We start from the raw sequence: 72,089 nt of genomic DNA, 5'->3' as shown, positions 1-72,089 counted from the left end.
CTCCTCTCTGTATGCTGACTTGTCGTTCTTGCTGATTAGACCCACCACGGTTGTGTCATTCGCAAACTTGATGATATGATTCAAGCTGTGCATTGCTACACAGTCGCGAGTCAGCAAAGTGAACAGCAGTGGACTGAGCACACAGCCCTGGGGGGCCCCAGTGCTCAGTGTGGTGGTGCTGGAGATGCTGTTCCCGATCCGTACTGACTGAGGTCTCTGAGTCAGGAAGTCCAGGATCCAGTGACAAAGGGAGGTGTTCAGGCCCAGTAGGCTCAACTTCTCAATCAGGTGCTGAGGAATGATTGTGTTGAATGCTGAGCTGAATGATGAGCTGAAGTCAATGAACAGCATTTGTACATATGAGTCCTTGTTATCCAGGTGGGTGGGGGCCAAATAGAGGGTTGTGGAGATAGCATCGTCCGTGGAACGGTTTGGACAATATGCAAACTGCATATATCTTCACATCCACTACACTCTTACTGTACTCTTCCTTTAGGATCACCCCTACACCATTTCTCTTTCCATCCACACTATGATAGAACAGATTAAACCCACCTTTAATGGTCCTGGCCTTTCTCGTTTTCCACTTGGTCTTTTGAACACACAACATCTACCTTTCTCCTCTCCATCATATCAGCTACCTCTCTTCCTTTACCAGTCATAGTACCAACATTTAAAGTACCAACTCTAACATCCACTTTCCTATCCCTGCTGTCTCTGTAGACCTCTCCTTCTCCTCATTCGGTCAACAGTAACCTAATTTTCACTGGTACCCTGTTGGCTAACAGTACCCATGGTGGTCGTTGGTAACCCGGGCGACTGATCTGGTATGAATTTCTGATACGTGATCTGCATATTTGTTTTGGCACGTTTTACGCTGGATGCCCTTCCTTATGCAACCCTCCCTATTTATCCAGGCTTGGGACTGCCACTAAAAGTGCACTGGCTTGTGCAACCCTAATAAATGGGTTAATAATAACTACCTATTTATGCTAAGTGGACCAGTAGACAGCCAGAGAGCCGAGGGCCTTAAGATTGTCCAGACATCTGCCATCTATGTATCTATTAAATAGGTGCAAAAGAGGTACAGTGGTCCCCCGGTTATCGAACGGCTCGAATATCGAACATAACGGTTAGCAAACGGTTTTCCGAACGAAATTTGGGTCCGGGGAATGACCAAAGTTCCAGTTCTCGAACGCCACCCATGCTGCCCAACCCAGTGCGAGGGGAAGAAACTGCTTCCGCTTCAACCATCGCTGAGTAAGCATCTATCGCAACTTCTGTTTGTGAACAATATTAGTGATATTTAGCGGTAAGTACAGTAATTATTTTGTTTCTTACTCTTGTAAAGGTGTTAATTTATACTTTTACCGAGCCAACACAAAATACCCGCAGAGATCGTGATAATCCGGCAAAAGGCAGTCTATAAATAATATCCATGGTGCTTTACGGAGGAAGCCCAATTGGGGGAACAGGGCATTCCCTGAAGCACCGAGGTATGACAGCCACTGAAGGGGCGTGGCAGGGGGATTCCTGACAGTATTAATAAGGCTAAAAACAGGAAAAAATGGTTAATTATTGGGTATTGGTGGAGTTCGGGAACGGATTAATTGGTTTTCCATTATTTCTTATGGGAAAATTAGGTCCGGTTTTCGAACATAACGGATTTCGAACGGTTTTAAGGGACGAATTAAGTTTGATAACCGGGGGACCACTGTATTACTATTTAACTAATTTAAACTATATTTACAATGCATTGGGGTGTGAATAAGGTATTATTATATTTATATCTGCTAATATAAATGATCAGGCTCTGCTCCACTTACCCCTGTGGATGAGCCACCACTAGAATTATAGTTCCCATTCTGTAAGGGAAACCTGGTTGCTTTGAGTTATGTGCTATTACTACATAGCAATATCTCAAGTCAGTGGCGGCTCAGTGGTTAATGTGGTGGTCAGTGTTCAAGGACCTCATGTCCCAATGTCCTAAGACCACCAAACAGGATCCTTGTGTAAGACCCTTAACTGCCTATTTGAAATCCTGTCTCAGTGGTAAGTAACTTTAAGAAACAATATTTAAGTAACTGTAGTTCTATATTATATGTAGTTTTAAAGATATTTTTTGGGCTACAATAAATAAATGGTTATTTTTTTATTATTGCTGATCTGTTAAGTGACCAAAAACAACAACAAAAAAATTATACAGTCTCTTGAGTTTAGGTGTAGAAAAAGCATTGGTTTGTATGTGTTTAATTCCATGTCTCTTTGTGTGTGTGTATGCGAGTGTGGAGACCTGCTGTGAGATAGATTGCTTCTAAATGGCTTTTCTGAGTTTTCGATGCTTTTCCATTTTGTGCAGGTCACAATCCTCTGCCTGAGAGACCATGTATGTTCCCAGGTGTGTGTATGTGTGTGTGTTTACTGTAAAGACAAACTGGGTTTCTGTTTATATCAGAACATGACAATGTTCCGTAACATTGAATGTAACACAAACACACACGCAATTCTATTTACCGCTCTGTATTTTTTGGATTGTTGTACTTTGCCAAATAAAGTGGCCTCTTTTCATTGTGTTTTGTGTATGTATGTGTTAGGAAAATTTAGAAAAGGGTATTTATTAACAGCGGGTGACTACAAAATTATTGTGTCTAAGAGACATGCAGTCCTGGAGAGAATGATTTTTTTTGTGTATAAGTAAGCGAGTGCATATGAGTGTTATGACAGCAGAGAACCGTGTACAAGTGTTACACACAAGAGCAGTAATAGTCCTGGAATGCACTTTGAAACAGCACTATGAATTTTAAAAATTATCAGAATATGATGCAATTCCCTGAGCATTAAAAAACTACAACTTTCTGTCAACCTCACAAGTGCAATTCCCATGTAGCGGTAAATCAAGTGTGTAGTGGAGGGTATTACAATAGAATACGATTAGCATTTCATACATTTGTAATGAAATACTGAATCCTCGCTCACCATCATTCAACCTGAACTATACGTTTAACTGATTTGTTTTGCTTCCAGGTAAGTATCAACTTAAATCGAAATAATATCATCTATAAAATAATGTTTGTTCCACTTTTCTTGTCTAGGAGCCTCAGAATAGACCTTCAAAATGTTGCAAATAAAACAACACATTCCTGTTATTACACATTCCTGTTATTATAGATAGCGTAGTGTTGGTAGAATTGCAAAAGTAGTTGAAGGTCTCACTGATTTTCTAAAGCTATGATAGAAAAAATAATAAAGAGGCTCTTTAATATTTGACATTGTGATACTTTAAAGACATGTGCATGCTTCCTCAGTTGTCAGGGTTATACAGTCATGTGAAAAATCTTAAAATCAGGTAAATACAACCTCAAATAAACAACACAGGACATATAACACCAGGCCATAATTTATTTTGACTAGCCAAAAACTATGTGTAAAAAACTAAGTATACACTTAGTGCATCCTAAGTAGCAGTCAGGTGCTGCTAATCAAAAAACCTTTATTAATTGATTATCAGCAAGTGTGACCACCTCTATAAAAGCCCAGTGTTTTGCTGTTTGCTGGAGCATTCGGGTGAGTATTAACACAATGCCAATGATTAAAGGCATCAGCAATGATCTTAATCAATTGTTGCTACCTATCAATCTGGAAAGGGTTATTAAGCTATTTTCAAACATTTAATGAACATCTTTCTACAGCAAAAAAGAGCATTAAAAACTGGAAAACATACAAGACAGTTGCCATTCTTCCCCTGTAGTGAATGTCCCAAAAAATTGCAGTGCTTATGGAAACTGCTAAATATTCAAATAAATTCTTAGACTCTACAGACCTTTGTTAAAAGTTAAATTTCATGACAATGCAATTAGAAAAAAAAAAACCCAAAATATGGTGTGTTTGGGAGGGTTGCCAGGAGAAGATGGCTCCTTGGTTTGGGTTTGCAAAGTTGCATCTGAACAAAGCACAAGACTTCTGGAACAATTTCTATTTGGTAGACAAGACAAAGTGGATGCATGTCTGGTGGACATATAATGGATGATTGCTCATCAGATGAAACTGTACAATTGTGCAACCAGGAAGTTAAAAAAGTACATGTAGTGAAGTGTGGCAAGGGGACTTTTCTTTATGCTACATGCCCTCCGGCCACTTTTTGGTCTGGGTCAAAGTTGAAGATGACAGTCCTTAGATCTGTCATCTCCCGGGGCTCCGAACACGAGCACCGTGCCAGATCCCTGACAGGGGGAGTGCGCGTCACAATGCTCTGTTTCTGGGTTGGATTTGAGATACCACTGGAATGCCACAGATTGTTTCTTTAGCATAGAAATTAGCTTAATTATCTGTGTAACAGATTAAGACTTCATGCTGAAAATGAGAGAAAATTTGTAAAACCTAAAAATAGATTTAAACATTTAATATATGTATTTGGTTGTAGTTTAAATATATTAAATATATTGCTAATATCTTGCTAATGTATAATTTTGTGCATCATAATACAATGTCATATGACAATGTTCTTGATTTAAGTCACAATGACAATCCTGTAATATAGATTTTAAGTATGTCTCAGTAAAGTTGGATCAGAATCAGTCAGTCAGGGAGGAAAAATAAAACTTAGATCCACTTTTAAAACAGGAATAACTGTACTTTTATTTATTTGATCAGCACAATATAAACATGCAAATACAGGTCGAGAGCTTAGGGTAATATTCACATTAATCATCAGAATGAAGAAAGGTGTAACCTTTGTGACTTTTGACTGTAGCATGGATATTGATATTAAATGGGCTAGTTTGAATATAAAAATAAAAAAAAATACTGATCTCCTGGGAAACCTGAGAAACTGCAGATTTTTACAGAGCTTAAAACATTTAAAACATTTAGTTAGTGTCAGTTCTGTGGGTGGAAATGTTTTTGATGATAAGAGAGGTCAGAGGAAAATGGAGAGATTGAATCGAGCTGTCAGGAAGGATCTAATGACTTATATAATAAGTGGTGGCAAAAGTACCAACATCCTTCACTTAAAGTAGAAGTCTAGATACTCATGTTTTAAAAAGACTCTGGTAAAAGTTGAAGTACTGATTATACTTATTTTTTTTCAAGTTAAAGTAAAAAAGTTTGAGCTCTGACATATACTTAAGTAAAAAGTAGCCATTACTACTACTTTTTTTAGTGTCACGCTGGTAACTGGAAGTCACATCAAGTCAAGTCAAGTCAAGAAGCTTTTATTGTCATTCAACCATGTATAGCTGATGCAGTACACAGTGAAATGAGACAACGTTCCTCCTGAACCCAGGTGCTACATAAAACAACATAAAACAACAGTAAACAACAGTCACAGAACAGAAGAACACAGGGCCAGGAACTAAGATCCTCGCCACATAAAGTGCATGTGTGCAACTGGTGCAAACAGTGCAAAGACATCACAAGACAGTGCGAGACAACACAGGACAGTGCAGGACAGTGCAGGACAGTGCAGGATAATACAAAATACACAAAATATAAAAATAAAAACAACAATAGCTCCGCCAGTAAAACCTGTCGTAACAAAATAAGGTGCACAGTAGCAGAAAAATGTAAACAGAGAAATGTAAACAATTGTGCAATAGCAGCAATCAAAAATAAAGTGATCAGTGACCAAAGGATTTGGAGAGAATATTGTGCAAAGAGAGCAAGTCCCGGAAGATCAGCAACAAACAACAAACGGCATGTAAACATTATTGCGACAATGAAAGGTGTAAATGGTGTTGAAACCTGGGTGTGCGAAGTGTATGTGTGTTGAGTCCGGTTGTACAGATCAGTCACACAGTTGTGTGTAAGTGTGTGTGTGTGTGAGTATGTGTGTGTGTGTGAGAGAGAGTTCAGTTCAGATGTTTGTTGAGGAGCCTGATGGCTTGCGGGAAAAAACTGTTGCACAGTCTTGTTGTGACGGCCCGAATGCTTCGGAACCGTTTCCCTGATGGTAGGAGGGTGAAGTGTGTGTGTGACGGGTGTGTGTGGTCATCCACAATGCTGTGTGCTTTGCGGATGCAGTGTGTGGTGTAAATGTCCATGATAGAGGGGAGAAAGACTCCGATGATCTTCTCAGCTGTCCTCACTATCCTCTGTAGGGTCTTGCGATCCGAGACGGTGCAGTTCCCAAACCAGGCAGTGATGCAGCTGCTCAAGATGCTCTCGATGGCCCCTCTGTAGAACATGGTCAGGATGGGGGGAGGGAGATGAGCTTTCCTCAGCCTTCTCAGGAAGTAGAGACGCTGCTGGGCTTTCTTGGTGATGGAGCTGGTGTTAAGTGACCAGGTGAGGTTATCCGCCAGATGAACACCAAGGAATTTAGTGCTCTTGACGATCTCCACTGAAGCTCCCTCGATGATCAGTGGAGAATGGTCTCTCTGTGCTCTCCTGAAGTCAACAACCATCTCTTTGGTTTTGTCCACGTTCAGAGACAGGTTGTTGGCTCCACACCAGGCTGTTAACCGTTGCACCTCCTCTCTGTATGCTGACTCGTCGTTCTTGCTGATTAGACCCACCATGGTCGTGTCATCAGCAAACTTAATGATATGATTCGAGCTGTGCATTGGTGCACAATTGTGAGTCAGCAGAGTGAACAGCAGTGGACTGAGCACACAGCCCTGAGGGGCTCCAGTGCTCAGTGTGGTGGTGCTGGAGATGCTGTTCCCGATCCTGACTGACTGAGGTCTCTCAGTCAGGAACTCCAGGATCCAGTTGCAGAGGGAGGTGTTCAGGCCCAGTAGGCTCAACTTCTCAATCAGGTGCTGAGGAATAATTGTGTTAAATGCTGAACTGAAGTCTATGAACAGCATCCTTACATAAGACACATCATATTAATAGTAGGGCTATCAACCGATTAAAATATTTAATCGCAATTGATCACATGATTGTCATGTCATGTCATGCTCCACCACTTTTTTCTAACTCACTCCATAATTTTCTCTTCTCCTTCATCTCACAACTCACTTCAGGGGCCACAGCCACAGCTTCCACAACTCGGGGCAGGTCTGAACTATTGCGCCCCCTGATTGAGAGACGAGATCCATCCTCAGAGGAATTTCTCATGGAGGCTGCTTGAGGAGGGCCACCAGGTCTACCAGGAGGAGATGGATTCCGTCCCGACAAATTCTCTCCAGAACTCCCGGAAGCAGCGCTTAAAAGACGCAGCGTTAGCTACGGTTGCACTAGTCCCAATGGGGCTGGTGGAAATAAGGAGAACTCTGTCTCTGCACTTGGTGGTACGAAGCACTGGGTTGGTGTTGGGACTGCGCTCGGAGTGGGAGATACAACTGGAATGCCCCCGATTGTCTCTTGGACTCCTGGAACCTGTCGACTACCGCAAGAGGTGTCTCTCAGGGGCTTCTAGGGCGGCCATAGACCGGCCGATGGCATGGGCGGTCTCCTTTGTGGCCCGTAGGGCGGATCTCAGAAAACCGAAGAATCTCCCAGATCCAGCTCCTGCAGCAGGTAAGCTTGGTATGCCTGCAGTACCGACATGGTGTGCAGACATCCAGCGGCCTGATCTGCCGAAGCTTAAGCCTTACCCACCAGCGCCGAGGTAAAGCACAGGGGCTTGGTGGGTAATGTCGGGGGTTTTAGGTAAGATGCCACACCCGGGGAGAGATAGCATGCTAGCGTCTCTTCAACCCGTGACATGACACCATAGCCATAATCCCTAAACCCCGAGACATTGGAATAAACCGCGGTCTTGGGGCTGAAGGGGCGGGAAAGGCCAAGCCCAGGACCTGAACAGAGGCTGTGATGCCAGGAGCAAAAAACGCTCCAGGCGCTCTCTCGAGACCCGAAATCGCATGCTCCACTCCCAAACAAGCCACACACAGGCTGTGTGTAGCCCTTTCTGTAATTAAATGGTTTTTATAAATTCTTTGACGAACAGACAGACAAACATAAAATTTTCACACAGAGCGCTTCATAAACAAACAGAAGCTGAAGCCGTCATCTCTCCAGGTGCGCTTTATACTCCCTTGTCGTGACATCACCCCACCGGTGACAATTTTCAATTTTGACTGATTTGACTCATTACAACCTTAGGGCAGTTGTGTTCCCAAAGAGTTCCGATGCAGCCCGAGATTCTGGTTCAGGATCCGCATATTTGATTTGGGACATGTTTATGCTAGATGCCTCTTATAATGCAACCCTCCTTAAGGCAGGGTTATCATTAGCAAAGTTACTGGAACTAGTTCCATATAAATTAAACCTCATACTCCCACTTTTTATGATTCATCTAATTTATTGATGCCACTTTTTAATTTCTTCATTTTTTCTGGCTTTCATGAAAATTAAGTACGCAGACCTTCTTGATGGTTGATGTAGGAGACCACCGCAGTGTTGTCTGTATGGACCAACACGTGGTGACTGCTGAGGTGTGAGAGGAAATGCTTCAGTGCTAGAAGCATGGCCAGCATCTCTAGGCAGTTTAGATGGGGCTGTCATCCATACAGTAAAAAGTGATCCCATGTGATCTGAAATCCCAATACTGACCATATTATTAGACTATGCAATTATCAGAAACAGATGTTACCTGTCACTCCCACTGTCATCCATACTTGCCCTCTTTGCAAAAAACTGTAATTTTTCTATGGCTTTCATATTTTTTGTAAAATATGTGACGTCTTGTGAGTTTAGCCATTCATAAAAATTATCTGTTCAAATGAATCGAGTCACGAATCGGGCATTGCGGATGTTGGCGTGTTCTGTGCTAATCTCAGTTGTTAGGACATTGTAAAAGATTTGTGTCATCATGAAAAACACTGTATAACTGCAAATGATTAAATTTTTTTATTGAAGGTTATTGAATTTTTAGCCCAATTTACACCACTGGTCATTTAAGTAAACAAAAAACAAAAAACAAAAAAAAGCAGTTTGAAAGCATGTGGAGCAGTTGGCAATCTCATAGTTCTTGCAGTACTTTGATGTCATACACCGATTAGTCTCCGCAGCTCCGCTTCAAGTCGAACACACCTACTCTCTCAGTTAACATGCATGCTACCACAAGCAGAGCAATCATTAACAAAACTCAAAAACCACATTAACTAATCAACAAAAGCTTATGCCTAAGTCTAATCTTTAACATGATCTTATCTTCCTTATCTATTGTAACTCTATTTTAAGTATCTCAACTTGGTATGGAAAAATAATTTGTCCCGTATTTCATCTTTCATAAAATGTCTTTATTGCTGGGTTTTAGCAGTATTCTTTTAACATGTAAAAATAGCCTAATCCACCTTTATGAGCTAGACATATACGCAGATATTAGCAAGAGATTTTTTTATGTACTTACAATTAAAAACAAATTGTGCCACTGTAAAATGTTAAGAAACAAGATGCGCTTTCAGTGAAACATGTTTTATGTATAGGCATTTTCTGTATTGCATGTGTCAATTTTGAGGTGTAACTCATGCTTGATTCACGATGGGGCGCGTATTTCAAGGTGTCTGCAATCCACTTTATAGCACCTTTACAGCACTCCAATGAGACTCAGGTAATGAACCTACAATAAAAAAAAAAAAAAAAAAAATATATATATATATATATATATATATATATATATATATATATATATATATATATATACATAAAATGCTTTGTTAAAACTGATAGCTAATATACATACCTAATATATGTATTACTGTTGAGACCTGCAATTAAAAATGTTAAAAAGTAACTGTTGATAAGTGATGTTACATTAGTTTCTTTTCGGCTTCTCCCGTTAGGGGTCGCCACAGCGGATCCTCCGCACGTTTGATTTGGCACATGTTATTCATTAAAAATGATTGGTATAAATCTGGACTATTCGAATGGCCGGCCAAATCCTGTCAGAAAGTTCAGGTTTTAGGATCCAAGGGGGATGCGAAGAGAGCAGGGGAGAAGCGAATGTGCAGAGCTGATTCGGGAAGCAGATTCTGGGAGCAGATTCTGAAAGCTGATTGAAAGAGCCGATTCAGAGAGCAGATTCAGGGAGCCGATTCAGGGAGCCGAATTCGGAGAGCCGAAGTGCGGGGAGGGTGAGGATGCAGAGCCGGACATCGGAGCAGGTTGAGCGCGTGCAGGGCAGAGCCGAACCTGGAACCGGAGCGCATTGAGCGAGAGCAGAACCGAGTCAGGAGTCAGAGCGCGTTCAACGCGAGCAGAGCAGAGCAGAGCCGTTAAGATGAGGGGAGAGTCGGGAAAACAACCGCGGTCGGGAAACCGGAGGACAGAAAGGTACGGACAGAAACAAGTCAGTAACAAAGACGAACAAAACAAAGTTACTCAGGAGAATGATCAGGGCAAGCCTAAAGACAATCTGGCACCGACTGGAGGATTCTGGCGTCCTTATAAGTGTTAGAATATTAAACGCCAATTGCAGCAGGTTGGAAGGGGGCGTTTTCTTGGGGATTGAGGCAGCAATGCCGGAAGTGCTCAAGCGGGCTGACAATACCCCCCCTCCAAGGCGGCTCCGGATGCCCCAACAGGCTGCTCCGGGTGGTCCTGATGAAAGCCAGCAATCAGGCCAGGGTCCAGGACAAAGCGGGGGGGGACCCAGGAGCGCTCCTCAGGACCATAGCCCTCCCAATCCACAAGGTACTAGAGGCCCCTACCACGGCGACGGGAGCGATGTAGGCGGCGTACGGTGTAGGCAGGACCCCCATCAACAACCCGGGCGGGCGGAGGAGGTCTGGCAGAGGGCACCAAAAAGCAGGCCCGGACGGGTTGAACCCTGGACACATGTAATGTAGGGTGGATCTGGAGTGCTCTGGGGAGCCTGAGTTGGAGGGCCACCGGATTGACGACCTTGGAAATGGGGAAGGGGCCGATGAAATGTGGGGCGAGCTTCCAAAAGGTGGCCTTAAGGGGAAGGTCCCAAGTAGAGAGCGGCACGGTAGTGCGGGGCTAGGCGCTGCTTATGGTTGGCCCCCTGGCAAAGCCTTATGGCGTTCTTAAAGAGGGCTGCACGGCCGGTGCTCCAGCTGCGACGGCAGCGCCGGAACAAAAGGGCGGCGGAAGGAACGGCGGACCGGGGTTCCTGGTTGGAGAAGGTTGGAGGCAGGTAACCGTGGACCACCTGGAAGGGCGCAAGCCCTGTGGCAGCAGTGGGAAGGGTGTTATGGGCATACTCAATCCACATCAGTTTGTCCAACCAGGAGGAGGGTTCCCGACTGCAAAGGAGGCGGAGACCAGTTTCAAGAACCTGGTTGAGTCTCTCGGTCTGTCCATTCATTTGGGGGTAAAACCCAGATGAGAGGCTGACCGAGATGCCCAGGAGGCAGCAGAACTCTTTCCAAAACTGAGCCGAGAATTGGGGTCCGCGGTCCGAGATGATATCTCTGGGAAAACCATGGAGGCGAAATATGTGCTGAAGGGCCAGCTTGGTGGTTTCCTTGGCAGATGGCAGCTTGGGTAGAGCGATGAAGTGGCCCATCTTTAAAAACCAATTAATGACCGTCATGACGACCGTGTTGCCATTGGAAACGGGCAGCCCGGTAATGAAGTCCATGGCAAGGTGCGACCACGGGCGTTTCGCGATAGGAAGAGGCCGAAGAAGACCTTGGGGGCGGCCACAAGGGTTCTTGTGTCGGGTACAGTCAGGGCAGGCTGCAACAAAGTCCTGGGTGTCCTTTACAATGAAAGGCCACCAGAAATGCGTCTTGACCAGAGACAAGGTGCGAGGCTGACTGGGGTGACAGAAGAACAGGGAGTTGTGACACCTTTGAAGAACATTAGAGCGAAGACCCTCGTCGACGAACAGGAGACCAGTGGTGCAACCCTTGGGAACAGGGTCCCTGTCTCGGCCATTCTTGACCCGCTTCTCAAGGGCGAGACTAAGGGTGTGGACCGACACCTATTTGGGAAGGATGGTCTCGGGGCATGGCTTCTCCTCCTCCAGGGCATGAACCTTTGAGAGCGCATCATGCTTGACATTTCGGCTCCCAGGCCGGTATGAAAGAGAGAACCGGAAGTGACCAAAGAAAAGGCCCCATCTAGCCTGTTGGGGGTTGAGTTGTTTAGCCGATTGGAGGTACTCAAGGTTGCGATGATCCGTCCAGACCAGAAAGGGGACCTCTGCACCCTCCAACCAATTGTGCCATTCCTCGAAGGCCAGTTTGACAGCAAGGAGCTCCCGCTCGCCCACCGGGTACTTACGTTCCGAGGAGCTAAGGGGCCTGGGAAAAAAGGCGCAAGGACCCGAGGACATAAGCGGCAAGGGGTAACGTTTCTGGACAGTGATCGCATTAAGACCCCAGTAGCCTATACATGGGCATAGGGATTTATCCTTCTTCGAGCAGAGCAGAGCCGTTAAGCAGAGGGGAGAGTCGGGAAAACAGGCACGGTGGGGAGACCAGAGGACAGAAAGGTACGAACATAAACAGGTCAGTAACAGAAAGACAAACAAAACAAAGTTACTCAGGAGAGTGATCAGGGCAAGCCTAAAGACAATCTGGCACCGACTGGAGGATTCTGGCATCCTTATAAGTGTTAGAATATTAGACGCCAATTCCATGCAGCCCGGTTGGAAGGGGGGCGTTTCCTTGGGGATTGAGGCGGCATTGCCGGAAGTGCACAAATCCGGCCCCCCAGCATGCATCCAAACCTCTGTCACTGAAACATCTGAAGCAGTTTCTGTCAGTAAACAATATTGAGTTAACAAATAATGTTGTTTTTAATTGTTTTACTAGTTTACAACTACATCCACATAAAACCGTGTCCTACATATTTGTTTGCTGTACCACTACAGTGGTGTGTATGTGAGCAGGACAGCTTTTCATATTATACATCAGTTTAGACTTTTGGAAAAAACGGCATGGGCATTTAAAATGTAATGCAATGTATGTCTTGCCTGTTTGAAGTTAATTGGATTATATACATTGCAGCACATTTGAACTGATAAAAAAATAGCAAATATAATCTGGAAAATACAGTTGATTAAAAGCACGTTGTCTGCTGTTAAATTCACTTACAGTGTTTATCCTGTATTTGCCATCTTTCAGCTTCAGGCAAAAATCATCCAATTCTTCTGTGTTTTTACAGGGATTCAGCAGAAACTCACAGGGAGTGTTGCTTTGTTGGACGACACTTCTTAAAAGAGTTTCAATTGTAGAAATCTTTTCTTGTGTGAACTCGTTGTGGTGACCAAATACAGAAACTCGACTCTGTCATCACAATTTTAAATACATATAATAAATCACTGCACAGTCACTGTATTCAAACACATTGCTAAAATCCTGTGCACCTTCACCCGGACTGAACAATGAATACTGACCGATCCTCACACAATGGAGATCGGAGTTAGATTTTAAAGCCAGAACATTACAAAGAGAGATAAAATATTAGCGTATTTAAAGATGACCACTGTGTCGCTCTTGAGCTCGGAGGCGTGAAGTTGACTGCAGAGGAGCTCAGAGGTGGGACGTACTCTGGAGAGGGACTCGGAGGCGGGACGTCCTTTGGAGAATCTGGAGGCGATCCGTCACCTTCTGGAGAACCTGGAGGCGAGACCTCGCCCTGTGGGGAATCTGGAGACGAGACGTCGCCCTGTGCGAAACCTGCAGGCCAGCCGTCGCCTTCAGGGAACCTTGGGGGCCAGCCGTCGCCTTCAGGGAAACTTGGGGGCGAGCTGTCACCTGCAGGGAGTCTGGGGGGCGAGCCGTCACCCTGAGGAGAACCTGGATGACCTCTTCACGGCCAGGCGGCGATACAACCACCCCTTCGTGGCTGATTCATCGTGGTGGAGCGAATCCTCCTTTTGTCTTGGTTGGTCTTTCCATCGTAGTTCGGATCAAGCAGAGACCACGGCAGTAACCCGTTCATTTTTCTTTTTAGGTCGGTTATTCTGTCAGGCTGGGAGAAATGGAGGCGGAAGCCGTAGCAGGTAGAGCGGGTTTTATTAAAGACAAAACCGCGAGCCGGGCAGATGATCGAGATGAACGTGAATCGGGTAGGTATATCCGTAATACGCCCTGAAGGGGCGAGGTCCACAATGTCCGAACCTGAACCCGAAGCGCTCAGGAATTATCCTTGGTACGCCTGGAAAGAGGCGAGGTCCACACAGGCCGAACCGGGATCCGGAGCGATGCCGAGATAGCATTTAAGCGCTACTTAAATTTTAAGTAAACAATTTGTGTCAAGTTCGCTTTTAAAATGGCAGGAAAAAATGCAGAGCAAAACGAAAATATGAAGATAAACACAGGAGGTTTTAAACAGAGTTTATATTTTTTTGTTAAACGTAATGACAAGTCTGCCTTATGTCAGGCTTCATTAGCGCATTTCAAAGTTTCAAATCTTCAGCGCCACTTCAGCTCACTTCATGCTAACATCGACCAAGAATTTCCAAAAGGGACTGAACTTCACAAACGCTATTGTAAATTATTATATTTTTGTTTGTGGACTTGGTTGAACTGAGAGTTTGTGTGTGTGAGACAGTGCACACAATGTATATTGTTGAAATGACTGGCCTGTGGTCTTAGTACGGAGTCAATTTCTGTCATTATTATGTTGGTGTGTGACATTTATAATAAATCTGGCTGAGCAGAGGTGTGTGTGTGTGTGTGTGTGTGTGTGTGTGTGTGTGTGTGTGTGTGTGTGTGTGTGTGTGTGTGTGAGAGAGAGAGAGAGAGAGAGAGAGAGAGAGACACAGAGAGAGAGAGAGAGAGAGAGAGAGAGAGAGAGAGAGAGAGAGAGAGAGGACGGGATGGGTGATCTTCGTATGTGCCCATGTGTATGATGTGGCTCTTTGCGGTAACACAGTAAAAAATGTTATCTTGACTGGTTGGCCACCCCTGCTCTAAAACATATATTTTATTTACAGTAGAACATAGGACAAGGAAAATTAATAATGGCTACAACATAAGAATCAGGAGAAATCTCTCTGCTGAAAGGACAAGGGCAAAAATCTTAATTGGGTACAATAACGGTGATTTTTGGGCCAACAGGAGGTGCTGCTTAAAAACAGACATGATTCTGTAATGGAAATCACTGCATGTGTCATGCGAGAAAAACGGAGGCGGAAGCCGTAGTCAATGAAACGGGTTTTATTCAGAAAAGGTGAGGATGTGGAGAGTATGGTCTGGAGTGAATCCCTGAGGAGATATACATGACACGCCTGGAAAGAGGTGTGGCCCACGATGTCCAAAGCGGAGTCCGGAGCAGGAAAGGAATAATCCAAGGTGCGCCTGGAAAGAGGCGCGGTCCACGATATAAAAATAAAAATTACAAAAAAGACCCAGGACTGTTGTGAAGGTAGAATCTGTATCAGACATGAATAGGGCAACATTCCACTCCCAACACCCAATTGGTCTCCTCAGTTCATAGACATAAATGTAGATGAAGAAAGAATGCTACACAATGGTAAACATCGCCGTATCCCAACTTATTTTTGAGATAACCATGTTTTTTCATTAATATAAATATATATTTTTTTAAATATGGGTTTATGAGATTTATATATACATTTATGTAAATCATCCTGGGTAAAGGTTCTAAAATTCATAACACTGTCTTGTAAAAGCACACACACACACACACACACACACACCCACCCACCCACACACACACACACACACACACACACACACACACACACACACACACACACACACACACACAACATTGTGAGTGTAAAATCTCTTAAAAACAAATTTTAATGCATGACCAGATACAGGAGACTGACCTTGAGCACTTTTAACATTCCTAACCTTGATACACTGACACATACACATACACACACACACACACACACACACACACACACACACACACACACACACACACACACACACACACACACAAATCAGCAAGTTAAACAAAATGCCCCAGCCTTGAAGAGAATAAAACCTCTCTGCTGATGTAGGATGAAACATGTATATCATGTAAATGCTACTAGTGTATGGAATACTGTAGCATGTTGATGCAAGGGGAGGAAGAGAGATTTTATCCTGCTCTTTATTATTAGAACTGCTTTAACTGCTGTCTGCATCAGAAGTGCACATCAGAAGTAGACATGAGTCAAAGTGCAGGGCTTCTGTTAGAGAAACCAAAAGTTCCACAGTTTGTGAAACATACCTTTATTTTTATTTTATTTATTTTATTTATTTATTTATTTATTTATTTATTTATTTATTTTTAATACACAACCAAGGTAGATGTTGGGAGCAAACAATATTCCCGTTTGCAACAAAACATTCTCACTTATTTTCTAACTTGTCATCTTCGGAAATAATGATGCTCAATGCGGCCTGCCTTTTAAGAACGCTTAAAAATTCTAAAGCACCTTTAAATCCACACTTGCTTCTTGTTCCCAGTATCTCTGTGAGATATAATGATTTTTTTGTAACACTTTTGATACTCATTGATTCAAGTGCTAATTATGGTTCATGCTTGCCTTAACCCCAAAAAGAACATGTGGAAATAATGCAGCCTACAATAAAAGCACTTGGGCAAATTAGGCAGTGCCCTTTAAAGACAGTGTAATCTTGAAATTGTAAGGTCAAAAAAAAAAGTTTGCCTTTTTTTTTCCAGCAGAATACAAATATATTAGATAGTTTAGGTTGACTAATGGGTATGCTCTTGTGATTTGACAAGCATTCCGCTTAAGCTGCTGGTGCTTTTGCTGTTTTATGGTCGCAGTTACTAAAACAGTTAAAAAAAAGATAAATTTGCAAATGATCTAATAAAGGTTTCAAGGTTCTAACCTGTGGCTCTTTATTCGACTGAAGTTGTTATAAAAACAATGCGTCTGCAACGAAAGGCAATTTCAGCTTGCCTAAAAAATCTTTCTTTTTTTGCAATCTGTGTGATTTTATTTCTCAGAATATCAGTAAATTGTTGACGCTTCTGCATGTATTTCTTTGCTCCGGTGCTCACAACGATCTGTTGAACAGCACAATTTCTACTTAATGTCAACACATTTGCAGTTTACTAGGCACAAGAAGAACTCCAGAAACAATTAATGATGCTGTATTGCAATTTTATAGTGAGCACAGGTTAAAGACCTGCTTAAAAGGATTAGGTGCGTACTCTTGAACCCTGCTCTCTCTCTCGCTCTCTTTCTCTCTCTCTCTCTCTCTCTCTCTCTCTCTCTCTCTCTCTCTCTCTCTCTCTCTCACTGTGTGTGTATGTGTGTGTTCACGCATGTGTAACTTAATGGAAAAGGTTTCTCAGGCTTTGCAGCAGTGATCTTGCTTATGTCCTATCTTGTAACCAAGGGAAATGAGCGAGAGCACTCAGCCAGTCAAGTGTTCATCGTCATGGCATCCAGTCTGTTCTCTAGCCAATCAGGGCTTAATTATCCAGTGTGTTCCGCAATGCAGGAACATGTCACTGAATGACATCTTGGGCTAGGAACACACACATGCTCAAACACAATCTGACCTGGGGGATGTGCTCTACATGGACGGTAGACAGGAAGAAAGGAAGGGAGATGAGGACATGGACTATCTTCTCCCAAAGCTATTATCATCAGCACAGTGTCACTTAGCCAGTGATGCACATGGTGAAGTTTTAAAGTCTAATAGTCACACTATGTATCACTGAATATCGCTTCTATCAGAAATTGGGCTGGTGATGAATTTGCTTCTTGTCCTGTAATAACCAGCAGGGCAAGAAGGTAATCTATCACAGGTAAATCCATGTGCTCGGGGCTGCAGTCCTCACTCAGCGTCATCTCCCAGCCATATACACACTATGATTTGTACTTCCAAGCACCACACTGTCTGTCAGAGAGAAACAGAGAGAGAGAGAGAGAGAGAGAGAGAGAGAGAAGGGGGGGGGGGGGGGGGGGGGGTTATAGAGGAGGAGAGGAATTAGGCAGATTAAAGAGGATGTAGGAAATGACCAGAGGGTTCCGGAATGTTTGGTCTAATAGGAGGACATGACTGTAAATAGATGTAAGCTAAAATTGCCTCAAGAGGTAGTGCTAAAACTTTTTCACCTGTTGGCTCTCAGATCATGGTCATTACTGCAAAAGTGTCTGCATTAGGCACACGTCTGGATTTCACCCATGAAGAAAATCCAAAGAAAGTCCAGCATAGCAGACAATTTAAAGTAAAAGTTTATTATAGCAAGGAGCAAAGCTTTCTGTGTAGTTACTTGGCCTCCTTTAGATGTGCTTTCAGTGTACGTATACACATTATTGTAGCATGTAAAAAAAATAATAAGATCACATTAATAACTTTAATGAAAATATGCACAAATAAAAATCTAATACTTTTACTGTAAAATCCTTCTCAATCTCAATCTCAAACTGATGTTCACTTTTGCCAATCAGCTATGAATATGTAACTCTCAACAAGGACCTACCGTTTCTGTTTTATGTTCATGTTCATGTCTATCTGAATTTCGTGTGTTTATTTTGCATTTTCCTTTCCAGATTTGCCTTTGGACCTTTGGTTTGCTCATATGTTTTGCACATAGGGGCATCCATATAAAAAAAAACTGTGATCATGCTGAGAACCTTTTTTTTTTTTTACTTCCTGCAGAAAAAAAGCCACAACATCAGATATTTTCTATTATTTATGACTTTGTCTTGTGCACTGTACCATTAGGGCAAGCTGTAAATCACTGTACTAAGTGTAATGCTTTTCTGTGGTTGCATGCGTGGTTGCTATGTGTTTTTATTGGTTTCATGAATATATCTTCAGAACAATGGCTAAGTGATAAATACTTAAAATCTAATATAGATTTGAAATGTGCATGCAGAACGTCATGGTTACATAGAATGCCACACTCCTGCACTTTATAACAGTTAAAAGAATGATACAGAGTATCTATGATCAATTTTAGCAATGGCATGCTTTTTCACACACACACACACACACACACACACACACACACACACACACACACACACACACACACACACACACACACACACACACACACACACTTTTGGCTCAGTGGCTCTATTATTTTCAGCACTTTGTTCAGACACTGGGTACTGCTGATATTTCAACACATTTCCATGGCAACCAACGACTATCAAATGTCATAAATCAACCTGCTGGAACAAAAATTTAATTCTTCATTGTTGAGGTGTGTGTGTCTATGTAGGCTTTTCATGTATGATCTACTGTGCTAAGCACTTAGACATAACGTGGACAATAAACAAGACCAACATGAAACCGAACTTAAAACAAAAGACTGCCTAGAATCCATGTTATGAATGTCTGTGCTGCATCAAAGTAAATGATAATCACATAAGAATAAGATTTAATTCTGTAATTCTCCTGCAGGTTTTGCACACTAAGTTCAAGAAGGAAATATTGCAAGCAAATGGCTTTTCTGAAGGCACATAGAAGAAACTAATGAATGTACACTATCTACAAGCAAACACTCAAGTTCATGTGACGGTTGTTTGAAAGACGTTTTCTATAAATCAGAAAAGAAAATCATTTGTCTGAGTATGGGATCAGATAACTTGGAAATAGAATGAACTATATAGAATTGAACTAAAAAAAGAACTACAACGAAGAAATAGACAGTTATGTGAGTATGTGGTTTGTGCTGGCATATCTGAACTCAGCCTGAATGAATAATCTCCTGTCCCTAATGAAGTAAGATGATTTTTAATTATTCAGAGTCTGTTGACATCAAATTGAACATATACCTATATCAACCACTTGTGCAACATATTTTCTGTGTGCTTAAACGGTTGAGCACAGCTCCCAAAGAATATCTAATGTCTACAATTTGTAACCTTCACTTGACAATTTTAACCTTCACCTTCACAGTGTTTTGGAACAGTCAGTGGGGTATGTAATAAAGAATGTTTCTTTATTTTATTTTGAAGAACTGTATTTATATTCTTCATAATCCAGTACACTGCAGAAAAATAAATCTTAGCTATATTTATATATCTGATGCATTTCTTATTTTAAGGTTACAATTAACCAAATAAAAAAACTATTTTGTGGACATTATTATAATGTTAAGGTTGTACTTTTTTTTTTTTATTGCATTAGCGGTTTTCATTTTGCTTCTTTCTAGAATTTGTTTAAATTAACAAAATTATCTGCCAATAGAAAAGGTCTATGTCAAGCTTGAAATTACTACAAAAAAGCTTGAAATTGGTTTCAATAATCTCGTTTTCACTTTATTGTAGTCTTTTAATAAAAATATCAAGATCAATTTGATTATATTAAAGATATTGCCTCTTTCTAAAATCCCATTTGTTATAGTGTGTGTGTGTGTGTGTGTGTGTGTGTGTGTGTGTGTGTGTCTGTGTGTGTGTGTGTGTGTGGCTGTTAGCAAAGATAGTATGTCAGAAGTGAATTGTTGCAAATAAACAGTTGCTTTCACCGTCACATTCATACCATAAATATCTTCATTGAAGGCACTATCAATCACTTCAAATAGTGCACAGAGAGGAAAACAATCTTTCGCCCTCCCTCCTTCTCATTCTTTCTGTGTACACTACAGAGAAGGAAACTGTTCTCAGATGCAAAACATTGGAGTGGAAACTAAACCGCACAGATTTCACTGTCATGTTTAGAAAACTATAAAAGTTGGAAGGGGAAGAGGCACTAGCCGATGTAATGTAGATGCAGCTACAGTAATATGGTAACAGTAAATGGACATTAGTACAGTATATGAAATGTTTTGTCTAAACCTAGTAAATGACTCTCTTTGATTGTTTATATTTCATAACATTAGAATGATTTTGGACAACGAATTATGGACAATAAATATTGTCATGAAAAGTACAATAACAGATTCCAGCCAATTCAAAACTCTTTACTTGGTCACAAAAATAAGGAATATTTCATTACAGTCTGGAATATTTTCATTTATTATCGAACTCACTTTGTGGATAAGATGTAAAAGGAAGTTGGTGAGACTAGGTAGTTTCTGTTATCACTTAAATTAGCATGATGAATGATTAAAGGTGTTTTCCAGCATCTCCTTCTCCCATCCAAGCTAGCTAAAAAAAAAAAAAAAAAAAAAAAGAAAACAAGTAACCCCCCCAAAATTCAGCCTGACATTTTACAGAGAACCCAAAACACATAAACTTCTCTGTCCTGGAGATTTTTCTCTCCTGGAAAACTTCTGGGACTCAATATAGCCCAGAAGTTTATTTATTTATTTAACAATAATTGTTAAATAAATGTCTCCTAGAAAAAAAATTATTTCATCAAAAATGTTTGTTAAAAACCACACATATTTTAAACCTGTTTATCATTAGTCTTACATTTCATACAGCATCTGTCATGTATGTTCATGTCCCTATTCTTATCGCTGTCAATGTTACTATAGAAATAATAACAATCGAAAAAGGATCCATTAAAGTTACAGCTGAACTGCACCCTACGCTTTGCAAAAAATTTTGCACACCTTCTGAGTAATAAGGTGTTGTGGTAAAATATAATTTAATTTACTTTCACTCATGAATACATTTTTACCACTGGCAGGGTCACATCTCTAATGTGTATTAAAATATACTGTTTGCAAATATATATATGCTTCCTCGGAGGGAGAGATGATGGATGCTAGCGAGCCCGTGGACTCCTCGCAGCTGGTGCTGTATGAGGAGCTCCTCGAGGTCGTGACATATGCCGTAGCCAAGCTGGATCTAGCTTGGCCGGTGGAACAGCAGAAGCAGCGCACACCCAGTAAGCTGGATGAGTGTTTCCTGCGTCCTGTGTCACTTCCTCAGCACCAGGGCCTTCCATTTTTTCCCGACCTGCACACCGAGGTGTCCAGGACCTGGGAAACCCCGTACTCTGCACGTACTTCTTCCCGTCACTCCTCGCTTTACGTGGTTGGGGCTAAGGCGTGCTGCTATTGGGCGATGCTGCATGTGGAAGAGACTCTAGCCATCTCTTCCCTAGCGTAGCATCATCACTAAAGGCTCCGGTGTTCCCTACTAAGCCGCTGCGTGCTACATCAGCCTTAGTAGGGAAGGCTTACGTGGCAGCAGGCCAGGCTGCGGGTTGTCTCCACACCATGGGTGTGTTGCAGGCAAACCAGGCTGGTCTCTCTACCGAGGTAGTAGAGACCCTTCTCCACTCCAGAGCTCCCTCCACGAGGAGGTCGTATGCCGCACAATGGCAACTGTTCACGTCATGGTGCGAGCACAATGACTTGGACCCAGTTTACTGCCCGATCGGTTCGGTTCTGGAGTTCTTACAGGAACAGTTCGCCGCAGGGTTAACCCCTTTGATCCTGAAGGTTTACGTGTCCGCCATTGTGGCATATATCACCCTGCCTGCGGGGCAGCTGCTGGGTAGGCACCCATTGGTGACACGTTTCCTCCACAGCACCCGGAGGCTTAGGCCCGGGATGGGACCCGGAGTGCCTGTCTGGGATCTGGCAGTTGTGCAGGCGGCTCTATCGGAGCCCCCCTCCAAGCGCTTGACCAAGGTGGGCCTTAGGTTTCTGTCTAATAAAACCGCCTTCCCATTGGGGATTTTCTCCCTGAAGAGGATTGGGGATCGGAGTTTGCCCCTGGCATGGCCAGAGTGTTCCTCTATCCGAAACCTGAGTACGTACCTAAGGTGCCTTCGGCTCCCGCACGACCTGTCGTGTTACAGGCATTTTGCCCTCCATTCACAGCCCCTGATCAGGAGCAACAGAACCGACTGTGTCCAGTGCGAGCATGGAATGAGGTCGGAGCAGCTGCTTGTCTGCTATGGCCCTAACAGGAAAGGTTTCCTGGCCAATAAGCAGACATTGAGCAGGTGGGTAGTGGATGGGATTGTGTCAGCTAACGAGTCCTCTGGCCTACCCGCACCGCTCGGGGTCCGAGCTCACTCCACCCGGAGTGTGGCGGCCTCTACGGCCTGGTCCGCTGAAGTGTCACTCCAGGACATCTGTGACGCTGCGGGTTGGTCCACCCCGCTGAACTTTGTCAGGTTTTATGACCTTGACCTCAGAGCGACCCAGGGCTCCTCTGTCCTACGTGCAGGTGCCGAGGCCCTCACTCTCTAGGCAGGGTCTGGTTAGTGTGGCGTGATTGGACACTCGTTTCCAAAGCGTTTCAACGCAGCTTGAGTTCCCGAAGGGGAATGTCTCTAGGTTACGACCATAATCCTAGTTCCATGAGTAGCTTCCTGGTTTACATGACGTCGCACGCCGATGACGTCACGTCTAAACACCTATTGGTCAGATTTCACATGTGGTTCCGAGCGCGGTCACGCAGGGGCGTTCCCAAAGCGTTTCGACGCAGCGTCTCGTTCCCTCGGGGCTCTAGGGTTGCGGTCGTAACCTAGAGATGGAAGTACGTCATTGTAGCCATGTTGGTTCAATATTCCTTCAGTCCCCAACCTTCCCTGCTTCAAAACAACCCCAAATTATTAAGATAACATCTTCTCTCCTGTTCTTTGTTAGAGCCACAAATGTCAACTTTTGACTTATCTGTCCAAAGAAATTTCTTCCAGTCATTTATTGTCTAACTCTTGTGAGTTTTCGCCTTTCAACTAAGTTTGTTGCAGATAAACATAAGGAAAATGTTTGTCTTACTAGGTGTTTCCAAACTTTTGACAGGCATGTAGATTAGGGTTGCAGTTCACTTGCATTCTCCTTTGTTTTTCTTTCCCTATCACATACACATATCTCTGGCTATGCACCATTTAGCACTGACATTTTTCTTTTGGTTTATGATGGTTTTTATGTTTTCTGTCCATGCACAGCAGAAAAACAGCTTTTAATGTGTGCCAGGGTTATTAGATTATAATTATATGTATTTTTTTTTTTATTTAATCTGTTTGTACATATTTTTGCAAAAAATTTTTAAAAAAAAATCTAGATGCAGTCAGTTACATGCTGCAATAATTACTATAATTAAAGTACTGGAACAACATAGGGCTGTGTGTTTCAACTATTTAATTTATGTATATTTTCGATATATAAGATGCTTGTCATTTTAAAAGACATGCGGTTTTGAAGTAAAACTATATTAAGTAAGAGACCATTCACTTTGTATCTTTATATAGATAAGTGCAAAGTAATAAATCAAATAGGAATGTACTGCTATGCATTGCACTATGGTCATAAAGAAACACCATTTTGCTTTAAAGTATACCAACTATATATTGAAATGTTAATAAAAACCCACCTGAATTGAGTTGATTTAAGGAATCATATAAAGCAGTTTAAAAAAGGGGATTTTCTAGCAAAAAAAAAAAAAAAACCTCCACAACAGTCTCGCACACCTGGCACTAATATTCTCCACAGATCTAATCTGACACACCTGGGAGTAACAGCTTTGAACGACTGAATGATCTTGATTAGTAAATCTGGTGCATCTATCTTATCCTAAGGCTAAAATAACAGTCTGAACTCCAGAGACAGCAAACTCTCGACTTGGAGCCTGAGCTTATATATCTACCTTCTGAAACATATGCTAGCTAGGAAATGTAGCCATGAACCAGAGAGTCTACAGACACACAAGGGATGGTTTTATCTGATGCGTGATGTGGATTAATTTAGACAAATTATGTTTCTGACTGGGTTTTTGAAGACTTCATGGTTATGTGTGCTTGTTTTTTTTTTAATTATTATTATTTAACAATAGACACAGATGGTTAACTTTTAAGTAATGTGAACATTTGAGACTGAAATTAAAATTTTTAAGAGACTTTAAACCCCCTTCATCAAAATGTTTACATTTCAATGTAGTACAATATTTCAATAAAATATTTTTTGGTCCAAGGGATATAAAGAAGAAACACAGATATAAAAGTTCATAGAAGATCAAGGACGTACAGAAGAAATTTCACATGCCACATATGAATTTGTAATGAAGCAATCAAGATGCGATTAAAGTGTAGACTTATTTCAAGGGCTTTAACAAAAATATTGCAGTAATCGCTTAGGGATTACAGACATTTTTTTTTCATAGTAACTCCATTTTTACACACTGAAAAGTAATTGGACAAACTAAAAGAATGATCAATAAACGGATTATTATTCATTCTTGGATGCAAATCCTTTGCAGTGAATGACAATCTGAAGTCTGGAACCCATAGACATGACTAAATGCTAAGTTTCCTGTGTTGAGATACTTTAGCAGGCATTAACTGCAGCCACCTTCATTGCTACTGGTTTTAGCAAGTGGAAAAAAATAACTATCAGATTGAGGTAACTGACTGAACATTCCATTTTTTTGCCTTATAAAACTCTTGGGTTGTTTTTTTTAAATAATTATAAATTTGTTTGCAGTTAATGTATGCCTAAAGTAAAACAATAGTTTTCCGTTAGATAGATTTTGTCAGGAATTTATTGCAGCCATCTTCAGTTGCTGCATGCATGTAGATATTTATATTTATATTTTTTGTCTTTAATTAGTGGTTATTTTATTTGTCTATTTTTAAGAACATTTTTGACTTCAGAAACTTTGCATTGCTTTTGGGTCATTATCCATCAGTACTGTGAAAGCCATCAGTTTTGCAGCATTTGATTGACTCTGCCCATGACACACTGCTTCAACCATGTTTGACATATGATGTGGTATGCTTTGAATCATGAGGCCTTGCTTTCATTCTCAATGCAATTCTTTTCCCTTCATTATGATACAAGTTAATCTTTTCCGAGAACTGAGCAGGGTTTATTTTTAGATGTTTTCTAGCATCGATCTAATGTGGCCTTTCTGTTCTTGGGTGTTTTTGTCTTTTGTCATCAGTATTTTGGATTTTAGGAGAAACCTTCTCTGTTTATAGTCATCAAGAACATCAAGATTTTTCCATTATCAAGGAAAGCATTCTATCATAATCCACTTTTGTTGTCTTTCATAGTTTACCAGGTGTTTTGGTGATGTCAATTCAATCTTTAATTTAAAGTCTGTACTAAATATTTCAGCTTAATGATGGCTTCCTTTACTTGCATTTAGACTGCTTATTATACTGCTTATTAGTCAAGGGTTAGTTTACTTTTGAACCTACAAAAATAGAGGAAGTATGTGTGAGAAAGAATGAGTGCAATTCTTAAATGGTTAATATAGTATTTTCTACAAGTTTAGAGGCAATATTATAAAAAAATATATATAACTTGTAAGGTAACCTATATTTTCTCATGGGTTTGCAAATGGTCCATGCATTCATCTCATAGAAATGAATCTGGTCAAAACATTACATTCTGTATAATGTCAGATGAATGTACACTGTTAAGTGCAGGATAATTCTTTGTCCTTGTATGTATTAACCTTTGTAGTTATACAAAGTTTTATTTTCAATATATTAATGTTGCATTCAATATGATAATATTTTTATAGTAGTGTCCTTTTAGAAAGTAAGGGGATTATTGAATTGGTAAAGCATGGAAGCCTGGTCACAGTAAGAGTCTCAATGGTCAGTTTATATTCAAATGCTGAATGCCGAATGTCAATGACAGCCGTGAAGTATTGGCCCATTTAATAAGAAGGAAAAAAAAAAGACTGCTGCAGTACTGATACAGTATATCCTTCACAAGAATATAAAACACACATTATGAATAAGAAATCAAAATAAATAAAACTAATCATACAAAGGCTATTTGCCCAACACATCTGTTAATGTATTACAATGCTCTTCAAACTAATGCTCTCATTAATAAGAAGCCTTTTTCCTGTGTGAAATGTATTACAGAATTCTTGTCATGAGTCAGAATTCTTGTCTGACTCCAAGATGGCGGCGCGGCAGTAGCTCGCAGCGGCCGCTCCGGACCCAAAATGGTGCTAACTTTATTTTGTAGCCCGCCTTACACAACACATGGACATCGGAGCAACCGGTGTGCCTGTGTAAAACCGCAAAACACTGAAAGAATTTAGAAACAACCCAAACAACACCATAAATGATGACCTGCGGCAGAAACTACGCGACCTCGGCGTGCTCTGAGAACCAGGCCTCCAGACCTCGGCATCGCCTGCGGAGGACGGACGGAGGAGGGGGAATCGGAAGCGCTGCGCGAGGAAGCAGAAACGCGGAAAGCGAGCGGGTGCTAATGCTAGGCTAAAAGCTAACCCTAGCCGGCCCGCTCTACCATCACTACTGCTGGCAAATGTCTGCTCCCTGGACAATAAATTAGACTACATCAGACTCCAACAAGCTACTCGGCGTGAGTACAGACACTGTTGCGTTTTTGTGTTTACTGAGACGTGGCTGAGCGACAGAGTTCCGGACGCCGCCATCCAGCTGGACGGGCTAGCCGCGTTTCGTGCCGACAGAAATGCAGCTCTGTGCGGTAAGACTCGCGGCGGCGGTCTGTGTGTTTACATCAACACGGAATGGTGTAAGAACTCTGTGCTTGTTTCTACCTACTGCTCATCGCTGCTGGAGTTTATTGTTGTGAGATGTAGACCTTTTTATTTACCCCGGGAATTCACCACCGCTATTGTGCTCGGAGTGTACATACCACCTAGCGCTAATGCTAAGGAAGCGCTCAGTGTGCTCTACGGGACCATTAGCGGACTTCAAAACTCACACCCTGACGGATTGTTTATTGTCGCCGGAGATTTTAATCACGCAAATCTCAGGACTGTGCTTCCCAAATTCTATCAGAATGTGGACTTTGCAACCAGAGGAGAAAACACGCTGGATGTTGTTTACACAAACATCCGGGGCGCATACCGGGCGAAGCCCCGCCCCCACCTCGGGTACTCAGACCACATCTCTGTTATGCTGATCCCAGCATACAGACCACTCAGCAGGCGTTCAAGACCAGCTCAAAAACAAGTGAGAACCTGCCCAGCAGGATCCATGTCTGCTCTCCAGGACTGTTTTGAATGCACTGACTGGGTCATGTTCAGGGAAGCTGCAACCAATGGCGATTTCATCAACTTGGAGGAATACACGTCAACAGTGACCAGCTACATCGGCAAGTGCATTGATGACGTGACTATTTCCAAGACCATCACTACACGCTCCAACCAGAAGCCGTGGATGACCGCCAAGGTGCGTGCGCTGCTAAAAACAAGAGACTCTGCCTTCAGAGCAGGGGACAGGGCGGCCTTGAAAACAGCAAGGGCCAAACTGTCCCGTGCCATCAGAGAGGCGAAGCGCGCACACGCCAAGAGAATCCATGGCCACTTCCAGGACAGCGGAGACACCCGGCGCATGTGGCAGGGCATCCAGGCGATCACGAATTACAAGAACAAAGACTCTTATGTAAGGATGCTGTTCATAGACTTCAGTTCAGCATTTAACACAATCATTCCTCAGCACCTGATTGAGAAGTTGAGCCTACTGGGCCTGAACACCTCCCTCTGCAACTGGATCCTGGACTTCCTGACTGAGAGACCTCAGTCAGTCAGGATCGGGAACAGCATCTCCAGCACCACCACACTGAGCACTGGAGCCCTTCAGGGCTGTGTGCTCAGTCCACTGCTGTTCACTCTGCTGACTCACGACTGTGCACCAACGCACAGCTCGAATCATATAATTAAGTTTGCTGATGACACGACCGTGGTGGGTCTAATCAGCAAGAACGACGAGTCAGCATACAGAGAGGAGGTGCAACGGTTAACAGCCTGGTGTGGAGCCAACAACCTGTCTCTGAACGTAGACAAAACCAAAGAGATGGTTGTTGACTTCAGGAGAGCACAGAGAGACCATTCTCCACTGATCATCGAGGGATCTTCAGTGGAGATCGTCAAGAGCACCAAATTCCTTGGTGTTCATCTGGCGGATAACCTCACCTGGTCACTTAACACCAGCTCCATCACCAAGAAAGCCCAGCAGCGTCTCTACTTCCTGAGAAGGCTGAGGAAAGCTCATCTCCCCCCCCCATCCTGACCATGTTCTACAGAGGGGCCATCGAGAGCCTACAGAGGATAGTGAGGACAGCTGAGAAGATCATCGGAGTCTTTCTCCCCTCTATCATGGACATTTACACCACACACTGCATCCGCAAAGCACACAGCATTGTGGATGACCACACACACCCGTCACACACACACTTCACCCTCCTACCATCAGGGAAACGGTTCCAAAGCATTCGGGCCGTCACAACAAGACTGTGCAACAGTTTTTTCCTGCAAGCCATCAGGCTCCTCAACAAACATCTGAACTGAACTCTCTCTCACACACACACACACATACTCACACACACACACACTTACACACAACCGTGTGACTGATCTGTACAACCGGACTCAACACACATACACTTCGCACACCCAGGTTTCAACACCATTTACACCTTTCATTGTCGCAATAATGTTTACATGCCGTTTGTTGTTTGTTGCTGATCTTCCGGGACTTGCTCTCTTTGCACAATATTCTCTCCAAATCCTTTGGTCACTGATCACTTTATTTTTGATTGCTGCTATTGCACAATTGTTTACATTTCTCTGTTTACATTTTTCTGCTACTGTGCACCTTATTTTGTTACGACAGGTTTTACTGGCGGAGCTATTGTTGTTTTTATTTTTATATTTTGTGTATTTTGTATTGTCCTGCACTGTCCTGTGTTGTCTCGCACTGTCTTGTGATGTCTTTGCACTGTTTGCACCAGTTGCACACATGCACTTTATGTGGCGAGGATCTTAGTTCCTGGCCCTGTGTTCTTCTGTTCTGTGACTGTTGTTTACTGTTGTTTTATGTTGTTTTATGTAGCACCTGGGTTCAGGAGGAACGTTGTCTCATTTCACTGTGTACTGCATCAGCTATACATGGTTGAATGACAATAAAAGCTTCTTGACTCTTGACTTGACTCATGCAGCGATAAACGGAGGCGAAAGCCAGAGTACAAGTCGCTGTATGTTTAATGCAGGGGTGGTACATGGTTATACACTCACGACAGTCCATAGAATCAGAGAAAGCAATATCCGTGGAATGCCCTGGACGGGCGAGGTCCACATAGTCCTATCACAGGACTGTAGAATGAGAGAAGAGATATCCTAGGCGTGCCTCGGAGAGAGTGCAGTTGTTGCAGGACGGAAGAGTCCGACGGGAAGAAACGCATAGGTTTACACACAATAACAGACAGTGAGTGAGTGTCTGAAGACTGAAGATGCAGCCATCTTCAGTTCCTGCATGCATGTAGATTTTTATGTTTTTATTTATTGTCTTTAATTAGTGGTTATTTTATTTGTCTATTTTTAAGAACATTTTTGACTTCAGAAACTTTGCATTGCTTTTGTGTCATTATCCATCAGTACTGTAAAAGCCATCAGTTTTGCAGCATTTGATTGACTCTGCCCATGACACACTGCTTTAACCATTTTTGACATATGATGTGGTATGCTTTAAATCATGAGGCCTTGCTTTCATTCTCAATGCAATTTTTTTCCCTTCATTATGATACAAGTTAATCTTTTCTGAGAACTGAGAAGGGTTTATTTTTAGATGTTTTCTAGCATCGATCTAATGTGGCCTTTCTGTTCTTGGGTGTTTTTGTCTTTTGTCATCAGTATTTTGGATTTTAGGGGAAACCTTCTCTGTTTATAGTCATCAAGACCATCAAGAGTTTTCCATCATCAAGAAAAGCATTCTATCATAATCCACTTTTGTTGTCTTTCATAGTTTACCAGGTGTTTCGGTGATGTCAATTCAATCTTTAATTTAAGGTCTGTACTAAATATTTCAGCTTAATGATGGCTTCCTTTACTTGCATTTAAACTGCTTATTACACTGCTTATTAGTCAAGGGTTAGTTTACTTTTGAACCTACAAAAATAGAGGAAGTATGTGTGAGAAAGAATGAGTGCAATTCTTAAATGGTTAATATAGTATTTTCTACAAGTTTAGAGGCAATATTATAAAAAAATATATATAACTTGTAAGGTAACCTATATTTTCTCATGGGTTTGCAAATGGTCCATGCATTCATCTCATAGAAATGAATCTGGTCAAAACATTACATTCTGTATAATGTCAGATGAATGTACACTGTTAAGTGCAGGATAATTCTTTGTCCTTGTATGTATTAACCTTTGTAGTTATACAAAGTTTTATATTCAATATATTAATGTTGCATTCAATATGATAATATTTTTATAGTAGTGTCCTTTTAGAAAGTAAGGGGATTATTGAATTGGTAAAGCATGGAAGCCTGGTCACAGTAAGAGTCTCAATGGTCAGTTTATATTCAAATGCTGAATGCCGAATGTCAATGACAGCCGTGAAGTATTGGCCCATTGATTAAAAAGAAAAAAAAAGACTGCTGCAGTACTGATACAGTATATCCTTCACAAAGAATATAAAACACACATTATGAATAAGAAATCAAAATAAAAAAAACTAATCATACAAAGGCTATTTGCCCAAAACAACTGTTAATGTATTACAATGCTCTTCAAACTAATGCTCTCATTAATAAGAAGCCTTTTTCCTGTGTGAAATGTATTACAGAATTCTTGTCATGCAGCGATGAACGGAGGCGAAAGCCGGAGTACAAGTCGCTGTATGTTTAATGCAGGGGTGGTACATGGTTATACACTCACGACAGTCCATAGAATCAGAGAAAGCAATATCCGTGGAACGCCCTGGACGGGCGAGGTCCACATAGTCCTATCACAGGACTGTAGAATGAGAGAAGAGATATCCTAGGCGCGCCTCGGAGAGAGTGCAGTCGTTGCAGGATGGAAGAGTCCGACGGGAAGAAACGCATAGGTTTACACACAATAACAGACAGTGAGTGAGTGTGAGTGAGGGGTTTATGTAAATGCCGGGAATGAGTGCTTAACGAGTCCCAGGTTCAGAGCGACGCCCTCAGCGGAGACTGGTGGTGAAGAGACGCTCCTGGCTGAGAACAGGGGCCGAGCAACAACCGCAGCGGGGTCCATAGGCTGAGAGATCTCGTCAGTGGAGCCCGGAGACTGAGCGACGTCCCCGGCGGAGACCGGAGACTGAGCAATGCTGACCACGGAGGTCTGGAGCAGAGTGGCGCCCACAACGGGGGACTGGAGCGGAGCAATGTCCTCTGCAGAGGCCTGGAGCAAAACGACCCCTACCCTGGAGGTCAGGAGCAGAGCGATGCCCTCTGTGGAGGTCGAGAACAAAGAGGTGCCCATTACGGAGGTCAGGAGCGGAGCGACGCCCCCCACGAAGGCCTGGAATGGAGCTATGTCCACCACAAAGACCCGGATAGGCACGACGTCCTTGGCGACGACCAGAGGCTGGGTGAATCCCTCAACGGGGCTTACCGTTGACCCCCTGGGCGGAGACCGGGAGCAGGAAGACGCCCTCAGTGGAGTTCAGAGACTGAACAAAACCTTCTGCGGGGTTCATAGGCGTGACGTCACCTTCAGAGGAGCTCAGGGGCGAGACGTCGCCTTCTGGGGAACGTGGAGGCGAGCCGTCGCATTGAGAGGAACTTGGGGGCGAGACGTTGCCTTCAGAGGGACTAGGAGGTGTGACAGGCCATCCGGAAGGGTTTGGCGACGACGTCCTGTTCGTGTCGTGCTCTGCCGGTGGTAGACATTCCTCTTCGGAGAGAGCGCAGCCGTTGCAGGACGGAAGAGTCCATTGGGAAGAAACGCATAGGTTTACACACAATAAAAGACAGTGAGTAAGTGTGAGTGAGGGGTTTATGTAGGTGCCGGGAATGTGTGCTTAACGAGTCCCAAGTGTGTGTTTGAAGCAGGGAGTGGCAGAGATAGCGGCAGCATGACAGCCATGAAGGGGGCGTGGCAGGTGGATTCTTGACACTTCTTTTGCTGTTTAACTAAATTGTTTGACGAATTGATTGATAATGATACAACCAGCTTTTTTTTTGTATTGGGTTGTACAGATTTGCAGTTGGGAGTCTGTATTAACTGCATATCATTGCTAGGCAAACCAGCAGAAAAGTCTTAACAACCACCATATAGAACACAAGCAGAGAAAATATTATGATGATCAGGTGATCAGGAATGTCTCGGTTATCAGTCATGTTTACATCGCTGACTACCTCTGTCTCATCCACCTTAGCCATAATTCTTGTTGCCTTCTGCCTTGCTCGTTGTTAGCTAGCCTACATCTGTGCTGTATGATAGCCAGGAAATGATACACCAGTGGTAGGTTGAAAATGCCCTGCAAGTACAAGAAATAGGCTGATGGGCTGAAAACGGCATGCAAAGAGAAGACACATTTTTTTTATTATTAATTTAAGTACAGTCACTAAGTATTTGTACTTCATTACTTCCCCATCTCTGAGGCAAACACACCATTCAGCATAATGGAAAACACAAAACATGTAACAGGCTTGTTCAGAGAACTTAGTGTGTCTGTCTGGTGCTCCTTCAAAGGCCAGGATGTGGGCATCAGCAGTGTCGACCACCTACACAGCTTGGATGTACAGTTTGTCAGTTGAGCGGAGAGAGTCGGCCGGGACCACGAGAAGAGACCCTATTCACTGTGAGTTGATGTGAGTTGCAGTGCCTAATGTGAAGTGAACACGTGTGATCATTTGAAGTGACTGAATTGTGCACTGGTGTGGAAACTGTAATTTTGTGTCTGCCCGTTCCCCAGTTGGCTACTTGTGGGCTCTGAAGGTCAAACTGAAATTAATTAACTGCTGTGTGTTGAGCATATGCTGTACAGGAATGCAGCTCTATTCTGTCTGAGTTAAAGAGGATTTATGAGAGATCTATGCATTGCTGTTCTGTGGTAAGAAGACCCAGTTGTTGACTGTCGAATCCTGTACTCACCACTGTTGTTCTGTGAACCTAGAGAAACTGTCCTTCGCCATTGAATGCTGCCATCACTGCTCTGTGGTAAGAAGATCTAGTTATTGATAGTCAAATCCTGTACTCACCACTGTTGTTCTGTGAACCTAGGGAAACTGTCCTTCGCCATTGAATGTTGCTACTACTGCCCTGTGGAAAGAAGACCCAGTTGCTGACCGTTGAAACCTGTACTCACCACTGTGGTTCTGTGAACATAGAGAAATTGCCCTCTGCTATTGCATGCTGCCATCACTGCCCTTTGGTAAGGAAATCTAGTTGTTGATTGTCAAATCCTGTATTTACCACGGTTGTTCTGAGAACATAGAGAAACGGTCCTCTGCCATTGGATGCTGCCACTACTGTCCTGTGCAAAGAAGACCCAGCTGTGGACTGTTGAAACCTGTACTCACCACTGTGGTTCTGTGAACATAGAGAAACTGCCCTCTGCCATTGAATGCTGCCATCACTGCTCTGTAGTAAGAAGATCTAGTTGTTGATTGTCAAATCCTGTACTCACCACTGTTGTCCTGTGAACGTAGAGAAATTGTCCTCTGCCAGTGGAGGCGGCCATCACTGTTCTGTGAGGAAGTTACTGTCCGTCGCTGTATTTCAACGGCCGTCGGCTTGTGGAAGGGGAGTGGCCCCCAGCTAGCGGGTGCATCCCGTGGAGGGAACGAGAGAGCTCCCTGGTTGCCATCTACGACAGACTATTGTATTGCGTCAGATGACCCCCTGCCCGATCCTTCCCCCCTATCCCAAAAAGAGGTAACACTTAAATGATTGATGCTGTCCTGTAAGAAGAGTAACCCTTTCCCTTGTTGTCAATTTCCTACCAGTGCCTGCCGCAACCCCTATCTCCGGTTGAAGAGGAGCCGCTGTGCGGATCCTTACCTGTGTCTGCTTCATTACTCATCTTTGGCCGAAGAGGAGTTGCTGTGCGAATCCTTATCAGTGCTTGTTCCATTACTTACTTCCGGCCGAAGAGGAACTGTTGTCTGAACCCTTACCAGTGTCTGCTCCATCGTTTGCTTCTGTCCGTTTGAAGAGGGATTGTTGTGCGAACTTCCCACGCAACCCGGTAGAAGAGAGAGGAGGATCAGTCGGTGGATTTTAGTTTGAGATTGGACTTATTTTAACTAAATAAAATACAAGTTTTTGATGTTAATTACCTTGTCTGGTCTGTTGGTGTCTCTGGGTAACTCCTCGAGGTGGTACGTTGTGAAGGGGAGGGAAGGCCACCCCGGCCTGTGACACACACACAACACATTCATCAGGCTACTGCGCCTGACAACAAGGCACTCAATTAAGTCTCATCTTATTTTTAAAAGGAGGACAATGACAGAGAGCATTCCTCCTCAACGCTTTTATTTCCTCTCAGCACCAGTATCTCTCTATAAATGTCCTCTTTTCAGCTTTATTCTTTTCTCCTGGCTCTATAATCAGATACACAAACAAATGTATGTCTGTTATATTCTTTGCTGGGAACGGTCTGATTGATGAGAAATTACTGTTATAATCAAGGTTATTTATGCTTCCTCTCACCAGCTCTACTTTCTCTCTCTCTTTCTCCTTATTTCTTATATTCACCCCATCCTCAGGCTATTCGCTTTTGTTTACAAATAAAATGAAAAACACAGAACTATCTGCTTTACAATTTCTATCAACAGCCCTGATTTTGTCCCATTCAAAAGTTACTTCCTATTTTGTCTTAGGCTGATAATTCACATTTAGCAGACAATTCTCACACAATACTTTTTATTTTTAGGTGTATGTATGTATGTGTGTGTGTGTGTGTGTGTGTGTGTGTGTGTGTGTGTGTGTGTGTGTGTGTGTGTGTGTGTGTGTGTGTGTGTCTGTGTTTGTGTTCTTGTACACGTGTATTATTTAGTGAACCATACCAAGTTGCCTTGAGGAAAGACAACTTCAAACACAAGGATACAGCTCTCTCATCTCAGCTCTCACTCCAAACCATTTACAACTAGTAACTGTCTTAGATGCTGGTGTTTTTTTTTTCTGTATGTTTTTTTTTTTTTTTTTTTAGTATGCTGTATACTTTATACATTTATGTGGTGCAACATAACTTTAACATTGAATTGAGCTAAATCCTTGAGAAAAGGCTGTCTGTTCTTGTATTTGTGCCAAAAATAAAAAATAAAAACCCACCAATGTTAGAATATTTATGAAATAAAATTTGTACGAAAGTTTCAAGCTCAGTTTTTAAGTTAAGTGCTGTATAAATTACTGCAAACAACTGTACACCATATTTTTAGTAAAGTACTATAATATTTTACATAGTATAAACACATAATCCAGTACATTTGCTTATTTGGCTCATGCTATATTACAATTTCATTTTACAGTTGATTCAAATCTAATCTGTCTAGGTCTTGCTTTATGGCAGATGGGTGGTGCTGATATAAAAACAACAACCTCCTGATCTTTCACTCAACATTTGTAATAACTGTGCTAACACAATTAGCTGACAACTGTTGCCAGCAAATTACTATAAAATGTACAGTTTACCTTTTTAACAGAACGTGGGAGAACAGCTACAGTATTATGTGCATAATTAAGGCCCCCAAACTACTCAAACTTCTTTGCAGTATTTCTAGAAAAGCTGTGTGAATACATTCTGACAATAATAGGACTTTTTCTCTTTTGCTTAGACCATTAAGCAAAGCCTAGAGTAATGGATTTTTTTCAGAGAACTGTTTTCTCTTGACAGCTCCAAATTTGCCTTAACTCTTTTGTCAGTACTCTGGTGTTCCATTCTGCTGGTGGAGTGTAAAACAACTTATTGAATATTGTCATTGAGAATAAACAAAAATAATTAATTTAGCACCACAAGTGTTAAATGATTGGTTAGGACACTGTTGGGTTTCTGTGTATAGAGTATCGTAGCTGTGTTTAGCTTCTGGTGTGCATGGTGAGCAGGATGATGTGAAAGGTGAAAGGGTTGAACCTCCTGCTGAGCAAGCAATTCACACCTCCCCATAATAACATTGGTACAGAGATAAAACAGACAGCACAACGACAACTTTCAGATAGTAAATTGCTGTATAAAACTGCCACCTTAAATGCATACCTAGTAAGCTGGGTAAAAAATATTTATGGAAGGCTTAAATTCTTAAAGCCTACTTTCATATGAGCCATTACACACTACTGTTAAGTGTGACATCACGAATAAATTCAATGCTGAACATCCGAAAAAATATTTTGTCCTGTGGTAAAAAGATTAAATCTGTGTAGAGAAGTGGGTTAATAACTATCCATGTATGCCTAGAGTGTTACATAAGACCAATAAGTACAACACTTTTGAAGTTACAGTGTCAATTAAAAGGAAAAAGTTTTCTTGATGTTTGTATGAAATGATTCATGTCCCATACCTGACAAGATGTGTAAAACTGTGTTCACATTATAGCACATACAAAGTTTATGTATAAAAATATAAAACTAAGCTAATCTTAATGTATTTTTTTTTTTTTTTTTTTTGTTGTTGGTGGTGGTGCAAAGCAGCAACCCCCTGACTTCTGCAAAAATCCTTTGTAGTTAATGAACCAAGCTGCTGTGTATCTCACAACAAGTTACTACCTCTGACTGGTGATTTGCATCATTGTGGACCGTAGAGGCCCATTTATTGCCAAAGCAATCAAAATATCCATTTACTGAGGAGGGTGCAGATGCAGAGTGCGGCACCACACAAAGCCACATTATAACTGTTGTAATTCTCTGTCTGTCCATCTCTCAGTTTTTATTTGCCTGAATATTGTGTGAGGTTCAGTGTAAGAGATCTATACAGGTCTGTAAAATATCAGAAAAAGTCACATATACATCATAGATACATGCACAGGTAATACAGACAACAATAATGATTGTGATAGGCAACAAGTGAGAAAACACTAAAAGATCAAATGCATAATAAACTATGCAGGTACAAAAACAACGTCCAGCTTGGTAAATGTGAGAGAAATAATTGGCATAACTTGCTAATATTTGATGCTTAAATGCTTAATTAAATGGATAAATGCTTAAATGCTTAATGAAATGTTCAAGAGCAGTCAAACATAAAAAAACAGACTTTACCCTACAGGTTGCATGGATTTCAGGCTAAGGTCCCATTACTATGTTGTTATTATGTTATAATAAGTTACAATATGAATTTTGAGTCAAGAATGTAATAATTCTTTTATTATAGCCATTCAGCTATGCATTTGAGACAGGGATTGTGGAGACAAGAGTTGATTGACTGGATTGGAAGATAGATGAGGGGGTAAATGTTAGACTGAAAAGACGAGCCACAATTACAATATTCTGAGCAAATTGAATGTAATGGATTCAGTTGACCTTATATATATCTGATATTGAGAGGCAATTCCACAGTACTACGTCTGATACCAAAACTAAGAGATGTGATAAATAAAAGATTTCATACTTAATTTTTATTTTAAGGTACTCTAGAAAGAGGAGACAAATACAGTGAGGTTTTTTGTTAGTATTTAATGCTAGCATCTTCTTTTTCTTCTTTTGGATGTTCCCATTAGGGTTTGCCGAAATGTCCCCAACATGTGCCTCCTTTAAACTACCTGCATGTCTTCCTGCACCACATCCATAAACCTCCTTTTTTTACTTCTCTAACACACTCTTCATCACTTTGCACTGTTGACTCCAGGTACTTAAACTCATTCACCTTCAGCACCTCTTCTCTCTGCAACTGCACCACTCCACTGCCCTCCCTCTTATTCACACACATGTACTCTGTCTTACTCCTACTGACTTTCCTTCCCCTTCTCTCCAGCATGTACCTCCACCTCTCCAGGCTCTTTTTAACCTGCTCCCTACTCTCACCACAAATCACAATATCATTTGCAAACATCATAGTCCATGGAGACTCCTGTCTGACCTCATCCATCAACCTGTCCATCACCACTGCAAACAGGAAAGGCTCAGAGCCGATCCTTGATGCAGTCCAACCTCCACCTTTAACCATTCTGTCGTTCCTACTGCACAATTCACTGCTGTCTCACTGTCCTCATACATGTCCTGCACCACCCTCACATACTTTTTTGACACACCTGACTTCCTCATACAATACCGCAACTCCTCTCTTGGCACCCTGTCGTACACTTTCTCTAAATCTACAAACACACAATGCAACTTCTTCTGCCCTTCATACTTATTCATCAACATTCTCAAAGCAAATATTGCATCCGTAGTGCTCCTCCTTAGCATGATACTATACTGTTGCTCACAGATGGTCATTCTCTCAGCCTGGCTTTCATTAATCTTTCCTATAACTTTATGATGTAGCTGATCAACTTTATTCCCCTGTAGTTGCTGCAGGTCTGCACATCTCCTTTATTCTAAAGAAATCAGTACAGCACACCATAATAATACCAGCACTCTCCTTCTTCATTTCTCAGGCATTCTCTCACCTTCCAAAATTATATTTGAACAATCTGGTTACAAACTCCACTGCAATCTCTCCCAAACATCTCTTCTACTGATATGTTATCTGGTTCAACCGACTTTCCACTCTTCATCCTTTTAATTGCTGCTCTCACTTCCTTCTTAATAATCCTATCTACTTCCTGCTTCACCATCTCCACACCATCCAACCTTCTCTCTCTCATAATTTCCTCATTCATTACCTGCTCAAAATACTCCCTCCATCTTCTCAGCACACTCTCCTCACTAGTCAACACATTTCCATCTGAATCCTTTATTTCTCTAACTTGTAGCACATCCTTCACAGCTCTGTTCCTCTGCCTGACCAAATCCTTTTCTCCTTTCTTAGTGTCCAACCTCTCAAAAAGCTCCTCATATGACTGCCGCATCTCTTTGTACTTTTATGAGACCTCAATATCCTTCTCTTGTTTTTCACCTCCAACGCCATCCTACAGACTACCATCTGAAGCTGTCTAGCTACACTGTCCCCTGTCAACAACTTACAGTCTCCAATCTCCTTCAGGTTGTATCTCCTACATAGAACATAGTCCACCTGTGTGCACCTTCCTCCACTCTTATACGTCACCCTTTGCTACTCCTTTTTCTTAAAATAAGTATCCACCACTGCCATTTCCATTCTTTTAGCAAAATCTACCATCTGCTCTTCCACAATCCTCTCCTTTAGGCCATACCTAACCATCACCTTCTTTTCACCTCTGTTCTCTTCACCAAATGCCCATTAAAGTCTGCACCTATCACCAATCTTTCTTTTCTAGGTATACTCTCTACCACTTCATCTAACTCACTCCAGAATATTTTCTTCTCCTCAATCACACAACCCACTTGTGGAGCATAGGCACTGATGACATTTATCATCACCCCTTCAACTTCCAGCTTCATGTTCATCACCATGTCAGAAACCCTCTTCACCTCCACTACACTCTTACTGTACCCTTTCTATTTGTCCGAGCTTGGGACCGGCACTTAAAGTGCACTGGTTTGTGCAATCCTAATGGCTGAGTTATTTAAACCTAGCATGATAGTACTAAATCTGTTAAAACTAACTACTGATTACTGATTAAGTGTGACACTATGAAAGTAGTGAGCTAACTTGGGGCTTTTTTAAGGATGGATAGTTAAGTTATACATTTTGTTAAGTTAGACTGAAATTGATTGTTTATATTGAAGAGGCATTTTAGAAGTGTTATAGCTGGTGTTTTTTAAAAATCTAATTAATTATAAATAGTTAAAATATAGATCATGGTGTAGCAGCCCTCGGCATCGATATATGAACAGACAGTCTTAAACAATATAATAAACTCTGCTGTCTTCAACAATCCAGCATTGCCATTCAAAGAGGGCTACAAAATAAGATCCACGCTACTGTTTAGAACACATGCAGAGATAACGCACACGATAACAACAGCTACCAAAAAACATGTCGTGGGTATGTGCATTACCAAATATCATCATAATACAGGTATCTAAGAACACACTCAACCCTGTAACATGAATAACAAGGCTTTAAATGAATGACAGCCTTGTGGCCACAAGCCATTTAAAAGCCAACCAGCCAAAGGTTGCAAAGTATGCTTTAGTATAGCAATTTCTTTTTTCAAGTTAAGAGGATTGGACTGTATACTGTGTAGTGTAAATAATTTATGTTTGGTGGGACTCTGATTGGAACCAATCAGGCTGCAGAGTCCCATGTTACTTAAGTAGAAAAAGCATTTTGTAAGCAAAAAATTGTTTAAATGAAACCCAGTCAGAAGCTGTTTCCCCACCAGTTCTCACAAAAAGTGCAAATAATTTCAGAAAGAGAAAAATTTTTTTACAAAGCAGACTGGCAAGGCCTAAGGACCTGATGGGTTCTCATACAAACATTATAGAAATGTTATTGTCAAATCCCACCTTTGTCATTCTTAAGGTGGTTTATATCTAACTCTTTGAAAAATATTAGGTACACATTTCTAATGAAAACCTAGAAAAGATGTATATTATGTTGTTTCTGTCTTAAAAAGCTGTGTTTATCTCTAGAAAAGTAATCACAAATGTTCAAACAGATTTCAGGCCTGGTAATTACTGTGCAATATAGTAATCCTCGCGGTTACCTTTACTGCAGTTCGAATCTCGAATCCCCGGTTTATCACAGAAGTGCATTTGCCAAATAACTAATTTGTTTAGCTGATTTTCTCGGTCTCTTGCGGATAGCATGATAGACCAAAAAACTTAAAGGGAATGGAGTTTTACGCTGATATAATAAAATGTATTATTAAAAATATAATTATCAATTATAAAATGAAGTAAAATGTTAATAGAGTACAGTACTGTATACATAAAATAGCATTTTTGGGGTGGCATCCATTTATCGTGGGCGTTTTGGAATGTAACCACCGCAATAAACGGAGGATTACTGTTGTTTTAAAAATGCCATTTCATTCACAAGGCTTGATTTTAAATATCTGCTCATTGATCATGTCTTTTAATTAGGACTGCCGTTGATAGAATAAAGGCATATAACTTCTTCTTCTTTCTTTTTTTGCCTTCTTCCTTTGGGGCCTACATGAAAACCTAATACACAGACAGCTTAATGTAATAGCTTTCAAGTCTGTGCAAACGCAAAGAATCTTTTAAAATGGTAATCACTTAGTCTACCTAGTGTGCAGTACAATGACTTCAAGATTGCATGATTTTGTTACATTTGGAACAATCAAATTTGCAGTAAGAGTATCACACACAAAAAACTGACCTATTTTTCAAATATTCAATCACTTATAAATTAATATTAGATTATCTTTACTACATTGTATTAATTGGCTGATGTAGAAAACAACTAAGTGATGGTCGGATTTGAACCCACAACTTTGAGCCCCCACAATCAGCGTTACTAACTTGATTGATTCAGTGCAGTCTTTAAGTGCAATTAAATGAGTGAAGAAGTCATTGAAATAATGTGCATAATAGAGCTAGTTGTGGAGGGTCAGTATTTATGGCTTTAAGGTTTACTGAGCAGTATGTTGTATCTGTGATGTATATGTACAGTATTTAATAAATAATTTTATATGTAATTAATTATATGTGTTTACAGTTACACAGTCTTATCTGCATTTTCTAAATACTCATATTACCATAACCTGTTGTAAGTTGTAAGTCTAAGCATATGTCAGGGAATGTACAACCGTTATGCATGAAGTATACTTAAAAAGTGGAACATTATTAATTACATATTGATCCTATTAAATCTTTGTGGATGTGGGTATGATTGGTTAAATTAATTCAGTGCAGAATGTGACATACAGTTTATTAGAACATTTGCTATGCAATTTATGCTTGTGCCAGAACACTGACATTCAATAGATGGATGGTGCTGTAGATAAGATGTATGTGGATGCTTCTTTCTGTGACATTAGGTTGGCGAGTGTTTATATTACAGCAAAATGATTATACTTTACATTAGACTGAGAAAAGCAACTTGACTTTATTGCTAAACAGCCTTTGTTTTCCACATCACATTGTACACTTTCCCTGTCTGGCCTGTTTTTAGAAACCTAAAGATTGTGTAAATGTTACTTTTGGTTCATTCTACTTTATTATCTACCTGTCCTGTGTTGGAGTTTGAACAGCCAATCAGTGTCAGAGAAGGTGAGGTGTGCTTAGAGATCCCTGTTTAAAGATGTGCTTGCTGCCTCATTATTTACATAAGCTAACAAGGTTATTGGGAACTTTAGCTGCCTGAATGTCATCGTGGTTTTAAAGTATATGAGAATTTAATAAAAGTCTCTGTCAAAGAGCCTTACAGGGGAGGAATGCAGGGTATGAATATTTATGAGGGCCCCTTTCAGAGGGATTTGCTCTGGAGCTACCTGCTTTAGCTTCCTGTCAAAATTACCCGTTGCCTCTGGTTGTAGGAAAGCATCATCAGTCATTCTGCTACCACTATACAATCATACAACGCAATGAGAACAACAGCATTTGTAATTTTTTTGTATTACTACATATTTAACTACTGCTAAGTAGCATAACATATAGATTTGTAATATCTATCTATCTATCTATCTATCTATCTATCTATCTATCTATCTATCTATCTATCTATCTATCTATCTATCTATCTATCTATCTATCTATCTATCCATCCATCCATCCATCCATCCATCCATCCATCCATCCATCCGTGTGTGTGTGTGTGTGTGTGTGTGTGTGTGTGTGGGGGGGGGTGTTCACTATTGGAATAATGCAAGCCAGCAGAGGCAGTGTGATGCTCTGGGCAATGTTCAGCTGGAAAATTTCGGTGTTGCCATTCAAGAGGATGTCACTTTGACACATAGTACCTACTTAAACTTTGTTGCTGATCATGTACACTTCTTGATGGCAACAGTATTTTCTATTTTTAGTGGCCTCTATAAACAGGATATAGATAAACAAGTCCTGTCCATGGGACCTAAAGAAGCTGCTACGAATGTATTTTTGCCATTCAGATGTCTTGTGGAGTCTATGCCTTTACAGGACAGGGTTGTTTTCGGGGCACAAATAGGAAAATGTGAATTTGTTGTCCTTTGGCATATGGAATTGGATGCCGCCATGCCAAGTTCGTGAAATTTCTACCTGCTATATCTGCCTTGTCAAGTGTAAATGCTTTTGTATTACAATGGAAGCATCTAGGAGCAACAACAGCTGAGCCATGAAGCAAATGACCATGCAAAGTAACAGAGTGTTGTTGCAGAGTGCTATCCTCTAGCCTTTTTTGCATCACTCACTACAGAATTCTAATCTGTTTTTGAAAGCAATATTAACACAAGTACTGTGCATTGAGGGCTTTATGAAATGGTTTTCTTTGGCTAAGCAGCTTCACACACGCCTAAGATCTCTATGTTCAATATTAAGCATTGGCTGGTTTGGATAAAAGCATAGTACTTGTTCTCTGAAATGGGTGACTTTTGCATCACCATCTGGCAGTCTAATGGATAGTTCTGTGTTTTGTGAATGTCAGGAGAATGTTTCCTATCGAAGAACATACTGATAAAAGCCAATGGTGAAGAAGTGATAGTGTGGGGCTGTTTATTTAGGACTTGGGCTAGGCCACTTTTTAATTTTTTCATTATCCTTCTTTTTTTTTTTGAAGGATAATGTTAATGCTACAACATACACAGTGCATATTTATGCTTCCAATTTTGTCGCAAAAGTCATGAAAGGACCTCTTCTAGTCCTCCAATGACAATCACAATCCTTCTTTGCTAGTGTTGCTGAATGGGCACAAATGCCCACAGTCATAGTTTAATATCTAGTGGGAAGCCTTCTCATAGCAGTAAACAGAGAACAACAAAACCATCAATGCTTATGGGTTTGGAATGAAATGTTCAGTGATCAAGCATCCACATCTTTTTATCCTGTCAGTGTATATACAAAGGTCTGTATATTAAACCTAGTGGAGAAAACAAACAGACAGAGAATTTCAGTATAAAAAAACCTGAAAAAAGTGACATGAATTTTTATTTACATTTTATAAACAAAATGTATAGGTAATCGAAAAGATTTAATTAGAAAAAGACTTCATCTGTCCTATACAGCCCAGAGTGCATGCAAATGACTTTTTGCTAGATCTTCTAAACCATGCTTCATTATGTCCATCACACAACCTCCACACACTCACTTCGCCCCATCTCTCTTTCTCATTAGCTGCCTCCTAACTGATGCCCTGATGTGTGTCCAGTTCTCATTACTGAACAGCAGTAGCAGTAGCTTGGGCAAAGTTTAAAGGAGAGACTAAATCCTGCCAGTTCATGTCTACAGTGGACTACAACATTGTTAAGACAAAGAGAATGCCTTATTGATGTCTGTTAGAAATGACTGGTTCTGAATACAGAAAGAAAAAATTGTGGTTGTAAGAGCTGCTCTTTTTTACATGACCTGGAGTTTTATTTGTAAGAATAGAATAGCCTTTTTCGGTCACATATACATTACAGCACATATACCAGCTTGCTCAAGGGCCCAAGAGTTGCAGCTTGGTGATACCAGTCCCTGAACCACTGAACTGCCACTTGTTAAGCTTATAGACAATTAAAAATATTTTAGGTTTAGTGATCTGTAAGTTCATACTTATCATATCATCAGTAAAAGTATAAACAAATTAGCAGTGGTTATCTGTGAGTAGCCACTAGTTTTAATTTCATTTTAACCCATTACCATGGTGGAGGATATATAATGCAAAAATAAAAGAATTCAATAAATCTAACCAAAAAAATAATAATATTTGGTTGCCATACAACCTATTAATCAACTTGTTTATCATGCTTGAAGTTTTTGCATTCAGAATGAATCTGAATACAAAAACACATGTATGGGAGAAAAAACTTTACATGTAAACACAAACATGTGCATACATATGAATTTTCACCTCTGGATGATGATCTACACTAGCAATATGAGCTCATCCTGCTTTCCCTCAATCCTTTTGTGACTGCTTTAATTACTTGTGCACTTTGATCATCTCGAGATATCAGCAGACCCAGAACTCCTCTATGGTGAGAAAGTGAGAAAACTAGAGAAGTCAGCAGAATAATCAGAGCCATTTCAAAGCTAAGCAAGTGCTATAAAGAGATGAGACCCTCTACTCCCACAATGAGCACCATCCCTTGTCACCTGTGCTTGCCAGCTAACTGATGTTAAAAGAAGTTAAATCGGCTAAAAATGTCAAGTCATGCTCTTGGTGGTTAAAGGGAATGGAGAACATGAAAATCAGAAATTGCATCAGCCTTGTCTCAGGTATGCGACTAGACTTTAATAACTCATGCAGACATAGACTAGACATCATACTGTGTGAGCATACTAGTTCCTTGATTCATATTTTTCGTTAAATATTCCAAAATGTGAAAAGGGCACTGACTCCATTAATTCAGACAGCATGACCGGAGTGTTGGTAGAGAAGGTGAGAATATGAAGAATGGAACACAAGTTATAGGGAGGAAACTAAAAGTGGCAGTAAAAGGATAATAAGAGAATGACAGGGACAGTGGGAGGGTGGGAGGTAAGGAGGGAGGGAGAATTAAAATGAGTTGGGAGCTGTGTTTTTCCCCAAGCTTTGTGTTCTTGCAATGTATCTAATCAATTTCTACCCAGGAATCCTCAGTGTTTTCCAGTGTGAACGGTGTGGTATTAATGTTTATTTTGCAGCATGAAACTCATCCACAACACACAGACAGTGAGTGATTACTTATACATACTGTGTCTTGGGACTGTTATCCCTGGGCACCAAGTGTGTACTCTAAGATTTTCAATTATCTAGTTGAGTTGCACTGCATTATTGAAGATGCAGAATCAATACAAACCGTGTGTGGTGTCTCATCTGTGATGTAATGCTGATATTAAAGAATGGGAAGGAGAGGGCAATGGTATTGAAAAGACAATGAAGAAATTACTTAAAAGGATAATTCTAAACATTTTCCTCTCAGAGCTTTTTGTGCAACTGTTGATAATACAGAGTTAAGTACTTGCAAGCAATCTGCGCATCTTTGCAAAACTGCATGTTAACATTGCATGTGAAACTCCTTGAGATGCTGACATAGGGCACTGGTGGCTTAATAGTTAATACTCTAGATTACTAATCAGAAGGTCAGAAAGCTTCCAGGCCCTCAACCCTTGTTACTCTAGAGACAAAGGGACGACATACCATGGCTGACTAACAAAGATTAATCATGGTTTCCTAACAAACTGGGCTATCAAAAATATATATAATAATTTTACCATGCTGTAATGCTTAGGTGACAAATAAGACTTCTTCAGAATAGGATGAGTTGCAGTCACTTATTATTTTATTACATCCCTTTCCAAGTGATTTAGAGCTCCAGGACTTGTGAAATGATTCTGAGCTTCAGTTGCTGTCTGTGGTCTTACACATGGGACCCCTCTGTGTGGGTTTTAATCAATTATTGAAATAAATGTAGAAATGTGAAAGCAAGAACATGACAGGGAACACATTTAAGATAAATTAGATAAATCTTTAGATAAATTAGATAAATCTTCAGTACTAAGAAGTACTATTAAGTCATATTTGTAAAAGATAAACAGAAGAGCAATCTGACCAATATATTTTTTTATATAAAACATTCCAGACATCTTAACTTTACAACTTAACTAGAATTAATTAGAATTTAAAGTTTATTTTTCGCACTAACATGAAGCCACATCTAAACATCATGTCACATTAAATTATGATTCACTGTAATACCTGCAGAGTACAACATACTTTTTAGGAGAAGGTCAGCAAAGCTATACATTTCACAGTGTCTTGCTATAATAGATTAAACTTTTTTTAAACAGTTTTACCTTTTCTTTTCCTTCCGATACTTTAATTGAAGAGAATTTAATCTCACTGTCTGCAAATTAAACATAAAAGGGGGGCATGTTTCAGGCTATGCAATAGTGCAGATGAAAAATCTTTTTTGAAGAGGAGTGCAGGGAAAGGCAATTGTTTAGGAAGATTTTGAGGAAGGGAAATCAAACAAAAAGCCTTTGATATGTATTTCCAGCAGCTGGAAAACTCCTTGTGCTCCAGATGACCAGTTTGCCCCTGTCAGGGAAAAGCATGTGTCTGAGATTTGCTAAATGATCAAAATTAATTCAGAAGTGCTAAAAAAAATTACAAAGAACAGGTTAAAAAAAAAAAACGTAAAAGCAGATCAATATTCAAATACTCAAATATTACATTTATTGTCTTTGTAGACATGTGTATTGGGCTCTTTATTTCCAGTTACTTTTTAATGCCAACTTGAAGGAGTGTACAAACATAAAAAAGAAAGACCACAGTGCACTAGTAAATTAGTGTAGGAGGTGGAAAGTGAGGTTTAAAATGAGGCTGGATCTTTATGTGAACTAGATAAATTGGGAGTTGTAGAAGTTGGGAGTTGGGCTGATTGATGCTGCTGGCTGTATGGGCGGAGTGAAGAAGCTGTCCTTTAGGCTGCCTGTGGCTGCCATCTCTCATGTGTCTGACATTTTACTCAAACTCAGGAATGGCAGCGCAGCATACTGGTGTTCAACCTCCTTTATTACATGTTCCTTTTGTCACTCTTATTGCTCTCTATGTTCATTCTGTTCCAGGCCTACATATTACTTGCCTGTCTGTCTTTTTATCCACCTCCCGATCCCCTGTCCCCATCAAACCATTCCTGCTGTCTCTACAACAGATTTCATCTATTCCTGGCTCAACTCATCATTCCACATCTTCAACTCTGCACTTTCTTTCCATTTGCAGCTGCAAACTCTTTGACTTCTGTTATGCCCTGCTGCTCATTCTTTCCCTCTTCTTTCAATCTTGGTATCTGACTTGTTCTGAAGTCCGACAGTGTGCATGAGTATTGGCTGTAGGCAGATAAGAGTCTTGTATATTTTGGACTGAGTGTGATATTTTAAGCAAATGTTCAAGTCCAGACTGCTACAATAGCTTAGGATAGCACATGTCTATATGAGTGTACAGTAACTCTAATGAAATCAACTAATATTTGGTGTAATTTATATGAAGATGGGTTCCCTTTTGAATCTTGTTCCTTTTAAGGTTACTTCCTCATATCATCTTATATGAGCAACTTTTTCCTTGCCACTATTACATTTGGCTACCTGATTAGGGATACATTTGTAGGGTTAAGTTATAGGAGCACATATCTTCATTGAAAATGTACAGTATATATTCGAAATCTTCGTTTTTATTTTTTTCTGTAAAGCTGGTTTGTGAAAATATCCTTAAAATTGCAATTAAAAAAAGAATTACTGACTTGAATTGAATAAATAGGCATAAGTACCACGTATGCATATAATAAACTTTAAACCATAATAAACTTTTTTTTTTCTTTTACTGTACTTACATCGACATGAATGGAAACAAAAACATTTTAAATCACTGGAGGCTTCAGTAAAAATGAACAGAATAAACAGATATTTCATATTTCATTGAATAGAATTGACATGTATAAGTGGGCATGGTTTTATTAATATATCAGTTTTTTTTTTAAATGTTAGAATATTAAGTCCTAATCCATCATTTTGGCTTTATGACCCATGACTAGTGTGTAAAATTATGTAAACCTTTTTTTGCTGGCAGAGAAATTTTACTTGCCACACAGAAAACAGGTCATCTTGGGAACACAAATGAAAAAGACAAATACCATTAACCAAATTAATCAGAAACTACTGATTCAGAAACTAATGAATTAACTAAACTAACTAATAAACTTTCCACCATAAATAATTAAAAGACTACAATATTATAAACATATACATGAATTGGAAATCATTGTATTTTATGAAATGTGCATCAACAAATTTTCATTTGCCAGTTGAAATTCTACTTAAAATTTAGTTGGTGAAGTAGAGTTGGCCTTATAATATTAAGTAATTATATATCAATAATTGTTGTTGTTTGCAGAAAGAAATGGGAGATGCACTGTGTAATGCTTAATATTGAAAATCCAACCTTGGCATGTACAACATCTGCATTTTTACCAGTGTTCCTTAGTCAATATCATTTAGTACAAAAAAGAGAATAACTGGCAGTCTATTTAGCCATGGACAGGATGAGTCAGTATATATGTATATTAAGTTTGTGTGCTGACAGAGGGACAGAGCTAGTCTCTAAATATATAAAAGAGCTTACAGGGGTGACCTAGAGAAGGAGACAGTGGAATGTATTCACTTGTAAAAATCCCTTTATTAAGGCAACCTAGTGACCTTAAGAGAAAAAAAAAAAACATGGTGCTCCCTGTCCATGGTGGTAACACTCCAGTGTAAATCTCTCCATTAAAGGAAAGAAAGATAATGTAGCTTGGATATAGGAAAAAAAAACAGGAAGGAGCAAAAATATAGAACAACCCATCCTTAGCATGCAAGATCATTTCATTTATTCACCACTAACCATATAATAGCTCTATATTAGCTCGAAGCCCGAAGCCCATTGTCACAGTTTAATTTCTTTATTTTAACCAGTGAAAAGTGGATGCGCACAGACCTGATCAGATCACATCTTTAAGATCCTGAAGGTTGATGTCAAGATTCAGATGTCAGATTTCATGTCTCATGAAAGCAAAGACTGAGGATACAAGCTGAAGAGGTTGAAGTATTATAAGAGACAGAAAGTTAGTGTATGTGTGTACTGTAGATGCACTGAGGCAATGTAAGCGATGAGGGGTGACATCGAGTGGCATGCTTCTTATGAGCAGACGCTTATTCACCGCGATCAGCATCATTAGCTCTTCAAGGGCAGTCATGCATGCTGCCAACCCACCTTCACTGCTCACACTTGGGCACACCCCTTGTGACATGGGTTAGGAAGCCTTCACACATGCCAGCTGTGCTCCAAATGCAAACTGCTCACTTGGTTAGCTTGTCTGCCAAGCAATTTTCAACACTGTCTCCTCCCCACAGAGACATGACTGGCCACTCATGCCTGAACCAGCTACTGAGAGCATGTCGGGCTGCTCAACACTCAACACTATGCACAAGACTAATTCGAACCTTTCCGGTGCATGGCTGAGCTGAAAATAAATGCCTACAAAAATGTAATTTATAACCCCAATGTGTCTCTTGCATGTCTGAATATTAGGGTTGCTATTAAATAGGATTTCTCTTGACAATTTCAAGACTGAGATCAGTGGGCTTGAAGACACACATCCATGCAATTTATCATAGATAATAAAATTATTTTTATATCCTCTCTACACAATTACTTTTTGATTTCTAGAAAAAAAGTTCTCTCTAAGTAAAATGCTGGTTTATCTTATGATTTGTATTAAAAACCTGTTATGTCTGCAGCTACTGCCAAGCCCTGCAAACAAATTGCTGAATACATTGGAGAATTTATTATCTAGATTGCCTGTCTTTGGCACTGTCCCTCGATATCTCTGCAAAATGTGTGTTAAAGAACAGAAGAAGATCTGCCTGGCACATAGTAACTTATGAGATAATATCTAAAGTCGCTGTGCATGAGAGGCTGCTTCCTTCCCACTATATAAATGTATATGAGTCAAAACTAGAGCAGGACCACATGTGAATTTCAATAAGAATTTTTTTTTTGTTTGTACATGCAATTGTGGCAGTAAGAGGCACCACACCTCGAATATCAATCATAGCCTGATATTGTAATCCTCTCTTGTGGAGTAGGAAGATCTGTGCAGAGTAGCACAGATCTTATGTTAGAGGCAAGCTCACATAGCAAATACTAACACAACTGCAGGCAGATGTCAAAATAAAAAATATATATTTTTTTCATAATCATTACTTAGATAAATGTTTGGTAAAAATTTAACAAAAATAGTTTATGCCTACAGTATAAACTATATTGTTAAAATAAAATAATACTCGGTTTTACACCGTATTAGCTTACTATGCCTGTTAGACATGCTAGTTAATTTAAATTAAATTATATTAAAGCAATCAATTATTTTAGCTCTTATTATTCCATGGCTGTTAAGCTATAAATGTTAGTCTTTTACTTCTTGCATTTAACACGTGATGTATGTAGCTACATTTTATCATATATTTACGGGTAAGTTTCAGATTGAGTTATGCTTTGCTGTTATATTAAGATCTATTCTTCTGGGAAGGTTCTCCACTGTGTGTTAAAGCATGGCTGTGTAGATTTGATTCAACCACAGAGGTTAGGTTGGGCAACTAGTAGACCTTGTGCACAGTCTGTGTTCATCGCAAAGGAGGTCAGGGCTATGTGTAGAACATTTATTTTCTTTCACTCCAAACTTGCCAAACCATGTGTTCATTAGCTTTGTTCCCAGGTTCACTGTAATGCTGAAACATGTTTGGGCACCTAGTTTCAGTAAAGTGAACTCTTTATTCAATTACATTTTATATTTTTTAATTCTGTACTATCAACTGCAACAGTTTCAGGAAGTTTCCTATATGGTTGTGATGGTTAGATTTCCGCAAAAGTTATATAAACAGCCATAAACAACTTGTTTATAACGTATAGCTCTTATCTCCATATGTATATAATTTAAGCTTACTGTCACGTTTAGCTCTAAATCAGAATTAATGATATTAACATTTATGAGTGCAGTTGATGATTATTTGCCTTACTCAATTTATTAAAAAAAAAACAATAATCAATATTATTTATAATGTACAAGAGTTAATGGTTTACTGCAATTGTCCTTACATAATTATAAATTAACTTTCAGCACAATTAATTTTTTTAATAAGACAAGAATTAATGTTTGCTAATATTTTTGATCACCACAACAAAATAAAAATCATTTTAAACCTGGGAGACTGTAATATAATTAAAATACAGTATGTGCACAATTAAAATAATAAAATTCTAAAGCCCAATCATATTAAGGCAGTTTTATGCTGAAAGTCAACATGTACCAAATGCTTAGTCACCAGCAGTAATGGCTGCAACAGTGGAGGCAAATAGAGAGAGAGGGAAAGCTCAGAATGATGTGTAAGGGGCATCACCTTTGCTGGGTGCTGACTATGTATCTAGAAACATGTTGCTGAATCCCACAAGGATTTTGACAGCTAACATTGCCTTTCATTATATAATGCTTATAATAGAGGTGGCGCTCTCTTCAACATACCTCTCTTAGTTTGCAGTGGTGGACGATGTAAACAAACAATGTACTTGAGGTAAACTAGAGATACACTACGTAAAATAAATAAGTAAAAGTGCTTCTTTCAAACCTTTACTTGAGTAAAAGTACAAAGATGTGTCACAAGACTCTTGTGTAATAAATTCAGTTCAAATAATAATACTCTGTTACCACACCAATCTATTGATAGAATGATATTAATAAGTCAAACATTGATTGATATCTATTACAATTATCATGTGCCCAAAACCTTCTTTGCAACTACTTCAAAGAAATCGTACCAATAAAATAAGTTAAAGTTAGGAGTTTCTTCCATCATTTATTATTAATCAAAATAGTTTCTTGCTGTTGAACTGATGCTGAACTGTATATTTGTGATAAGTAGATACCACAAGCTACAATCAAAACAAGTTCAGTCAAAACAGACCACATGCTCTACCCTGATTGGTGGCTTGCTGATTGATAAGTTAAGTTTTTATCCACTCATAAATAAAGGAACGCCTGAATTTGCTTAATGTAGACGATTAAAGATATTTGACTTAGAAATGTGAAGTTAAAATGAAGGTCTGCCCAAATGGAAATACAGACACACGAAAAAGCTACTTAAGTACAATATTGATTAACATTCACTTTGTTACTGTCCAACACTGATAGTTTGTTAACATAGGAACAGAGTATAAAAAAATAAGGTGTCAGTTGTAGACATGCAAAAAAGTAATTAGCAAACTTTGAAATATTAATACAGTATTTTTCCTCAAAAAAGAATAATGATTAAATCTGTCTTTTAAATTTTTCAATCACTTATTGCATATTAATGCTAAAATAAATTGTTAATTGAACATTTTACATATTGACTTCGCTTAAGGGAAACTTAATCTAATGTATTACAGTAACTAACACTATCCTTTAGGTTGTAAAGCTAATAATATCTCTTAGTCTCTTCACTAAAGATTAAGCCCACGGCTGCTTGGTTGTGCATTTCCTTAGGCACATAAGTGGGAAATAGGGAAATACAGGTATGTAAGTAATTGACATAATAGGCTCTAACCACGTGTAATCAGGATAAATGCTAACATGTGTGATTTTTGAATGAATAGATCACTGGAATCCATTTTTGCCCCTCAGTGAATGAATTCCAAAAGAGCTATTTATCTACAGAGTATGAATTTTATTGCACAATTTCCTTTCAGAAAAAAATAAGCCTGTTAAATCATTCCCCTTTGGCTCACTTGTTTTGGTGTATCTTTTGGTTGTTTGAGAGTGAGGCAGAGGCTTGGAATAATGACCATTAATTAGTAATTTGCTTTTGGGTTCTTCAACCTGGCTCATTACTGCCAGAAGGCTTCATAATCACACTCAAGCCACCAAAGAACTGCTTTAAGTATATTTTGCAGGCTTTCATAGTAATCTCATTATCACTGCTTCTGTTTAGCTTGTTAGTATTAAATGCACCTAAGCCATGTCACTGCTCTATTCAATCATCTGGAGACTGATGTGTCATGTTCATTTAACACACACACACACACACACACACACACACACACACACACACACACACACACACACACACACACACACACACACACACACACACACACACAGAGAGCACATCCAATTTTAGACCATGATGCATTGCAGATCAATTTTAATATTCTAATTAAAGTCAACCTTTCAATGGCAATCTAGTGTCGGGAGAAAAAAAAAAAGAAAAAAAAAACATCTTAGTGTAATATAAAGACACTGTGGAAAATCACAGCAAGGGTAACGATTGACATCACTGGACCTACACATGTAGGCATGCACACACACACACACACACACACACACACACACACACACACACACACACACACACACACACACACACACACACACAGAAAGAACAAACGTGCATGAGAGAGAAATTATATCTATAGGGATGAAGAAAGACAGAAAGATTCAAAGAGAAAAAGCTTAATGAGAGAATACGAGTTGAAGAAAATCACATATGTCAAAGTAAAGAAGATAAAAGCTCTTCCACTGGGCAATGCTGACACTTTCCCAATAAGAATCATCCGTGCTTTTAATAAAGCACCAGTTCTGGAGGCCATGCACTGGCCAACGATTCATTTCTTTTATAATTACACTGAAGAAAATCTGAACTGAGGAAAATCATAACACTTACTAGAGTCAATGGCCATTAAAGCTATTTTCAAAGTATCGGTGCGTGTAACTGTTGTTTCTGTTTTGTCTTTTGGATTATATGTTTCTCTGCTGTCTGATATGACTCATTGAAATGTAATATCTACTCAGAGTCTCTGATACACCATAATCAAAACACATTGTATTCAGCAGGCCGTGCTTTCTAAGTACACAAGCTTAGTTTTTTTTCAAATAGATTGTGGCAGTTAAGCATGGAACACCCACCAGCCCCACTGACAACCACTGGCCCTGCATTAATGTACGGATTATTGAGATCTTCAGGCAGCCAGGCCCACACTCACACACACTCACACTCACACACACACACACACACACACACACACACACACACACACACACACATACAAACACATGAACAAGCAGCGACACCATTAACTGAACATAAACGGAGTGGCAGTGCACTGTTCCATAGGCTGCTCTTCCTGTTTTGAAAGTCAAAGTGGCATTAGTCAAATGAACCGCCCACACACTCTGTGAACCGCTTAGAGATGGTGTTAGGATCCGAAGTGTCAGCAAGCAACCAGCACCTGCCATTAAGCCATAAGCAGTCAGAAAGGTGAAACAGAAAGACCAATGCATCATGCTGAAGTGCACTCCTCTGCTCAAACACACAACGCTCAGGTAAAGAGCCATAGCCCAGTAAAGCAAAAATAAAGCCCATCATTGTGGATTTAAAATGCATTCTTCTGAATAGTGCATTAATTGTCAAGATCATCTGCCCTCTTAAGAGACATACAATGCAGTAATGTGGTACATTTGAAAAGCACTCCACTGGTCCAGTGACAGATGCGAACCTGACAGGAGAGTGTTGAGGGAACAGTTTAACTTTAGCCATATGCATGGGTGTCTTAGGATCATACTGCATTCTGGACTACAAAGTTGTTTATCTTTACTGAAATCGTCAAGAGCCTGCACAGACATCATCTGATTTAGTTGCTCAGCTGCTAAATACAAAGACTACAGTAATTACATAAGGGACATACAGTATTTACACAATACAGTGGACCAGTGCCTGTAAATCTTTCTCTGTCATTGCACCATAGGTGGTGTTTCATTAGGCAGATTCTGGTTATTGGAATTGCAGTGGAGTTATCGCAAGCCTCCATATTTCTTTCTAAATATTTCTCACATTTTTTATATAACTTTTTTTTTTTTCACTCATCTTTCAGTGTTTAATTATTGATTTTAATAAATATATGGAGTAACACATGTGCATGTTACATATGCAACTTACCAATGATTTAGCGATGAATGTAAAGCTTATGGTAATAATACTCATTACATCCTAAACTAGACTTGTTTGGTAGCATCTGTTATTTTCTATTAAAATATTTACTTACCCTGCTCTCGCCTTCTATTTCTCTTCTATTTGTTCACACTTTCAATTATTTCTGGAGATTTTCCCTGCACTATTTGACACTATAATTAGTTTTTTCAATTTATTATATTGACATATCATTGCTGCCTAATTAAATCCTGGACTGTGATGTTTAAGTGTTTCAATGATTCTCTCTCTTTCTCTTTCTCAGTCTCATGTATAAGTCCATCAATTAACATCTCAACCAGTATTGATGCAGGCACATAAGTAGCTTGAGAATTTCAGGCTAATCCGTTCTCGTCATTGCTGACACAATTATTCTGCATTTTGAAAAATTCAAGCTGCTTATTTCTTCATTGTTAATGGTTAATCTAAACTAAGCTGAACCAAAACAAATCCCACCCCCAACCCCAGTATGAATTGTAATCTCTTCAAAAACAGCATAGCAAAACAGCTAGACTTTGATGATAGGTTTATATTTAACCCCTTGAGGATTGTGCAGATATAATGCGGGACCTGACAAATACTTGAGATTTCTCACAAACCTGCATAAGAAAAATACATCTTAAAAATATTTGTGTTAAACACAATACCTTCCCTCTTACATATACATCGATCTGCCATAATTTAAAAAACACTTACAGGTGAAGTAAACAACTCTGATTGTCATTACAGTTGCACCTAGCCACTTAAACAGTAGGTGAACATTCAGTTTTCAAAGTTGATATGATGGAAGCAGGAAAAATGATCAAGTGTAAGAATTTAAACAATCCTGACAAGGGTCAAATAATGATGGCCTGAAGACTTGGTCAAAGCATTTCAAATGATGGAATTCTGGTCTTATCCCATTAAAGAGCTACTAGCTAGTATTAATGCTGGCTATGATAGGAAGGTGTCAGAACACATACAGTAGTACATCATTTCTTCCTATGTGAGCAATTGGGACGTGAGTATCATAACTGGACCCTGGAGCAATGGAAGGTGGTTTCAGCACAAAGATTTGGGGCTAATTAATCACATTTTGATTTACATCATGTGGAGTGTTGGTTGTGTGTGAATCACTTACATGGGGAAGAGATGGCACCAGGATGAACAATAGCAAGAAGAAAGCCTTAATCATCTGGATATTGGACTCTTCCCGAATGTTTTGAGGAACATTCAAAAAAATGAGTTCAAGTTGGTGATCTGAGCATCTGTCATATTTACTGGAAAAAACAAGTTTCCATGGACTCCCCACCTAACAACTTACAGACTTGTTTGGTGGCACAAAGGACCTACACCTAGGACCTGTTTTTTATGTTATGGCTTTTTAGTGTACACAGTCAACAACCCTCCCTACGATGTATATATACAGACACACACAGAAAATGGACAGAATAGTTAAACCACATCATACAATCGGTGTTGCACGCTGTGCCTAAATACTCTTGAATTTACATAAGGCAACAGTTAGGTTAGGGTTAGCAGACATTGCTTCCCTACTAACTCATCTGTGTAATATTCAGCAAAAACAGTCCTTCATTTTCAGGGAGTTTAAGAGGTGAAATCATTCAAGTCTGCTATGGTTAAAAATAAAACTGTCACACTCTGGTCTATAATACTACAGATATTTATGTTTCTAAAGTTAAATTGTTATTGTTAATCGCTGTGTCATTCTTAGTGGGCATATGTTAAACTTGTGATGACTATGACTCTCTTGCTGCGAATTCCAGCTGTCCACAATTTTACACAATGCTGTGGGCGTTGCAGCTAAAACATGGCAGTGTTTTAGTGTTGCCATGAGTTACATCTATTCAGTTAAGGAAGACTATATCGCTAGATGGCAAAGTCTTACAATGGCCCCCCTCTGCTCTCCAGGTTTCATCACTGCCTTCCTCAGAGGAACCTGAGTAAGCAGTTTTAACATGTGACTGATCAGTGAAATCTGGTGCTAGAAGCTGTCCAAGACTTTTGAGAAAGTTCCCAGTGGAATGGAAAGCTTTTTGTTTGTTCAGGAACTCACAGAATTCAACTGAAAGTATACATTTATTGGAAAAAAAATTACAGAACTTGCCTTTGGGGTGAGGTTAATGTATAATGAACGAACAAGCTTCTGCATCAGATGCCACATCACATTGTGGACAAGATAAATTTAGTTTCAAAACTGTGATAGAGTTGTCAGGGTGCAGAAACAACTTAGCTTCGGAAATACTTAAAGTAGAAGGTGTGAGGCTGTCTGCAGAAAGTCATTGCATGTTGGGATCACTGAATTCGGGAAAACATTAAAAAGATGTTTTACTGTTTTTATTTATTTTATGACCTCGTCTTCTTTAGTCTTGTCTACTACATCAGGTAATGAACCAAAGAAACACAGCAGTAAAAGCAGTCTGCCTTAAACCTTTCTTGCTAATTGTAACATTCAGTGCAACATGATTTACATACAGTACATTACATATGCATTTGCATATATACATTCATACTTGATTTCTCACATTTGTTAAGATGAGACCTTTACTTTAGACCAATACTTTATCTTTTTGTTTTGTTTTCACTTTTCCCGCTACTACTGATGCAGAAAAGATCTTGAGAAAGTGGTTATTAGTGGTTATAGTGGTCTTGTGAACTGTTTTTTCTGGCTGCTAAAGAAAATAAGGGCAGCCAATGCCAAGCTTTCTCTCTCTCTCTCTTTTTCTCTCTCTCTTTCAGCACAAAGATTTGGGGTAATTTTTTGACACAGATGAACTGACCCTCTGTGCATTTCTGCAAGTCTCTCGCTTATCATCACACTGGCCTTGTATGCAGAGTGGGGTTTAAATCATTTAAGTGTGTTGAGATAATCACTAACAGGTTTCGGATAGACCTCTTTGCAAAAATTGTCATTGACTGTCTTTGTGGCTATGTATTGTATTTTATTGTCATTCCTCTATATAACCTGCAGGAATGCAGGACTATAAATACACAGAACAGGACATTACATACAATAAATACAAAGGATAATATATATGAATGATATGGGCTCTAAACTTATGTCGTGTTGTGTAGCAGCAGTAAGTATAGCAGCAGGATTGGCAGCAAATAATGAATTCTGAAGCAGCTATTTAAAGTGCAAGTATGTAGTGTTTTTGAGTCATACTGACTTAGGTGTTTGACTGGCCCAGGTGAGCGTTGAGAGGCAGCAGGGTGCTGAGTAATGTGAGTGCCTCAGGGAAGAAACTGTTGTGGAGTCTGCTGGTGGTGGCACGGATGCTCCTATACATTCTGCCAGATGGCAGGAGGGTGATGAGAAGGCTGAGAGAGTCTGTCTGCAATACTGGTATCTTTGTGGAAGTTGTATGATATGTCGATGGCTAGTAGAGAGACCATGATTATATTTTCAACTTTTTTGTTTTCGCTGTGGTCGGAGGCTGTGCAGTTCCTGTAACACATGGTGAGACAGCTGGTTAGGACGCTCACTAGCATCACTCTGTATAAGGTGGTGAGGGTGAGAGGGGGGATTTTGGCTTCCTTCAGTCTCTGTATGAAGTCAAGGTGCTGCTGGTGATGTTGGTAGTCCTGGAGATGCTGTCTGTCATGTGCACACACAAAAAAAGGAAATTTTCGACACTGCACAGTTGTTCTGTTGGTGTGCCTAGGTGATGTCTCCTCCTTAGGTGAACAATCCTTTTTTTAGTCTTACCAAAATTAAGAGATAAAGTGTTCTCTCTACACCAATCTGTGAGCTGGTTTACTTCCTCCATTTACTCAGAGGAATCAATTTAACCGTGTGACATGAGAAACAATTTAATTTTCATATAGATGTATAAAAAATTATTTCACATGCTGTGCAGCTGCTTTGGAAGATTTGCTTTTAAGGTCATGAGTAGTTTCCAAAATTAGTTTTAGACAGCTGCTTCATAAGGGGTTTTTTTTGGTTGTTGGTTGAATTTTCAATATCAATCAGTCATTATATTCAGTACAGAATACTGACTCCAACCAAAATAATATTTTACTTATTAGACATGTTGTTTTATATCATCATTTTTAATCAGAACACTGGCCTAGCCACAGATGTACTATGGTATGCCTATTTCACATACATTTGCAGCACATACACACTAATATGCAATATGTGCCTAAGTAAAATCATGATTGACTTTTTGACAGTAATATTATATTTATATATTTATAGATAGACTGCTTATCAAAGTCTTTTTGTAGAACAGAATGTTAATGGATTTCCTAATACTAGTCAGTTTGCCTGTTAAAATAAGCAAAGAAAACAGTTAAATGGAGTTTAGGGGTTAAAAGAATAAATAATGTATATTAATTTATCTTAGGTTTAAAGGCACATGCCAACACAACACCTGTTAAAAAAAAGAAATAGAAAACATAGTCAATAGAAAAAGGACGTACACACAGCTTTAATTCTGTTTTTTACTTCAAACAAATAAATAACAACAACAAAACCCCCACAAATTTCTATATGCAGTCAATTTCTCCTCAAACGTCAGGAGCATGGTGGGCAGAAATTTGTTTATAGGAGTTGGTGAAAACCACATAATTGTTATTAAGCCCCTGATTAGAAAAGCATCAAATTAAAATGTGAGTAATATAATGTATGTGTAATATAAAGTATAATGTAATATAAAGACAGGACATATAAGCTCATATCACTTGTATGTAAGACCGTGTTGCATAGAAACTCTGGACTGTGAGATCATACTCTAATTTTCAAGACAAATTTCTGTCATATATCTGCCATAAAGAGGCACAAAAACCACTTGTTCCATTTAGTCCTAACTGCAATAAACAGTTTGCTTTCATCTGTTGCTCTGGCCTTAATTTGTGCTTTCTAGTGGAAAAGGTTACAGATTGTTGCTGTTAAGTACATTTGTGCTGGTTTTAACATGTTCATTTACAATAATATAGCACAGGACCTGATTCCAGGTTCCTGTTATGCACAGCAAGCACAATAAGCCATACTTTTTAGTTTGGTGCATGAGCAGTCTTGCGTTTCTGATTATATACTTACACAGAAGATAATAAAACCCGTTCAGAACTCTGACAAAGCAATGTGTATGAAAGGTTACTCATTAAGTTTTTCTTGTTTTTTGAAAGCCCATGTAAGAACACGTGCTGCCAACCAAATTCAATTTGTTCATAACTTCTTACTATCTTGGTGCAGAGTATATGCAATCTGTGTGACTCATGAGGAATTTCTGCTCATATGGCACAAAGGTCTACCTGATAGAATAGGATTTAGATACGTTTTGCTCAGCAAGAAAAAGGAAGCAAGAGAACATTGATAATAATATTAATGTCACATTGCTTAATGTATTTGTCAATGCAACAGCACCTTACTCGGTTAAACCGAAGATAGATGTTTGGATAAATTAATTAATGGTTTGAAATAAATGGCTTAACAAGTGTCATTAGTTTGTCAGTAAGAAAAATGAGTTCATTTCTGTATCTTAAGACAATGTATGGGATAGCCAGGAATAATAAAAAAATATCCACAAGTTTTTAAAGCAACAAACAGAGAAAAAGGGCTGAGAATCAGGTTACTACGTAAGTAATAATTCACAATTTGCAATATTATCCCACTTAACATGTTGGACATGCAAAGTAGAAAAAAAGGGAATGCCCCCAAAAACTATGGCCTCAGTAATATGAGTAATTATGTTTACATTTATGCCATTTGGCAGACGTAATTTCCAGAACAAATAACATAATTGCTTTGAAGCCTCTCTCAGTAAATACATCCTGATACTGGTTTACTTTGCTATAGACTACAGTGGGTACGGAAAGTATTCAGACCCCCTTAAATTTTTCACTTTTTGTTATATTGCAGCCATTTGCTAAAATCATTTAAGTTCATTTCTTTTCCTCATGAATGTACACATAGCACCCTATACTGACAAAAAAAACACAGAATTGTTGACCTTTTTGCAGATTTATTAAAAAAGAAAAACTGAAATATCACATGGTCCTTGTCAGGAATCCCCCTGCCACGCCCCCTTCGGAGGCTGTCATACCCCGGGATTCCCCGACGCACCTCGCTCTTGCTCTCGGGCGTGCCCCGCCCGCACGAGGCTCATTGCAATCGGGCTCATCCCGATCACCTGGGACTAATTTCATGCACCCATTACACCACCTATAAAAGCCTCACACTCACAAACGCTTGCTGTCCGTTATTGTATGTTCGTGCGTGCATGTTCGTGTGTGTCTGTGCAGGTTCACAGTGATGCTTCTCTCCGCGTATGCTTCTCCCGCTACGCTCCGTCTCTTCCCGGACTCCGCGCTCTCTCCACGGTAGCGTGCATCATCCCCAGTGCACCTCGGACTACCGACGCTTCCCCGTCGCTGCCTCCGCGCGGCGCTTCCTTCCTCCTGCACCGTGGATATTATTTACGGACTGCCGTTTGCCGGTTTATCCCGCGCTGCGGGTGCTTTATGTTGGCTCTGCCTTTTTTGGTTTAATAAAACGCGATTTGCTTTCACTTTGGCTTCCGCCTTCGTTCACGCCTGACAGAATAACGGACCCCTGAAAAGGAATAAAGGACTGAGAAAAAAGAAAGGACATAATCGGATTAACGCCGTGTTCCCGGCGCGAATCGCACCTCGGTGGGCGGGTTCGCTCGGCCGCGATGCCGAAGCAGCCAAGCCCCGCCTCCAGGAAAACCCGGAAGCTCGCGGCCGGCTCGCGGTCATGTTCGGCGGTTCCACACCCCTACGATGACGTCACGGGATTCCCAAAGCGCTTCTCTGGCAACAGACATGAATGGGGCGAATTTGTATGGAGCGTGAGAAAGTATATGGAGACGAATCCGTCCCGTTTCCCGACAGAGAGAGCCAGGGTCGCGTGGGTCACGTCTCTTCTAACGGGGAAATCGCTCTCAATCGCTGTAGAGCTGTGGGATGCTAATGGTGGTGAGTTCGGCTCGTGCACCCGGTTCCTCCAGCTTCTCACCAGGGAACTCGGGATGGTCACGGCTGATCTCCATCTCCTCACCTCCACCTTTAAGAGCACGGTTCCGCACCTGAGTCTCATAGAGATCTCCGCCCTGCTTCGAGACCTCCAGGAAAGCTCCGCTCCGCCTCAGGTTCTCCAGGGGATCTCCGCCGTGCTCCAGGCCATCCAAAACGGCTCTGTTCCGCTTCAGGACCTCCAGGAGCTCTCCGTCCTGCTCCAGAATCTCCGGGAAGGCCCAGTTCCGCTCCAGATTCCAGAGGAGAGCTCGGCTCCGCCCCAGGCCCTTCCAGAGAGCTCGGCTCTGCCCCAGGCCCTTCCAGAGAGCTCGGCTCCGCCCCAGGCCCGTCCAGAGAGCTCGGCTCCGCTCCAGGCCCGTCCCGGGAGCTCGGCTCCGCCCCAGGACCTACCGGAAAGCTCGGCTCCGCCCCAGGACCTTCCGGAAAGCTCGGCTCCGCCCCAGGTCCCGCCGGAAAGCTCTGCCAAGCTCCAGGTCCCGCCGGATAGCTCGGCCCAGCTCCAGGTCCCGCCGGATAGCTCGGCCCAGCGCCAGGTCCCTCAAGAACGCTCGGCCCAGCTCCAGGTCCCTCAAGAGCGCTCGGCCCAGCTCCAGGCTCCTCCCGGGAGCTTCTCTCCGCTCCAGGCTCCTCCCGAGAGCTCCTCTCCGCTCCAGGCTCCTCCCGAGAGCTCCTCTCCGCTCCAGGCTTCTCCTGAGAGCTCCTCTCTGCTCCAGGCTCCTCCCGAGAGCTCCTCTCAGCTCCAGGTCCCTCAAGAGCGCTCGGCCCAGCTCCAGGCTCCTCCCGAGAGCTCCTCTCCGCTCCAGGCTCCTCCCGAGAGCTCCTCTCCGCTCCAGGCTCCTCCCGAGAGCTCCTCTCCGCTCCAGGCTCCTCCCGAGAGCTCCTCTCCGCCTCCGAGCGACCCCGAGAGCTCCTCTCCGCCTCCGAGCGACCCCGAGAGCTCCGCTCCGCCTCCGAGCGACCCCGCGAGCTCCTCTCCGTCCCTGAGCGACCCCGCGAGCTCGGTTAAGTCCCCGGACCTCCCGCCTAGCTCCCCTCCGCCTCCGAGCGACCCCGAGAGCTCCTCTTCGCTCCCGGTCCCTGATGAGAGCCACGCCCTGTTCCAGGCACCGCCAGAGAGCCACGCCCTGTTCCAGACACCGCCAGAGAGCCACGCCCTGTTCCAGGTTCCGCCCGAGAGCTCCGCCCAGCTCCAGGTTCCGCCCGAGAGCTCCGCCCAGCTCCAGGTTCCGCCCGAGAGCTCCGCCCAGCTCCAGGTTCCGCCCGAGAGCTCCGCCCAGCTCCAGGTTCCGCCCGAGAGCTCAGCCCAGCTCCAGGTCTCCGAAGAGAGCTCAGCCCAGCTCCAGGTCTCCGAAGAGAGCTCAGCCCAGCTCCAGGTCTCCGAAGAGAGCTCTGTTCCGCTCCAGGTCTCCGAAGAGAGCTCTGTTCCCCTCCAGGTCTCCGAAGAGAGCTCCGTTCCATCCCAGGTCCTCCGTCAGAGCTTCTCTCTGTCCCTGAGCGACCCAGTGGGCTCCTCTTTGTTCCTGAGCAACCCAGTGGGCTCCTCTCTGTCCCTGAGCGACCCCGTGAGCTCCTCTCCGCTCCAGGGTCCAGAGGAGGGCTCCACTGCTGCCCAAGACCTCCGTGAGCGCTCCCCTCCGCTCGAAGGCCTCCAAGAAAGCTCAGCTTCACTCCCAGGACTCCCGGCTAGCGCCTCTCCACTCGTGGCCCTCCAGGCGAGCGCCTCTCCGCTCATGGACCTCCAGGCGGGCGCCTCTCCGCTCGTGGATCCCCAAGCGGGCTTCTCTCCACTCCCAGGCTGGCCTGCAGGCTCTGACTTGCTTCCAAGGGTCCCCAGGAACGCCCCTTCGCCCAGGGGTTTCCCTGTGCACTCACCCCGGCTCCAGGACTGCGAAAGGGACGTCGAACCGCTGCCCCCGGGTTCGACCGAAGGCGACGGTTTGCCCCACAGTCCTGCAGAAGGCGAAGTGACTCCTCCGAGTCCTTCTCCGGACGACGCCACGTCCCCGAGCTCCGCTCCCGGCGACGTCTCGCTCCCGAGCTCTTCCTACGGCGACGTCGGTCCTCCCGGTCCCTCTGACGGCGACGTCAGGCCTTCAGATTCCTCCGAGGAGGATATGGCACTCCAGGGGTCCTCCAAGGGCGTCGCTCGGCCTCCTGACTCCGCCGAGGACGTCCTCCAACCTCCAGTCGGGATCGTGAGCACCATCCAGTTCCGGTTCCCCGCCGTGGAGGTCGTGCCGCCTCCGAACACCACCGGGAACTTCACTCCGTCTCCGGCCTCCATCCTGGGGGTCCACCAGCCGGTAAGCCTCGCTGACTGCTCACCCCCGCCTCTGGCGGTCTGTCCCTTCCAGGTCCCCGTGGGTGAGAAGGCTTCGGTCCTCGCCGAGGTCGTCGTCCAGGTCTCCGTGGTGGACAGGGTTCCGTTCCCGGCCTTCCTGGATGTCGTCGGTCCGCCCCAGGCCTCCGTGGTGGACGTCCTCCCCCATCCGGTCTCCGCTGAAGGCATCACTCCGCCTCCGGTCTCCGTTGAGGAGGTCTCTCCGCCTCCGGTCTCCACTGAGGGCGTTGCTCCACCTCCAGGCTCCCCTGAGTGCATCCTGCAGCTCCTGGTCCCCGTGGGAGTCGTCTCTCCGTCTTCAGTCGACGCCAAGGGCTGTGCTCCGTTCCTGGCCGCCGCGTCGGGCTGTGTTCTGGTTCTGGGTCCTGCGGTGTCCGTGGTCGACTTCCGGCTGTCTACGGGGGTGGTCCCTCAGCTTCGGGTCCTTCCCGGCTTTCCCCGGCTCCAGGGCGGTTCCAGTCGGGTCCCTACCGGCCCTGGACGAGCAGGAAGGCCCTCCTCCGAGTGCCCCGGCCCTCCGGGCGTTCTGTGGGTTGGGGGCGTCCGGTGCCACCCCTTCGGGAGGGGGGTGGTGTCAGGAATCCCCCTGCCACGCCCCCTTCGGAGGCTGTCATACCCCGGGATTCCCCGACGCACCTCGCTCTTGCTCTCGGGCGTGCCCCGCCCGCACGAGGCTCATTGCAATCGGGCTCATCCCGATCACCTGGGACTAATTTCATGCACCCATTACACCACCTATAAAAGCCTCACACTCACATACGCTTGCTGTCCGTTATTGTATGTTCGTGCGTGCATGTTCATGTGTGTCTGTGCAGGTTCACGGTGATGCTTCTCTCCGCGTATGCTTCTCCCGCTACGCTCCGTCTCTTCCCGGACTCCGCGCTCTCTCCACGGTAGCGTGCATCATCCCCAGTGCACCTCGGACTACCGACGCTTCCCCGTCGCTGCCTCCGCCGCGCTTCCTTCCTCCTGCACCGTGGATATTATTTACAGACTGCCGTTTGCCGGTTTATCCCACGCTGCGGGTGCTTTATGTTGGCTCTGCCTTTTTTGGTTTAATAAAACGCGATTTGCTTTCACTTTGGCTTCCGCCTTCGTTCACGCCTGACAGTCCTAAGTATTTAGACCCTTTGCTGTGACACTCATATATTTAACTCAGGTGCTCTCCATTTCTTCTGATCATCCTTGAGATGGTTCTACACCTTCATTTGAGTCCAGAAATTTTTGATTATACTGATTGGACTTGATTAGGAAAGCCACACACCTGTTTATATAAGACCTTTCAGATCACAATGCATGTCAGAGCAAATGAGAATCATTAAGGTCAAAGGAACTGCCTGAAGAGCTCAGAGACAGAATTGTGGCAAGGCACAGATCTGGCCAAGGTTCCAAAAAATTTTTTGCTGCGCTTAAGGTTCCTAAGAGCACAGTGGCCTCTCTAATCTTTAAATGGAAGACGTTTGGGACGACCAGAACCATTCCTAGAGCTGGCCGACCGGCCAAACTGAGCTATCGGGGGAGAAGAGCCTTGGTGAGAGAGGTAAAGAAGAACCCAAAGATCACTGTGGCTGAGTTCCAGAGATGCAGTCGGGAGATGGGAGAAAGTTGTAGAAAGTCAACCATCACTGCAGCCCTTCACCAGTGGGGCTTTATAGCAGAGTGGCCCGACGGAAGCCTCTCCTCAGTGCAGGACACATGAAAACCCGCATGGAGTTCTCCAAGATGGTGAGAAATAAGATTCTCTGGTCTGATGAGACCAAGATAGAACTTTTTGGCCTTAATTCTAAGCGGTATGTGTGGAGAAAACCAGGCACTGCTCATCACCTGTCCAGTACAGTCTCAACAATGAAGCATGGTGGTGGCAGCATCATGCTGTGGGGGTGTTTTTCAGCTGCAGGGACAGGACGACTGGTTGCAATCAAGGGAAAGATGAATGCGGCCAAGCACAGGGATATCCTGGACGAAAACCTTCTCCAGAGTGCTTTGGACCTCAGACTGGGCTGAGGGTTTACCTTCCAACAAGACAATGACCCTAAGCACACAGCTAAAATAACGATGGAGTGGCTTCACAACAACTCCGTGACTGTTCTTGAATGGCCCAGCCAGAGCAATGACTTAAACCCAATTGAGCATCTCTGGAGAGACCTAAGAATAGCTGTCCACCAACGTTTACCGTCCAACCTGACAGAACTGGAGAGGATCTGCAAGGAGGAATGGCAGAGGATCCCTGAATCCAGGTGTGAAAAACTTGTTGCATCCTTCCCAAAAAGACTCCTGGCTGTATTAGATCAAAAGGGGGCTTCTACTAAGGGTCTGAATACTTAGGACCATGTGATATTTTCTTTTTTCTTTTTTAATAAATCTGCAACAGTGTCAACAATTCTGTGTTTTTCTGTCAATATAGGGTGCTATGTGTACATTAATGAGGAAAAGAAATGAACTTAAATGATTTTAGCAAATGGCTGCAAAATAAAAAAGAGTGAAAAATTTAAGGGGGTCTGAATACTTTCCGTACCCACTGTAAGAATATCATCAGTCTAAAAACTCTGTTGGGGATGTAAAATAGTTAGAAAAGCAAAGAAAATTAATTTTATAATGAATTGAATTTGATTCAAGCACTTCTGAAAGTAGACATCATATGAAGAATACTTGAACTGTTCAGACATCTTAGAAAATTTAATTCCAACCTAGCCATGCATCCCTTGTACCCTGAGAAATAGTAGGACCAGTTGAGCAGTGCTAGAAGATTGGATCATGTTGCAGTGCAGGGTGTGATAAGTGTGATAATAACACTAACATTAATTATCACCTTCTCAAAAACAGAAAGAAGTATGGTCACTGTTATTGATTTACCAATATACAGTGTCTCTATATTAGCTGATCTTCAAGACTGCCAAAATCCACTTTAAATGTACCGGTAAGAGAATTTACGCAGTTTACATTGTTTACATTTACATTTACTCTGTAAATGGAAAAAGAACTTCTAGCTGAAGCAACCGTCTCACATTGATTAGGTACAATTTCATGTTGATGGGGCACTCTAGTTTTTTACTTACTGGTTTGTGGCAGAGAATCACTTCACTTTTAATTGCAGCATTACCCTTATTGGAGGTGGAAAGAGTGATAGAATATTCTACCTAAGTAAAAGTACTGTTACTAATAAAGTTATTAGCCTAATATCTACTCAAGTAAAGGTAAAAGTAGTAGGGGTGGCACAGTACATGGAAAAACACCCAAACCGTTCGGTTCGCTTGTCTCGGTCCAGTTAGCTTGTGCGTCGCACGGTTCGACGCATGCGCAATGTAGCCCCGTGCTCAGTTTCGCCTCAGACAGTTTCGACACGAACACACAAATAGACAGTAAAAGTTGAGTAAGGAGTGCTGCAGAAATGGCAAGTGGAGGAGATAATGAAAGCTGCCCGGAGTTGGCGGATGCGCCCGCGTCGTTCAAATCCGGTGTGTGGGAACATTTTTGATTTCATGTTACTTACGATGACAACGAAAATAAAACAGTAGATAGAACTGCGACTGTGTGCAAGCATTGTGATGCTAATGGAAACACTTCTAATATGACAGTTTATTTGAGAAAACATCACGCCAATGTGTCGATAAGCACAAACAGGAGAGAGCCGGTTAGGAAACAACTTCTACTGTCCGCAGCATTTAAGCAACCTCTCAGTGATAAGTCAGAAGGGCAATAGCCATAACTAAAGCATTGGGGATGTTTATAGCAAAAGATATGCAACCGTGCAGCATGATTGAGTGTGAAGGATTTCGTCAGCTGATGAATGTACTCGACCAACACTTTTTTTTTTTTTTTTGCCAAATAAATGAAAAGCATGTCATCATCAATGTCTTCCCCTTGCTGTATCAAGATCTCACCTAGCTTTTACTCAGAGATGGTGCCAATAATGTGATTAATATCAGTTGCATGATTACATTACAAAAATTTTAATACTGTATCCTAAATTGTGGATAATTAAGCTAATAAGCTATATATCAAATGCTGAAGGAAATTTCTGGAGTGTTGAAGATTAAAAGAGATTAGAAGATTAAAAAATAACAACAAGAGCCATACAGAACCGAAAAACGTGACCCTAAAACCGTGATACGAACCAAACTGTGGGTTTTGTGAACCGTGCCACCCCTAAAAAGTATCCCATTTAAAATGTACAGTTAATTGATTTAACAGTGGGGTATAAATCTCAAACTAGTTTTTAATTAAAGGAACACCTTTACAAATTGAACTGAAATAAAAATAATAAATGAATAAACACTACAGCCCATGACTTGAGTCTAATGCGAGCTATGCACTGCAGCAAAAAAAAAAAAAAAAAATGAGTCATTTATGATAATGAGAGAAATCGCAAATGCAGATTCAGAATACAGACAGTGAAAGCACGCATTGAACAACTTTCAATTCGTCGGCATTTTGCTTTCAGCTGAATCTGCATCACTGGCATCGGCCTTGTCTATCTCCATCTTGCTTTCTTGTGAGTTTAGCGAGTTTGTTCTCTCACCCATCAATCAATCAGTGCAGTAGTTTCCAGGGTGCAATTATTTTTCCCCTTACAATGTTATATCCGTAAAATAAATAAATAAAAATAGTGTAAGGCTTACATTATTATTATTTATTTATTTATTTTATGGATATGATTGAACATGTAGTTAAGTACAATACAAAACATGCTTAAGTAAAAGTAAAATTACAGTTTATAAAAAATACTTTAAAAAGTAGAAATGCACAAAAAAAGACTACTCAATTACAGTAATGCAAGATAATGTAATTAGTTACTTTTCACTTTTGGGAATGGGGCAGAATTCAAATCAGCCTTTGTTTGTGCCATGCCTAGACTTTCTTTTAGGGACACTTCAATTTATATTCCTGTATTATGAAATACATTAAATCACAGTGAAAAATCACTCTGTGGAAACACTGAACCAACTCTTTTAATCAGAAATCACACTCTACCCACAACTTTAAGGTATATATTGTACTTGTTCTTTAAGACTCACTGGTGTCATACATAGAGTTGGTCATAATATTCAGTGTGACAGTGACGTGCATAAAATTATCACATTATGCTGGCATTCCAACTGGCAAAACCACTCACTATTCCTGTGTTGTTAATGGCACACATCAGAACACTTTGAAGCAGTGAATTTAAAGGAGATGTTAAGGTTTTGTTTATTACTTTAAGCTCAAAAAGAAGGGTCACAGAATGGCGGTTTAGCTTGTTCTCCCTAATCAGTTCAGATATATAATATGAAAAGTTTTATATTATACACCATAAGGAAGAAACATAGTGTGAAGTCATCACATTAATATGAATAGATTAATAATGTGTGTTTTTACAGGCTGGTGCTATCCACTTTAGTTAGCAGTGGCATAACACTAAGATTATCAAATGACAAAGGATTTTCTGTTGTTGGTTTGTCTGAGGAACTAAGGGAAGAAAAGCTTACTCTTGGCCCTGGCCTAATAACAGTATTTGTGCATATTGCAATTTCGATCAGGAGTAGAGCAAACAAATTAAAGAATCAGTTGTTCATTTCTCAAATTATTTATTTATGTTTTGAGAATCCATATTAACCTGACAGCCTCAGAAAACATCAGTCTTTATGCTGTATTTTTGCTTCAGTTTCTGTCCTGAATTTTAAGGATGATCAATCCCTGGCAGAAAGATGGCCTTTTTACATAAATATAACTTGAACAGCTTGAGATTATAGGGTGTTTTTCATCAGACTATTATATAAGTGAATAACCAACTAAGGGGCTACACTATTGTGCTATGTTGAGCTATGGTTTCCCCGAAAAAGCACATATTTAGAACACATAAATACATGGTGGTCTTTCCCTAAAGACATTCTTTTAAACTGTCTTTAAAGATTAGAGTATCTAGTGATTGCAGTCAATGTGTTTCTGTGGTCAGATTAATATGCAGTCCTAGTGTTTACATCAGGACTTGAAAAGTATGCATCAAATTTAGAACTGTAGTATGTTGGCTGTGTGATTAACAGGTGTTATTTGGCCCCAGGGAGAGGAGTGAAAGTCGGAGGAAAAAAATAACCACACTTCAAGGTAGAGATGTTTATAGTTGTGTCTCTGCCTCCAACTGTGTCCTCCACACATTTTCCATTAGTCAAACATCAGATGTGCTCCCAGGATGCTTTTACACTCAGAACTCTTTAACACACACACACACACACACACACACACACACACATGATCTCACACCTATAATGTTTTCTTATTAACAATTTTAACCCCACCCCCCCAACACCACACACAGTTATTGTAGTGCGTCTGTTCTAAGAGAAAGAGTGAGAGAAACAGACAAAAGACCTTCAAGCAAAGAACCTCTGAAGCTGTTGGTGGTGAAAAAAAAAATCTAAAAAAAAACAGATGCTGTTCTACATGCAAATGCATTAGCAAAATTACAGGCTTTATAGGGTTTGTTTGTCACCCTTGATTCTATATGCATCACCTCAAAACTTTATTTATTTATCTTCAGTAACCACTGTATATGGGTTAGATGCATGAGCGTGCACACACACACACACACACACACACACACACACACACACACACACACACACACACACACACACACACAAACTATGTCAAACTATGAAAAGAGCGTGTTATATACACTACATACTCATGTTGACATATGATCCCCACATCTATGCTTGTT

Source organism: Silurus aristotelis (genome assembly GCF_946808225.1).
Source record: "Silurus aristotelis genome assembly, chromosome: 4".
Lineage (NCBI taxonomy): Eukaryota > Metazoa > Chordata > Actinopteri > Siluriformes > Siluridae > Silurus > Silurus aristotelis.
This window is presented reverse-complemented; position numbering follows the sequence as displayed.